Here is a 71,642-nt window from a genome sequence, read left to right on the forward strand (position 1 = left end):
CTCCATTACCTGACCAGCCAGGCTCCTCCTTCACCTGACCAGCCAGGCTCCTCCCACCATCTCCTTCACCTGACCAGCCAGGCTCCTCCCACCATCTCCTTAACCTGACCAGCCAGGCTCCTCCCACCCATCTCCATTACCTGACCAGCCAGGCTCCTCCTTCACCTGACCAGCCAGGCTCCTCCCACCCATCTCCTTCACCTGACCAGCCAGGCTCCTCCCACCCATCTCCTTCACCTGACCAGCCAGGCTCCTCCCACCCATCTCCTTCACCTGACCAGCCAGGCTCCTCCCACCCATCTCCTTCACCTGACCAGCCAGGCTCCTCCATCACCTGACCAGCCAGGCTCCTCCCACCCATCTCCTTCACCTGACCAGCCAGGCTCCTCCCACCCATCTCCTTCACCTGACCAGCCAGGCTCCTCCATCACCTGACCAGCCAGGCTCCTCCCACCATCTCCTTCACCTGACCAGCCAGGCTCCTCCCACCATCTCCTTAACCTGACCAGCCAGGCTCCTCCCACCCATCTCCTTCACCTGACCAGCCAGGCTCCTCCCACCCATCTCCTTTACCTGACCAGCCAGGCTCCTCCATCACCTGACCAGCCAGGCTCCTCCCACCCATCTCCATCACCTGACCAGCCAGGCTCCTCCCACCCATCACCTGACCAGCCAGGCTCCTCCCACCCATTTCCATTACCTGACCAGCCAGCTTCCTCTTCTTCTCCATCCCCGTTACCGTTACCTGACCAGCCAGGCTCCTCCCACCCATTTCCATTACCTGACCAGCCAGCTTCCTCTTCTTCTCCATCTCCGTTACCTGACCAGCCAGGCTCCTCCCACCCATCACCTGACCAGTCAGGCACCTCCCACCCATCTCCAGTACCTGACCAGCCAGGCTCCTCCCACCCATCTCCTTCACCTGACCAGCCAGGCTCCTCCCACCCATCTCCATTACCTGACCAGCCAGGCTCCTCCATCACCTGACCAGCCAGGCTCCTCCCACCATCTCCTTCACCTGACCAGCCAGGCTCCTCCCACCATCTCCTTAACCTGACCAGCCAGGCTCCTCCCACCCATCTCCATCACCTGACCAGCCAGGCTCCTCCCACCCATCTCCTTCACCTGACCAGCCAGGCTCCTCCCACCCATCTCCATTACCTGACCAGCCAGGCTCCTCCATCACCTGACCAGCCAGGCTCCTCCCACCATCTCCTTCACCTGACCAGCCAGGCTCCTCCCACCATCTCCTTAACCTGACCAGCCAGGCTCCTCCCACCCATCTCCATTACCTGACCAGCCAGGCTCCTCCTTCACCTGACCAGCCAGGCTCCTCCCACCATCTCCTTCACCTGACCAGCCAGGCTCCTCCCACCATCTCCTTAACCTGACCAGCCAGGCTCCTCCCACCCATCTCCATTACCTGACCAGCCAGGCTCCTCCTTCACCTGACCAGCCAGGCTCCTCCCACCCATCTCCTTCACCTGACCAGCCAGGCTCCTCCCACCCATCTCCATCACCTGACCAGCCAGGCTCCTCCCACCCATCTCCTTCACCTGACCAGCCAGGCTCCTCCCACCCATCTCCTTCACCTGACCAGCCAGGCTCCTCCATCACCTGACCAGCCAGGCTCCTCCCACCCATCTCCTTCACCTGACCAGCCAGGCTCCTCCCACCCATCTCCTTCACCTGACCAGCCAGGCTCCTCCATCACCTGACCAGCCAGGCTCCTCCCACCATCTCCTTCACCTGACCAGCCAGGCTCCTCCCACCCATCTCCTTCACCTGACCAGCCAGGCTCCTCCCACCCATCTCCTTTACCTGACCAGCCAGGCTCCTCCATCACCTGACCAGCCAGGCTCCTCCCACCCATCTCCATCACCTGACCAGCCAGGCTCCTCCCACCCATCACCTGACCAGCCAGGCTCCTCCCACCCATCTCCATCACCTGACCAGCCAGCTTCCTCTTCTTCTCCATCTCCTTCACCTGACCAGCCAGGCTCATCACACCCATCTCCATCACCTGACCAGCTAGACTCCTCCCCCCACCAATCAAAATCCCCCTAAAGCCATTGGATCCCCCGACATTTTCAGGTGGGTGCAAATCCTACAGCAATCTCACCAGCCTTCCCTGAACTCTAACCCCCCCCCCCCTTCTTTACTGCTTGACCTGGGCAAACATCAAATAACTACTTTTGTTACCCTGATAAAGTACAACCAAAGCCAATACTTTATTTTTCCATTTTTTTTCATACAAAGTGAAGTACAACAGAGTACATGGAATAAGCAGGCTTCTTGGCTCTTCATTGGATAGATTAATAGCAGTGCAGCCATTGGCTTCCGCTGCTGTCAATCAAATACAATGTCATACACTCGGCGGCTATGTATGCAGATTGTATGACACCTGAGCGCGCCCGCAAGGTAACCCCCTCAGGAGAGCGCTTCCTAGAGAGAGTTATCTTTTGCGGGGAGGAGCTGCGAGAGCCGCCGTGGGACCCCAGAAGAGGAGGATCGGGGCAACTCTGTGCAAAACAAACTGCACAGTGGAGGTAAGTATGAGATGTTGGTAGTTTTTTTTTATTTTTTAAAACATGAACCCATAATATCACTTTAAGCACATAGCAAGGGCTAGATTCAGGTACAGTTACGCCGGCGTATCAGTAGATACGCCGTCGTAACTCTGAATCTGCGCCGTCGTAAATTTAAGCGTATTCTGGAAACCAGATACGCTTAAATTAGGCTAAGATACGAGCGGCGTATCTTAGGATGCATATTTACGCTGTCCGCTAGGTGGCGCTTCCGTTGACTTCGGCGTGGAATATGCAAATGAGCTAGATACGCCGATTCAGAAACGTACGTGCGCCCGGTGCATTTTTTTTTTACGTCGTTTACGTAAGGCTTTTTCCGGCGTAAAGTTAGTCAAACAAATAGCTGGCCTAGCCAATGTTAAGTATGGCCGTCGTTCCCGCGCCAAAATTTCACGTCGTTTGCGTAAGTCGTCCGTGAATGGGGCTGGACGTAATTTACGTTCACGTCGAAAGCAATACGTCCTTGCGGCATAATTTGGAGCAATGCACACTGGGATATGTCCCACGGACAGCACATGCGCCGTTCATGAAAAACGTCAATCACGTCGGGTCACGAGTCATTTACATAAAACACGCCCCCCCTGTTCCACATTTGAATTAGGCGCGCTTAGGCCGGCCCATTTACGCTACGCCGCCGGGCCTTGTGTTTGACACCTGTGATGTAGAGTATGAAACAAGGCACCCTTCCCATGGAAATGGTCCTCCAATGGGTGTTGTCGACAGAACAGCCCAATGGTCTGAGGGATTGGTGGTGGTGCTTCGTTCTCCAAGACTGTCCATACCTTGTTTACACAAAGAGAAATAAAAGTGGGAGATTTGGGGACATTCCTGTCACCCTCACAATAAATGGGGCAGGAAGATTGGGTCACCGGAGTTTAAAGAGGGGATGTGATAAGATCCATGGCCCGGATTCAGAAACAACTTACGACGGCGTATCTCCAGATACGCCGTCGTAAGTCTGAATGTGAGGCGTCGTATCTTGGCGCCTGATTCAAAGAATCAGATACGCCAGAATTTGTCCAAGATACGACTGACGCAAGTCTCTTACGCCGTCGTATCTTGGGTGCATGTTTACGCTGGCCGCTAGGGGCGTTTCCGTAGATTTACGCATAGAATATGCAAATGAGCTAGATACGCCGATTCAGAAACGTACTTGCGCCTTTTGGATTTAGTTACGCCGTTTACGCAAGGCGTCGGTCCAGCGTAAGTTTACCCCCTCATTAAGCAGGGGTAAGTCATGTTAAGGTATGGACATCGGAAACAGCGGCGTATTTTACGTCGTTTGCGTAAGTCGTACGTGAATGGGGCTGGGCGTAGGTTACGTTCACGTCGACAAAGCATTGAGCCGACGTATCCTAGGGAGTATTTGCGACGTGACTCTGCGCATGCGCCGTTCGATTGGCCCCTCGTTTACATGGGGTCACCGCTCATTTCAATACAACACGCCCACTGCCTTGATCATTTGAATTAGGCGGGCTTACGCCGGCCCATTTACGCTACGCCGCCGTAACTTAGGGCGCAAGTTCTTTCTGAATACGGTACTCGCCTCTCTAAGTTAAGGCGGCGTAGCGTATATGAGATGCGCTACGCCCGCCTAAAGATACGCGATTCTTTCTGAATCCGGGCCCATGTGTGTAGAGGTTGAGGAACAGGAAGTTGTGCGGGTTTGCCATCTAGTGTATGGGGGTGAAGAGTAGAGTGCGACATTTCTGGGGGTAGTCAGGTTTTGTAAAGAAAAGGGTCATTCTCTCGTAACAGTGACTGGTTCACAAGAGGCATGAAATTGGACACCTATGGCAACCTGGATCAACTATCATTGAACAGGGTGGGACCTTCTACATGTAATGCCCCTTTAACATCACCCAGCGTTTTAACAACAACAGATCACTCATTGAGCCATGTAATCCAAAAGGATTATCACCCACGCAGACTTCCTGACACCAAAGGTGCGAATAGGTAACTAAAGTAGGTTAATTTATAACTTTCGCATCTCCCATCCTCTGTTTGTACAGCCAACATCTGCCTTCCACGGTGGTTGAATTTAATTATTTACACAGCCCTGGTGTTTGCTGAAATTGCTTTAACCACTTCCGAACCGCCTCCTGCACATATACGTCGGCAGAATGGCACGGCTGGGCACAAGCACGTATATATACGTCCTGTACTTGTACCCGGTCGCGGGCGCGCTCCCGCGACCCGGTCCAAAGCTCCGGGACCGCGGGTCCCGCAGACCCGATCGCCGCTCGAGTGAGGCGATCGCTCCCCGGAGCTGAAGAACGGGGAGAGCCGTGTGTAAACACGGCTTCCCCGTGCTTCACTGTGGCGGCGTATCGATCGCTTCATCCCCTTTATAGGGGAGACACGATCGATGACGTCACACCTACAGCCACACCCCCCTACAGTTGTAAACACTCACAAAGTGAACCCTAACTCCTTCAGCGCCCCCTGTGGTTAACTCCCAAACTGCAACTGTCATTTTCACAGTAAACAATGCAATTTAAATGCATTTTTTGCTGTGAAGATGACAATGGTCCCAAAAATATGTCAAAATTGTCCGAAGTGTCCGCCATAATGTCGCAGTCACGAAAAAAATCGCCGCCATTAGTAGTAAAAAAAATAAATAAATAAAAATGCAATAAAACTATCCCCTATTTTGTAAACGCTATAAATTTTGCGCAAACCAACCGATAAACGCTTATTGCGATTTTTTTTACCAAAAATAGGTAGAAGAATACGTATCGGCCTAAACTGAGGAAAAAAAATGTATATATGTTTTTGGGGAATATTTATTATAGCAAAAAGTAAAAAATATTGAATTTTTTTCAAAATTGTCGCTCTATTTTTGTTTATAGCGCAAAAACTAAAAACCGCAGATGTGATCAAATACCACCAAAAGAAAGCTCTATTTGTGGGGAAAAAAAGGACGCCAATTTTGTTTGGGAGCCACGTCGCACGACCGCGCAATTGTCTGTTAAAGCGACGCAGTCCCGAACTGTAAAAACACCTTGGGTCTTTAGCCAGCATATTGGTCCGGGGCTTAAGTGGTTAAACTTTAAAAGAAGAGCTTTTGAGAATTTTCCTCTCTTTCTCAGGTCTGAAGCAATACCTAGGGGTGGAAATGAAAACCCTTGACAGCTTGTCTTTTAAGTTTTAGGTTAGTACAATAAAAAGGTATCACTGCATAAAACATTACTCTTGTATTTTGTAATCTTATTTATATGTATACTTTTTTCTTTTTTTCAGTGGTAAAAATTATTAGTGGCCCCTAGTTTTGACTGTGGTATCTTAGTTACCCCCCACCCCCCCCCTATATATTGTTCATAGAGTCTCCACTAGTTAAAATCCTCCCTTGCTCTATCCAAAGTGAAAAAAAATAATTGCCTATAGTTCTACTGTATTAAATGTAGTCAAACCAGTAAAAAGTTTTGTTGAGGTCCTTGTGGATATAAAGTCATAACCTTTTTATGTAATCTTGGATAGTACCAGAAAAAGGGGTAGACTGTGCTGTGTGTGTCCCATTGGTGAGATTTCTCTTCACTTCCTGTCTCAGTAACAAAACAGGAAGTGAGAGGGAATAAGCAACAAAATTTATTTACAGAGATGATGGAAATGTTCATCCTTATGCGACATCCTTCCTCCTTGTTAGCCTAAATAATACAACCAGACTAAAACTAGAAAGATCTAAGTAAATATTAGTGCTGAGTGCTTTCCCTGCCGCAGAAGTCATCACCCCCCTGACTGCGCACACAAGCAGACCACCACTCCGCTAACATGTAAATCATCTGAGATTAAAGGGGTTGTAAAAGGTACAATTTCCCCCCCTAATAAGCTTCCTTTACCTTAGTGCAGTCCTCCTTCACTTACCTCATCCTTCTATTTTGCTTTTAAAATGTCCTTATTTCTTCTGAGAAATCCTCACTTCCTGTTCTTCTGTCTGTAACTCCACACAGTAATGCAAGGCTTTCTCCCTGGTGTGGAGTGTCGTGCTCGCCCCCTCCTTTGGACTACAGGAGAGTCAGGACGCCCTCTACGTTGCAGATAGGGAAAGGAGCTATGTGTTAGTGGGCGTCCTGACTCTCCTGTAGTCCAAGGGAGGGGGCGAGCACGACACTCCACACCAGGGAGAAAGCCTCGCATTACTGTATTTAGGAAAAAAATAAATTGTACCTATACAACCCCTTTAAAGCCTTTATCCCACACACCAGCCAACATATGATCTAAACCAACTAGATCAGAGAGGACAGAACACATTATAAATATTAAAGATAAGTTATAAGTTTATTATTGGTCCATCGGGTGGGGGAAGGGGGGGGGGGGGCTCCTGGAAGGCTGCGCTCAATTCTTCCAACGGATTTGCTGAAATCACACAGAGAACAAACAACATGAATGACAATATCATAATATCGTATATACTAATCCAAAGACATACACTAAGGGGAAGATCCTCGTACAATTGCATGGGCGCAGCGTATGTGAGATACGCTACACCGCTGTAACTTACTTTTTAAATCTTTGAATCCACAAAGAATTTGCGCCGCAAGTTACGGCGGCGTAGTGTATCTCTCGCGGCGTAACGGCGCGTAATTCAAATCGACGGCTAGGGGGCGTGTTTCATTTAAATGAAGCGCGTCCCCGCGCCAAACGAATTGCGCATGCGCCGTCCCTAAATTTCCCGCCGTGCATTGCACTAAATGACGTCGCAAGGACGTCATTGTTTTGACGTGGACGTAAATTACGTCCGTCCCCATTCACGGACGACTTGCGCAAACAAAATAAAATATTTTCAAATTCGACGCGGGAACGACGGCCATACTTAGCATTGCGTACGCCACCAAATAGCAGCTTTAACTTAACTATATGCCGAAAAAAGCCGAACGGAAACAACGTAAAAGAATGCGACGGCCGCTCGTACATTCGTGGATCGTCGGAAATAGCTAATTTGCATACTCGACGCGGAATACGACGGGAACGCCACCCAGCGGACGCCGAATAATTGCATCTAAGATCCGAAGGCGTACGCCTGTCGGATCTAACCCAGATGCCGTCGTATCTTGTTTTTGAGGATTCAAAACAAAGATACGACGCGGGAAATTTGAAAGTACGCCGGCGTATCACTAGATACGCCGGCGTACTCTCTTTGTGGCTCTGCCCCTAAAAGGCCAAATGTCTGCGTAATTATCACACCCATTTGGGTTTGATGGACATCCAATTCCAAACGGAAATTTGGGGCTCAAGTAAGTAAAACGAAGGGGAGGGAGGGGGGTGATCTGATGACTGAAAGGTGTTTTTTCACCTTAAAGCGGAGTTCCACCCTAAAGTGGAGTCCCGCTGATCAGAACCCTCCCCCCTCCGGTGTCACATTTGACACCTTTCAGGGGGGAGGGGGTGCAGATACCTGTCTAAAGACAGGTATTTGCACCCACTTCCGGCCAAAGTCTACGGTCAGACTGCGGGCAGGACGTCACCTCCCGTCCTCCCCCCTGTTGTGCTCTGGGAACACTTGGCTCCCAGAGCACAACGGGAGCCAATCAGTCGGCGCAGCGCAACTCACGCATACGCTGTAGGGAACCGGGCAGTGAAGCCGGAGCGCTTCACTTCCTGGTTCCCTCACCGAGGATGGCAAGGGGGGGGGGGGGGGCAGCAGAGTGATGAGCAATCGCTCGTCCTCTGCTGCGGACGGCGCTGGACTCCAGGACAGGTAAGTGTGCCGATATTAAAATTCAGCAGCTGCAGTATTTGTAGCTGCTGACTTTTAATATTTTTTTTTTTCCAGCGGACATCCTCTTTAATGCAGAAAAAACACGAGCCTTTTACAACCCCTTTAAGCACTGTATGGCCATATGTTGTGACCAAATCCCCATATTTTTTGCTTATTTGCATAATATGTTCAGGTGCTTTAAATAGCCTTGCAGGATTTAAATGTCTTTTGTGTATGTGTACGCTGTAATCTTTTGTTCAGTGGAATAAATATTGCCCTATTGTTGGGGTCAGTGGGAGGAATAGTGCCCAATCGTTTGTGCCAGTGGAAGTAATAGCACCCAATCGTTGGTGTCAGTAGGAAGAATAATGCCCCACCATTGGTATCAGTGGGAGGAATACTGTCTTGTATCAGTGGAAGGGACAATGCCCCAAAAACCAGATACAGGCAAGCAAAGGGCATCTGGCCCCTGGGCCGCAGTTTGGAGACCACAGCTCTACACGGTTAACATCTAAACTCAATTACTGAGAAGGGACCGTCTGGCCTGGATTCAGATAGAGATACGACGGCGTATCTCCCGTTACGCCGTCGTATCTCTGAGTTGCGACGGTCGGATCTATGCAGCCGATTCATAGAATCAGGTTCCGCATAGATCTCCCCAAGATCCGACAGGTGTACGTAAGTTTGCGTAAGTCGATTCAGAATACGGCTGGACGCAAGTTACACTCACGCCGAAACCAATGACGTCCTAGCGACGTCATTTGGAGCAATGCACGCTGGGAAAAATCGCGGACGGCGCGGGGACGCGCCTGATTTAAATTGTAGACGCCCCCTAGCCGCGGAATTTGAATTCCGCCGGGGGATTTACGATACGCCGCCGCAAGTTTTGAGGTAAGTGCTTTCTGAATACAGCACTAGCCTCAAAAACTTGCGCCGGCGGATCGTAAATCAGATAGATTAGCGGATCTTTGGATCTGCGTAATCTATCTAAATCTACCCCACTAAGTCTGGCCATAGAGTGTATAACGTATACCACCAAACCCATGAAATTAGAGCTGGTTAATCTGTATAATGCCCAGTACCAATAATGCAAATTGTTGTTTGGGGGACAGGAAGACAAGTTAGGCCCCCCTTCATGCTTACAGCAAACCAGTATCAGCTTTCACAATTCTATGTGTAGCTCTACTCACTGTGTTACTGAGAATCATGTCGATTTTGTCCTCCTCTGGAGATCCACGATCCACCTTACAGCGATAAACCATCAATTGCTGGCGGTCCTTCAAGTCTTTGTATGTCTGCCAGAGAAGAACCGAAGGGTCACCACATATCTCTGTCCACTGCTTGTAGATCATCAACGCTCCCAGATATGTGGGTGCCTATCCTGCATTACAGAGCACCACATCGTCCCACCTACCTCCACCCCGGCCCAGGGCAAGAAGAAGAAGAGGCTACTAATGGAGGTAGGATCACTTTATATAAAAATATAAATGGTCTATATCCAGTTTAAGGACGAGGCCCTTTCTGTCACTTTGTTTTCACGTAAAAAAAAAATTTTGTTCTAAAATTACCGTATATACTCGAGTATAAGCCGACCGAATATAAGCCGAGGCACCTAATTTTACCACAAAAAAATGGGAAAACTTATTGACTCGAGTATAAGCGTAGGGTGTCCATCTGCATGCCTCACTGTGCCCATGACTAGACTTACGTTTAACATGGGAGTATATGGAAGGGGTGCCTGGGTTTGAAAAAAAAAAAAAAACGGTGCTCCCCTGCCGTAGAGACGAACTGGGGCTACATGTGTGCCAAGTTTCGGGTCCAGGGGACCTACGGCTGGCCGGTACCAGGTCCCCAAAGTTACCAGAGAAATTACCATTTTATATGCGATTCAGAAGCGATTCAGTTTGCATGCGCCGCGCTTTATAAGTTTTTCATTCATTCATTCATATGGGAGTCTATGGAAGGGGTGCCTGACTTTAAAAAAAAAAAAAAAAAAAACGGTGCTTCCCGACCGTAGGTCCCCAGGCAAAAAACTTTGCACACTTGTAGAGGAAGAGTGGGGCTGTATGTGTGCCAAGTTTGGGGTCCAGGAGCCCTACGGCCGGCGGGTACCGGGTCCCCAAAGTCTGGGAGATCAGGCGCAAAAAGGTGTATAAGCCGAGGGCGGAATTTTCAGCACAAAAAAAAAAAAAAAAAAAGTGCTGAAAAACTCGGCTTATACTCGAGTATATACGGTACTTAGAACCCCCAAACATATATTTTATATAAATATATACATACATACATATACATATATATATATATATATATATATATATATATCTCTGTCTATATATCGCTCTCTCGAAATAAAAAAAAATATTGATCTTTTGCATTTAAAAAAAATAAATAAAAAATTGTTTACTTCCGCCCTAGACGTCACAACGTCGCTGCGGCCCTCCTGGATCATAGAGGTAATGAGAGACAATCTGGTCTCTGTTCACCTCAATGGCAAGCCGTGCAAACTGTCAGATTAGACATCAGGGGAAGCCCAAGAAGCACTGGCAAGAATGGGGCACCCTTCCTCCTGCTGCTTCTACAAGCAATCCAGTGGCTACTCAGCCACTTGGATCACTTTTATGAGAAAGAATAGCCGGCTGAAAAAAAAACCACCTGGGTTATGGCTCATAGCTTTAGCCATGACTCCGATAAACCACTATAATTTATATATACGTATACATACATTATATATATATATATATATATATATATATATATATATATATATATATATATATATATATATATATATATATATATATATATATATATATATATATATATATATATATATACACACACACACACACACACATACATACAGGGCTTTTTTTTCAGGGGGAACTTGGGGGAACTCAGTTCCACCACCTCTGGCTCAGACCTTTTGGTGCCTGCTCACCACAATCACTTGTAGACACAGAAGTCTGGTTTCTGTGTTTACAAGTGACAGCTCTGCACTCTCTGTGTAATGCAATCCTGGAATTGAATGCCCCTTTAAGACCGTTCTACTGTTTGTAAAATCTGAACAGGGTCGTGGTTAAGTTCCTGCACCTATTTTCGGAGAAAAAAAGCTCTGTATATATATATTGCATTTGTGAACTGGATATAGTAAATCTGGTGCAAAACTGTTTATGTTAAGGTCTTGGGGAATGACAAAGGGGCACTACGCCTAAATAAAGACTGGATATGGTTCTAAATGCACAAAATAAGTAATAATGAGAATAACAGCACATGTAGTTGTTGGTACAAGGATTGTTTGATTGCCTTAGGGATCCGGAAGGAATGTTTTCCTATTGGGCCATGCTTTGTAAGGCTCCGTCCACATTTGGCAGTTTGGAATCAGGGACAGAATTGCGGAGATTCCGCCCACAATCCTAAATCGCCTGATGTGAACGGGACTTCAGGGATTTTCCTTTCCTCTGGATCAACAGAGTTGAGGGATTTTTTCGAAGGATGCATCTCCCTGCTTACAGCGCTCAGTTTCACACACCCCCTTTTTACCTTCCATCCGCCAGCAAACTGGACACTGAGCAATATGCATATGACATGTGCTTGTCTGCCCCCTACTGGTTAATCTATAAATGACATCTCCTGGTACTCCTGCTGTACTCACATCGATCACAACATCATGGCACTTGTACTTTGTCCCTAGTGATATTTTGGTTTCCACGTCCTCCACGAGCCGGATGTATTCCTGCAAGACCTGCACAGCAAGATAAGACAATAACAGAAATGGGACCTGCATAATGGAGACAGAACACAAGCAGTATTTCCACTATATGCTGCTCACCTGTACAGGGGCCCCATTCTTGTGTAAAATCTCCACTACCCGATGAAAACCAACCGGCGCTTTCTTCTTGGTGTAACCCAGCCAGGTCTGAGAACAGAAGAGGGGACGCCATTAGAATTTAACATGTAGTTACATTTTGAGCTGTACAAAAGAGATGGGAGGCATCCGTCACACAAGGGTACTTAGCTACTTAGTATAGAATTTTGGAGATTTTTGGACAAGCATTCAACCATTTTTCTGCCATTATTTTTTTTTTCTTGCTTTCATTTTGCACACACATACTAAAGTGCATTATTTTTTTTTTAACCCCCGCTTACCTGGGGTTGTCTTCTGCACAATTCACATACTCACCCACCCAGAGGATCCAGGGTTGTGCCACCAAGTCCTCTTCCGTTTTGCCACTGCTCGGCCCTGCACCACCACCAGGTTTAGTTGTGATGTCATTAGGAGGTGCCAGCTTTTCTGGGTTCAGTCTGCATGCCTACAGATGATGTGTCGCTGGGCCTGTCCCCTCCTCATTTACTGAAGAGAAAACACCTCCTGGGATACCCGACGTACACATCCCAGGGGGCAAAAGGGCGCATAGTGCACATCATTCACCTAGGTGAATGACATGCACGGGGGGGGGGGGGGGGGTGTTGGATTTTTAGTTAATTTTTTATACCCTTATTGGCGGCGATCAGCAACTTAGAGCAGGACTGCGATATTACAGCGGGTAATTGGACACAGACACTTTTTGGGGACCAGTGACACAAATACAGTGATCAGTGCTAAAAATATGCACCGTCACTGTACTAATGATTAAACAATTAGGATGATCAAAGGGTTAACTGTGTGTCTAGCCAGTATTTTTGTGTACTATGTGCGCTGCTTTTACTAAGGGAAGTGATGGATTTTATTCCCACAAAATCCATCACTTTCCCCCTTGTCAGAAAGGAGCTTTGTCTTGCTTACATAGGCAGAGCTCCTTTGATGTGTCTCTGCCTGACAATCGGCGGGTGCTGGCGGACTTCCGAAGCCCGCCGCTCACAGATCGGCTCCTGCTGTGAATAATCACAGCAGGAGCGGACCACTGACGGCGCGCGCCCCCTAGGCGGAATTGGAGAATCACATACACACACACACATACATACACACACACACACACACACATATATATATATATATATATAAAAATAAAAGATTCTGCACAGGAGGGCCACGCTGTAACAGCATATCTGCTATAGGGCGGTCCATAAAAACGCCCCTTCCCCACCCCCATGTTGCTGAGCGCATAACTTTAACTAATGGCATTCTATCCATGCCAGCCTATGTGCCAACACTACAAACTGGTCTTTCTTCCGACGGAGGATTCCCTGCAGCATACGAAGAACCAGGAAAATGCCAGTGGAAGTCCATGTCCCTCAGCTAAATGTCTGCTGGTTCCTACACTGGGCTGACTTCTTTCTGAACTCTATTTCTTTCAATCTTCTGTCAATCTCTTATGAAAAGTTAGTTCTGCAGATGGCATTTTAGTATTATGAAGGTTGTAGAAAAATAGGCATGCTGGGATTGGCACAGACCTTAGTAGTAAATAGCGCATCGATATCATTCCATGCTCGCAGCTTCGCCCGTGCGGCCAGTGCCGTGAGAATGTACAGCTTCTCTGGGATCTGTAAGAGAGTCATATAAGTGTGTCAGCAAATTACTGAGCGCATAGAACTTATATGTCCAAACAGACACACAAAAGCTTTATCTGTCACCTTAAAGGTCTTCCGGAGATTATTGGGACTGCTGAAGGTTCCCTGTGTGGAGAGAAGAAATATCCGATTAGTGAACCCTGAATACATACATCACACTGTACACCCTTCCCTGCCGCCTACCACGTCGTTCCGCCGCTGCTCACCTCGCTCTCTGTGTAGTGGTAGATACAGGAGTAGAACAGGGTGGTGACCAGTGGCATGAAGAGCAGAGAGGCTTTCCTGGGGTGCCTGCGGAAGATTTCCTGTCCTGAGGCCTCCAAGTGCTTATCATTGGCCTGAAATCCACAGAAGAAACAGAGAGACGATAGAAACGTCCTGCTTAATACATCGCTCCTCGATGAGCTTCGTAAAACTAGTACGAGAAAGAAGGAGATTTACAAGTGTTCATCAATTACAACCCCCCACAGAGGAAATCAAGAACAGTACAGATAGGCCCAAGAGTATCCCTGCACCCTGCTAACAGCTTCTACAAATGTGAGTCTGGGCTGAAAGCTTATGTCCAAGTTTACTTTCACTTTAAAATTGTTTGTTTTGGCCAAGCCGATTGGCTAAGTCGGTGATCGCGACGTCATCAGCCCACCTCTCCGACTTGGCCAATCAGAGGAAGCTCTGTATTCATTGATAGAATGCAAAGCTGCCTGTGAATGGCTGAGTGCAGCTCAGCCCTAACGCCATTTTGTTCCGGGTGTCAGAGAGGAAGGTCTCCTCTCACATCCGGAACACAGTGTTGTCTACTGAATGTAGTTGAAGTAGCACAGTAGTGTAGTGGTAAGCACTTTCACCAAGCAGCAAAAACGGTTGCTGGTTCAAATCCCAACCCCGACACCATATGCCTAGAGTTTGCATGTTCTCCCTGTGCCTGCGTAGGTTTCCTTCAGGTATTCTGGTTTCCTCCCTCACTCTAAAGACATGCTGGTTGGTTAAAGGGGTTGTAAAGGTAGATGTTTTTTCACCTTAACGCATTCTATGCATTAAGGTGAAAAAACATCCGAGCATTAGCGGCCCCCCCGGGCCCCCCTTTACTTACCTGACCCCTCGAAAATCCTGTGTTGTGAATGCACAGGTTTCTGGGCCGGCTTCTCGGCTCATTCATTGGTTGATTGAAAGCAGCACAGCCATTGGCTAGCGCTGCTGTCAATCACATCCAATGACGCGGCGCGCCAGGGGGCCGGGCCTGAGTGATACAGTGAGTGGCTATGGCCGCCGGCTGTATGACAGGAGCGCGCCCGCAAGGACTTTCCACCCTGCAAGCTCGCATGAAGGTGGAAAGTTCTTGCGGGGGGGAGCCGAGACAGCCGCTGAGGGACCCCAGAAGACCAGGTTCGGGGCCACTGCGTGCAAAACTAGCTGCACAGTGGAGGTAAGTATAACATGTTTATTATTTAAAAAAAAAAAAATGAAGCTTTAGTGTTCCTTTAATCATATCCTGTATAACTTGGCCCTAGTATGTGTGTTGGGGACCTTAGGCTCCTGTAAGCTCCTTGAGGTTAGGGACTAATGTGAATGTACAGTGTATATGTAAAGCACTGCGTAAATTGACAGCGCTATATGAGTACCTGAAATAAATAAAATAAAAATATACAGCGCACTTAGCGGGCAAATATTAGTGAAGAGAATACTGGCCCAAACAAACTATTTAAAGTGAAAGTAAACCTGGTTATCAGCTTCAAAAGCTAAAAAAGTTTAGGTATGTATATTTTTACATTGTTACATACTGTGGTCGGGATTCAAGTAGCTCGGCGTATCTTTGAGCGGGCGTAGCGCATCACATATGCGCTACGCCGACGTAACATAGAGAGGCAAGGCCAGTATTCACAAAGCACTTGCTCCCCAAGTTACGGCGGCGTATCGTAAATGGGCCGGCGTAAGCCCGCCTAATTCAAATTAGGAAGGTAGTGGGCGTGTTGTATTAAAATTATTCGTGACCCCATGTAAATGAATGGCCGTACGAACGGCGCATGCTCAGAATCACGTCGCATATACTCCCTAAGATACGACGGCTCAATGCGTACGACGTGAACGTAACCTACGCCCAGCCCCATTCACGTACGACTTACGTAAACAACGTAAAATACGACAGCTGTTCCGACGTTTCCGACGTCCATACCTTAACATGACTTACCCCTGCTTTATGAGGGGTAAACTTACGCCGGACGTACGCCTTACGTAGACGGCGTAGATTACTGCGACGGCCGTAAGTACATTCGTGAATCGGCGTATCTTGCTCATTTACATATTCGACGTGTAAATCAATGGAAGCGCCCCTTGCGGCCAGCGTAAATATGCGCCCAAGATACGACGGCGTAGGAGACTTACGTCGGTCGGATGGAGCCAGAATTCAGGCGTATCTGGTTTCAAGAATACGGCGCATAGATACGACGGCGCATCCATGGACTTACGCGGCGTATAAGAAGATACGTCGGCGTAAGTCGTTCGTGAATCCAGGCCAATCGTTTTTCCATAGTGGTCCAGCTTGGCCAATGCAAGTACAGATGTGCCATAATGGTGGGATCCCTGTGAAAGCTGGAACTTACTGTAGTACTGAAGGCAACGCTACTGCAGTGATTGCCGCTAGCTTCTGAGTCCTGTGCATACAGGTTACTCGCTTGGCATGGGCACCATTTTCTCAACAGATGCAAAGCATTCTCTGGATTGGACAAGGTGTAGAAGCGGGTTGGTGACATCACGATCTCCACCTCATCTAATCAGAGAATATTTTGCGTTCATTTAGAAAATGCAAAGTGTCCTCTGAATGGTGCCTGTGCTGAGCAGGCAATGTCCTATGTTCGGTAAGCAGCAGGGCAGCCGCTCGGTGTGGAATCTGGAAGCCAGCGGTAATCACTGAAGTTCAGTGGGATTCCGCAGGTATGGCACATACTCTACACTGGTCCAAGCTGACCAATGCAATTGTGTAAAAACTGCCACACCTTCTTCGGGGGTCACCTTTCAATCCTTCATGTTATGCTACGTGCATTGTAACTTTCTACACATTTTATCGCACACACTGTGATATGTAGGTGTTGCGATATCTCCGATCTATATGAGGAATTTAATTTGTTTAGCCGCTATTTTGTACGTCTATTTTTGCACTCCGTAAAACTAAACCAAAAATTTAATACATTTAACGCTATTGAAAAACTTTAGCTTTACCCACTAATAAAATCACTGCACATTTAAAAACGTGGACGCTTATTTCTGAAGTATTATTTATAAATGATGCCGGGACGGGCAGTGCATCCATTATTAGCTTTAAATCGGGTGGCTTGGTTCACAGGCACAGTGTACAGGGCCGATCCGAGTGGCTCTGTACCATGTGCTCGCTATGATGCCCAATCACAGAGATAAAAAAAAAAAAAAAAAAAAAACTATACAAATGTAGTGTTTACATCGGAAAGTCTTCCCCTTCCTTCTACAACACAGTCATTCATTAGTTCCAAACTACAGCACAGATCATGGATTTTCCCACCTCTCCCCATCTATACTTCTGGTACCCACCCTGTCTCTGTGTGTGGCCCCTTTATATTAACCCTTCACCTCCCGTATCCTGCACATTAACCCACTCATCTCCACCCTCCCACTGTATGTGACCTGTACATTAACCCCTTCACCTCCTCCTTCTATGCATTAAGATAAAAAGCCCTTTGTGTACAGCAGCCCCCCTAATACTTACCCGAGCCCCATCTCTGTCCAGTGAGGAGTCTGGGGACTGTCCCCCCTGATTGGCCAAGACACAGCAGTGGCGCCATCAGCTCCAGTAGCTATCAATCAAAATCTTTTAGCCAATCAGGGGAAAGAGGGAGGAGGGGCCGAATGTCAGCTCAGTGTCTAAATCAGGGATATGCAATTAGCGGACCTCCAGCTGTTGCCAAACTACAAGTCCCATGAGGCATAGCGAGACTCTGACAACATCAAGTATGACACCCAGAGGCATGATGGGACTTGTAGTTTGGCAACAGCTGGAGGTCCGCTAATTGCTTATCCCTGGTCTAAATAGACACACAGAGCTGCAGTTTGGCTTAGGTGCCCCTATAGCAAGCTGCTTGCTGTGGGGGCACTCGACAGGAGGGAGAGGCCAGGAGCAGCAAAGAGGGACCCAAGAAGAGGAGGATCAGGGCTGCTCTGTGCAAAATCACTACACAGGGTGGCTAATTGCCACTTTAAGTGGGCTAATTGCAGGTCTATCATTATAGCAATAGTAAACTCAGCCATTCGAAGTATCATCATTAATAAAGGCAGTATGCCATAGCTTTCCAACTTTTGCATTATTATTTTTCCCCCTAGGTTGCTTTTACTTGTTTTGCAGCTTATTTTCTTTTTCATCTATCCTGGCGGAAGCAAGGCCATGTTATCTATTGTCTTCCTCCTCACAAGTGTATTTTCCTTCCCCATTTCTTTCTGTCATGGCCGCAATCTTGCGCATACCCAACACGTACATCACATTGAGACAACAAACTTTAGGGATATTTTTTTTTTGTTGGGTTGTAATGTGTTTTAGAGACAGTAGTATGCAGGCTGCAAGTGCAAATAGCGGATCTCGTTCCCTCAGAGTCTCGTGTTCAGCTCTGTTTACCCCCCCCCCCCCCCCCCGTCCCCGTCCCCGTGTGACACTGCCAGTCACATGGGGTGTTCCAGTTGCAAATACACCTGTAGCCTCGTAGGACTGCAAAGCAATGCTGCATAGCAGTGATGACGGGGCACGGCCTCTGCATTAACTAACTGACGGCAAATTGAGATCTGCCCATGCCCCGGTGACATTATTAACCGCTTCAATACCGGGCAATTACACCCCCTTCCTGCCCAGGCCAATTTTCAGGGTTGTCACACTTTGAATGACAAAGTCATGCTACACTGTACCCAAATGACATTTTTATAAAAAAAAAAAAAAAAAATCACACAAAATAGAGCTTTCTTTTGAGCAAAAAATACTGAAAATTGTGAAAAAAAAATCCTTAGTTTCTCTCAGAACATCTTGTAAAGAAGTAATTGTTTTCCTTCACTGATGTGCACTGATGAGGAGGCACCAATATTCAGCACTGATAGGTGGTACTGATGGGCACTAATAGGTGCCATTTATGGGCAACGATAGGCGGTACTGATGAGCAGGCACTCTACTGACAGGGGAATCCCTCCTGTTGAGCTATTGTCTTCTCCCGGTGGCGGAAGCTGTCCCCGCCAGGAGAAGACAGTGATTACTGCTAGCAGCTAGCCATGTGGAATGCCAGGACTGCACTTTGCTTTGACGAGCATGCATCCTCTATCATTTTGTAAGCGTTTTTAGTCTTATCCTATTAAAGTCACCATTTTAATACTACACTCAGGTTGAAGTCTCCCCCTCCCTGTTTTTACCTTGCATGTCTTGCAGAGTTCTGGACACACTCTGAAGGATGACTGCCTTACTTTTTAACCCTTAATACCCCTTTCTTTTACAACCACCCAACCTATGTATACATCACCATCCAGCTATTACAGCCTCAGACTATACCCCTAAGGATTACTCCATTTAGAGCGCCAGATAAACACTGACTTTACTGCTAGCAGCTATTAAGGATGAGCTCTGGCGTGTTCGCATAGAACACGTGTGGAGCCCGCCAGGAAGTCGGCACCCGCGCTGCGCTAATCACAGCCAGGCAGCCTTTTCCCGATCTCTGCAGCCGAGCATCGGGAAATGTCTACCTGGCTGTGATTAGCGCAGCGCGGGTGCCGACTTCCTGGCGGGCTCCGCATGTGTTCTATGCGAACACGCCGGAGCTCATCCTTAGCAGCTATAGCGGCCACTATCGATAATCGGAAGTGAATCCAGCAGGCTGGTTGTACCCAATTTGATCTATCAACTTGGTACATTCCGCCTGCCCACACAAAGTTTGAAGCTTGCTTCTATAACACGCTGACACTCCACTTAGAGGCCGGGGTCAGACTACTGTAAATCGCATCCAATTCGCAATATCAGGGGAATGTGAATGGCTCTCTATGGAGCTAGTTCACATATGTCAGATGTGGAGCCCTGTGCGTCTTTTGGTCTGTTTCAGGTCCGAATTCAGCCAAAAATTTGATGAACCGGGACGCACCAGACCCCTGCTGGGAGCCACATCAGCATCCAGTGTGAACCGAGCCTGAACATGGTGCCACATCAGCATCCAGTGTGAACCGAGCCTGAACATGGTGCCACATCAGCATCCAGTGTGAACCGAGCCTGAACATGGTGCCACATCAGCATCCAGTGTGAACCGAGCCTGAACATGGTGATATCATTTGGTGAATAGATGGACACACACGGCAAAACATATACAGACACACAGCACTAAATATGCTCCAAGTCTGAGCGGACCTATGACAGGTGCCCACGGCCCAGTAAACAATCCTGACCTCAATGATGATCTGTCTTTCCAGCAGGGTATAATGGTCCTGTACAAGGGCTGCATCGTCCTGAGAGAAGGGTAGGCTGAGGAGGAACAACAGACACAGGTAAGTGTTCATCCCTGAAACAACATACTCCTGCGCATCAGTGAACTGACTCCATGGTGCTGTATAACAATAAAAGTGTTCATCACTGTCACCATCTACTAAACAATCCCACAAGAACATCACAACTGCCACCCCATCTAATCACCATGAAAAACGTCATAGACAAAGTGCGCTGGATTTAAACTCGCCCCCTACAGACAGATCACCGGAACTAGGAATCGGAGAACGGGTCATCAGATAGGAAGTGGCAAGATAATTTGTGTTTGCGGTTATTAAATCTTTTTTTATTCAAATAAAACATGTCATACTAAACACACATAAGGCATTGCAAGACTGAAAACCACAGGCGCGGGCGCATGTGAGAGAGAGAGAAAGAGAAAAGGGCATGATGGGATTTGTAGTTTCACCACAGGTGAAGTTCCGAGGTTGTCTACCCATTATAAACATTTTATTTTGAGCACAAATAAATCATTTTTGAGCAAAGTAGTGTTTAGTTGCATTATGTAATGGCGATCACAGAAATGTGCTGTATTGCCATTTTCATCACATTTTGTTAGGGGTTTTTATATATAGCAATATAGTATACACAGACCTAGGTAGGGCCGAAACAACTAATCGATTATGAAATTAATCGATTACAATTTTCATAATTGATTAATCGCCCAGTAACATAATGGGGTTAAAAAAAACAAAAATTAGCCCTTTATAGTACAAAAAAGCAAATCGCTACTGTAAATATTACTTTCACTGTCCCACAGCACAAAAATGAACCCCTTACAGTAGCGATTTTTTGCTCTTCCTCTGGATCAACTGTGGGTATGGAGTTGGGTGTATGGGATTGTACTGTGTTTTTTATTTTGTTGTGGTTGGACTGGATGGACTTGTGTCTTTTTTCAACCTGACTAACTATGTAACTCTTTTTGTACTTATTTTTTTTTTTTTTTAACCCTATTATGTTACTAAACATCTCAGGCCTGGGTTCACACCTCTGTTTTTTGGTGCTTTTTGCAGAAACACACAGCAGTTAATTTACATGGTTTCCTATGGGACACGTTCACATCCATGATTTTTTTTTCAGCTGGTGCGTATTTAGAAAGGGCGAGGAGTTTTTAATGCAAAACGGTGCTATTTTGTTTTTTTTGGTTCAATATACTTCAATGGAGAAGCTGCAGAAAAGCATGTAATGTGTTTTTGCGGCAATTTGTGTTTTGTAATCTGCCCAACAACAAATTGGCCACAAAAAAAATAAAAAAAATGCAAATTTATTTTTATTTTTTTAAGGCCATTATCCAATTAATGGATCAAAACAATAAATCGGCCAACTAATCGATTATGAAAATAATCGTTAGTTGCAGCCCTAGACCTAGAGTTGCACCGATACCACTTTAAAGTGGAGGTTCCATCAAAAAAACAATTTTGCTTTAAACTGTAGCTTACGACTAAAAAAGAAAAAAAAAAAAATATATTTTTTTTTTTACTCATCTGGAAATGCCTGTTGCTATGCGGTCCCACGAAATCTGCGTTTGAAACCACCTAGGATTCTGACATCATCTCCCTCTAATGCTCCTGGGATATGTGTGTCATCATTTCCCAGGATGCAGTGCGCTGTCCAATTATCACTCCCCATCCAAGACTTCCAGGAAGTAAGTGCCTGTAGGCTTCACAATGCCCACAAGCAAAATGACAACGGTGTAGATATAGTTTTATAAACTATCTTTTTTGAATAACTATGCGGATCGGCGGCGGATTGTAAAATAGTAAGTGACCAGATTTATATTATAAAAACGCAGGATGAAAGGACATACGTTTAAAAAATGCTAATTGTGGTTGGAACTCCGCTTTAAGACCAAGTACCGATACTTTTTTTCCCCCAAGTACTTGCCAATACCAAATACCAATTCTTTTTTTTTATGTCACGTGTCAATAATAATATATATATTTTTACTATTTTTTGTTATGTTTTTTTACAATGCATTCTTTGGGGGGGGGGGGTGGATGGTGTCAGTGTATTTTTTTATTTTAATTTTTATTATTTTTTACAATTATTTTTTATTATTATTTATTGCAATTTTTTATTTTATTTATAGCCCTGTTGGGGGGCTTTGGTGAGATATCAGGGGTCTTAAAAGACCTCTGACATCTCCCCTTTGAGAAAGAGAAAGGGACTAAGGACACAGATTCCCCAGTCCCTTTCTCAGCTGCACTGAAAATGGATGGAGAGAAGACAGCGGCTCCTCTCTATTCATAAACTGAAGCATCGTAAACACAGGTTACGATGTTTCAGTTATATGAATGGACAGAGTCAGAGATCACCGACTCTGTTCATTCGGAAAAGGTAGGAGCTGGGTTTAGCGGCTCCTGCCTCCGCTCTCCATCCTGACAGAGGGGGCGGAGGACGATATGGATGGTGACACGGAGGGTGACACCGAGCGAGGAGGGGGGACAGCAGGAGCAGGGAGGGGGGATGCGGAGGGGGAGAGCAGCACGGATGGGGTAACTGGAGGAGGCTACAAGGACAGTCAGCTGTGATCGGTGCGGCTTTGGGGGGGGGGGGGGAAGTTACAAGCACTGATCACCGCTGTATAGATTTCACTTAAACAGCTGAAAGGGGGGGGGGGGGTCCGGGGACAAGGTGTCAGGCTGTATTGAAATCTATACAGGGAGATCGGCGCTTGTAACTCCCCCCGCCGCACCAATCATCCCTGACTTCCCAGGTATACTCGGGAAAATGCTTGGTATCGGGACAACCCTACACAGACCGATACAAAAATTCACTTTATTTTAATATTTCAGGTGGAGTCTGATGGGCTGAGACACCCACTGGCTTCCTCTAGACAAGAAAAGGCCTTTACAAGGCATGTAATGCAGCGGATGATGGAATTAAACCAAGTAACACACCAAACCATACAAGCAAATCTTGAACAAAGCCAGCCCAAATTATACAAACTAGAAATTATTTTTATTGCTAAATAAAACATTTAAAGGAAGAAAAAACAGGCTCCATCACAAAACCTTTTGTGGGTCAGTACTGGCCTCCCTAGGGGCGATCAGTGAGACTCACCTGAGACATTTACTCTTCAGGAAGTCTCTGCGCTGCTCGGCATCCACGATGTTCAGGTGTTCCCGATATCTACATAGCTGTAGAGAGACAAGCTTCTCTGAGACTAGGAAGGAATATAGAGAAATTACACTGCCGCCAACCATTTATACTCACTGCTAGTTCTTCTGTCCACTCCAGGTACCTGAAAAAAATAAAAGAGGCTGCTAGTAAGAAAGCAAATAAATCAACAAAAAAACTCATCAATGTTTATCCAGGAAATTTTGGAGAAAAAGATCATCGATGGTCCAGGTAAAGTCTATTCGCCACTCTAAGGGCCAGATTCTTAAACGAGATATGACGGCGTATCTCCAGATACGCCGTTGTATCTCTGAGTTGCGCGGTCGTATCTATGCGCCTGATTCTTAGAATCAGTTATGCATAAATTTCCCGTAGATCCGACTAGCGTAACTGTTACACCATCGTATCGTAAATGCATATTTACGCTGGCCGCTAGGTGGCGCTTCCGTCGAATTCCGCAGTATGCAAATTAGCTTGATACGCGAATTCACGAACGTACGCCCGGCCGACACAGTACATTTACGCCGTTTACGTTAGGCTTTTCCCGGCGTATAGTTACCCCTGCTATATGGTGGCGTAAGTGCGGCGTACCAATGTTAAGTATGGTTGTCATTCCCGCGACTAAATTTTTTAATTTTACGTCATTTGCGTAACTCGTCCGTGAATGGGGCTGGATGTAATTTACGTTCACGTCAAAACCAATGACGTCCTTGCAGCGTATTAGGAGCAATGCACACTGGGAGATTTCCACAGACGGCGCATGCGCCGTTCGTGAAAAACGTCAATCACATCGGGTCACAGCACATTTACATAAAACACGCCCCCCTGTTCCAAATTTGAATTAGGCGTACGTGAATCTGGCCCTCAATGTGTAAACAGCCAAAGTCATTTAGGGGTTATTTGCGATACAGCACTGCGTTACTTTGTAAAAAAAGTTCTGCCATTAGATATACTTTAACCAGTTAAGGACAGAACTTTTTAACCAGTCTAATGACAGAACTTTTTAAAATTTTGGATTGAGTAAAAAAGAGGGTTGAAGTTGAACTCCAGGAATTTTGTAAAATGTGCAGGCATACTATGAGTCAAGCCCAACAGAGGTGCATGCCTCCTTCTGGACCTATCTCTTTTATTTACACCTGACCATTTTATGGCGCTCCAGGGAGGATAGCTATCCCTACATTCAGGGGTTCTGCCTGCCCCCCCTTTTGCTGCCAACTCACAGAAACCTTTGTACATTGTGATTGAGATTTTATTTGTATTCTGTGACTGGGCAGGAGGGGGGAGGGCACAGAAGCTGCATGCAACTCTGCAGCTGAAGGAGCCAAGAACATAATGTCCAGCGTTTTAGAAATATAGCCATAGCTATCCCCCCAGAGCTTGATAAATCTGTCAGATGTAAATTAAAGAGAAAAGTCCAGGGAGGTGGCATGCACCTGTTGGACTTAACTCATAGTATGCCTGCACAGTTTACAAAGTGGCAGAACTCCTGGAGTTTAGCTTTAAAACTGCTGTCAGTTTCTATTTTATGTATTTTTCTATGCAAAGCGCCCCTGGGGCTCCAGGGAGTGGGTTGTATTGTCTTTCTTTGGACAGACAAATAAACACACCCGATTACAGAACAAAATACAAAGTTGTTCCCAGGATGAACACCCACCAGAGGTTTGCAGCGTTATATACATTGACCGATAACACATGGCGATATTTATATTTCTGTTATTAGTCAGTAATTGTCGCCCATTCCCACTGCAAATGGTAACCTCAGACCGGAAGGCAAAAGACCGCCAACACAACCTACCTCAGGAGGTCCATGAGCAACTGCTGGTCTTCGGTCTCCTTCAAGAAATGAATAAAATGTCTCAGGGCATCTTGTCTCTCCTTCAGCTCCCGGAATAGAATCTCTGTGAGTGGAACAGACAATGACATCAGCAGGCAAATGGTGTCAGATAGTGTGATGAAGCGGCTGGAGATGCGATACACATGGCGCTGTAATTCCCATCATTTCATGCTGTATTGAAGTTCACCTGCGTAATTACTCGGGAAAGGCACTATCTTTGGGTCATGAAGGTTACCATAGTTAGACTTGGGAAATTCAATACACACTTTATGCAGTACTTGTTCCAATATATGTTAGCAGTCCTCCACAGTGCTCAGGCTGCTTAGGACAGAGATTCTAAGGCTGCTTAGGACAGAGATTCTAAGGCTGAGTAGGACAGAGATTCTAAGGCTGCTTAGGACAGAGATTCTAAGGCTGAGTAGGACAGAGATTCTAAGGCTGAGTAGGACAGAGATTCTAAGGCTGAGTAGGACAGAGATTCTAAGGCTGAGTAGGACAGAGATTCTAAGGCTGAGTAGGACAGAGATTCTAAGGCTGAGTAGGACAGAGATTCTAAGGCTGAGTAGGACAGAGATTCTAAGGCTGAGTAGGACAGAGATTCTAAGGCTGAGTAGGACAGAGATTCTAAGGCTGCGTAGGACAGAGATTCTAAGGCTGCGTAGGACAGAGATTCTAAGGCTGCGTAGGACAGAGATTCTAAGGCTGCGTAGGACAGAGATTCTAAGGCTGAGTAGGACAGAGATTCTAAGGCCGAGTAGGACAGAGATTCTAAGGCTGGGTAGGACGGAGATTCTAAGGCTGGGTAAGACGGAGATTCTAAGGCTGGGTAAGACGGAGATTCTAAGGCTGGGTAAGACGGAGATTCTAAGGCTGGGTAGGACGGAGATTCTAAGGCTAGGTAGGACAGAGATTCTAAGGCTGGGTAGGACAGAGATTCTGAGGCTGGGAAGGCCGGAGATTCTAAGGCTGGGAAGGCCGGAGATTCTAAGGCTGGGAAGGCCGGAGATTCTAAGGCTGGGAAGGCCGGAGATTCTAAGGCCGGAGATTCGAAGGCTGGAAAGGCCGGAGATTCGAAGGCTGGAAAGGCCGGAGATTGGAAGGCTGGAAAGGCCGGAGATTCGAAGGCTGGGAAACTGACCACAGGATAGACACAACACAAATTGTCAGGGGGCACCCACCTCTATATGGTCACTTACCTGAATGTAACGTCTTTTTCATGAATATTAAAACCTGCAAATAGGAGATGAAACATGACAGTGACCAACCAGGGAGGCCAAGTGAAGGATGACACAGAAAGAAAACAAGCCTCTCCACACACTGATGCCCCTGAAATGTCTTTAGCAGATTTAAACTGAAAGTATACAAGAGAATACAATGATTCAAGCTGGAAGTAGAGGGCTCTTTAACCTCCATTTCCCCATCATCCCTCATCTCCTGGAACAAATAATATCTGATTGGCTATGTATTACTTTAGCCACACCCACTTTATAATCCAAGCCATGCCTCCTACAAAGCAGATGAGACCCGTCATTTATACGTACAGCTGTGATGACATTCCCATCGTGAAGTTTGACGGCTTCATCCAGAAGTTTCAGCTTGTCCTTCAGAGATCGGAACCTCTCCAGGGAGCAAACCTGTCCACAAAACAAACACAGATCAGGAATAAGGACCACCGACAACGAGCCGCTTTCATTGGAGGAAGCAGAAATGTGAAATTGTGCAACAAAACTGGGGAGATGGTTACCAGTGTGTTCTTCCACAGACGTTTCTGTAGTAAGCTCTAATATACATTAATGGGCCTTTACATAAGACATGTATAGGACACATGATGCTGGCCCTTCGAGGAGAACCATTCGGATCACATTGCGTACCTTGCCTTTGCTCATCCTCTGAACTGAATCCTCAATGCTCCACTCCCCGCTATAATCCTGGAAAATATACCAGAGTGTTAATGTTCGCCCTATAACAGTGTCTCCCTTTCCAGAGGCCTCTACTGCCACCTTTCCTACCCACTGGGCATCCACCGCTTCCCCCTTACCCCACAGGACATCCACCGCTTCCCCCTTACCCCACAGGACATCCACCGCCTCCCCCTTACCCCACAGGACATCCACCGCCTCCCCCTTACCCCACAGGACATCCACCGCCTCCCCCTTACCCCACAGGACATCCACCGCTTCCCCCTTACCCCACAGGACATCCACTGCTTCCCTCTTACCCCACAGGACATCCACTGCTTCCCCCTTACCCCACAGGGCGTCCGCTGCCTCCCCCTTACCCCACAGGACATCCACCGCCTCCCCCTTACCCCACAGGACATCCACCGCCTCCCCCTTACCCCACAGGACATCCACCGCCTCCCCCTTACCCCACAGGACATCCACCGCCTCCCCCTTACCCCACAGGACATCCACCGCCTCCCCCTTACCCCACAGGACATCCACCGCCTCCCCCTTACCCCACAGGACATCCACTGCTTCCCTCTTACCCCACAGGACATCCACTGCTTCCCCCTTACCCCACAGGGCGTCCGCTGCCTCCCCCTTACCCCACAGGGCGTCCGCCGCCTCCCCCTTACCCCACAGGGTGTCCACCGCCTCCCCCTTACCCCACAGGGTGTCCACCGCCTCCCCCTTACCCCACAGGGTGTCCACCGCCTCCCCCTTACCCCACAGGGTGTCCACTGCCTCCCCCTTACCCCACAGGGTGTCCACTGACTCCCCCTTACACTACATGGCGTACACCGCCTCCCCCTTACACTACATGGCGTACACCGCCTCCCCCTAACCCCACATGGCGTACACCGCCTCCCCCTAACCCCACATGGCGTACACCGCCTCCCCCTTACCCCACATGGCGTACACCGCTTCCCCCTTACCCCACATGGCGTACACCGCTTCCCCCTTACCCCACATGGCGTACACCGCTTCCCCCTTACCCCACATGGCGTACACCGCCTCCCCCTTACCCCACATGGCGTACACCGCTTCCCCCTTACCCCACATGGCGTACACCGCTTCCCCCTTACCCCACATGGCGTACACCGCTTCCCCCTTACCCCACATGGTTTCCACTGCCTCCCCCCTTACCCCACAGGGCGTCAACTGCATCCACCCTTACCCCACAGGGCTTCCACTGCCTCCCCCCTTACCCCAACCCCACAGGGCGTCCACTTCTGCCTCCCATGACCCCACAGGGCCTCCACTTCTGCCTCCCCCTTTCAAAAGGCCCTCATATCCTTCTGCTGCACATAGGTCCCCACTAACCCCCCCCCCCCCCAATAAACAGGACTCCCCACTACCCAGAGGCCCCCACTCCTCACCACCTCACAGTACCTGGTATTCAGATCTGGGTTTCCGCAGCTCTGGGGCAAAATGTTTATGGTTTGTCTCTAGAAGATCTGGAAGAGAAGAGCAGAGAGCATGACCAGATACTTGGTCCTGGCTAAACACCACGAGGAGGACAAGAAAAAAAAAACACCTTACCATCAGACAGTGACTGGAAACTGCTCTGCCTGGATTTTCCTGCAATGAACCGAGGTGACGGGTCACAATACATAAAAAAATATGATAGAAATCTACACAGAATGTACATTAAGAGGATGAGGAGCACAACACAAACTACACAAGAAGGTAACACAATAAATAGCACTCACCTTTAAAGAGGCTTCCAAGGGAATAGGAGGACGCTGGTTTGGGGAAGGCGTAAGAGGATGTCTCTGACCGAGGTTTCTCAGTTCCTGGACTCTTTATGTCCCTGCCCCGGTTAATTGATGAGGTCTCTTTAATAGACCATGATATACCTGACAGAGAGACAAACATTGAGCAGGTGAGACAAACAACCTTTTACAGCAGACTTCCAAAATCTTCTTCTCCCATGTCCCCTGGGGGCTACCCCTTGGACACAGACATGGGGGGCTACAACTTGGATACAGATGGGGGGCTACCCCTTGGACACAGGGAAGAGGAGGGGGGCTACCTCTTGGACACAGGGATGGGGGGGCTACCCCTTGGATACAGAGATGGGGGAGGGGGCTACCCCTTGGACGCAGACATGGGGGAGGGGGCTACCCCTTGGACGCAGACATGGGGGAGGGGGCTACCCCTTGGACGCAGACATGGGGGAGGGGGCTACCCCTTGGACGCAGACATGGGGGAGGGGGGCTACCCCTTGGACGCAGCCAGGGGGAGGGGGGCTACCCCTTGGACGCAGACATGGGGGAGGGGGGCTACCCCTTGGACGCAGACATGGGGAGGGGGGCTACCCCTTGGACGCAGACATGGGGAGGGGGGCTACCCCTTGGACGCAGACATGGGGAGGGGGGCTACCCCTTGGACGCAGACATGGGGAGGGGGGCTACCCCTTGGACGCAGACATGGGGAGGGGGGCTACCCCTTGGACGCAGAAACATGTCTTATCACCCTCACAGATGGATACTCACTCCCCACTGGCTCTCCACTCCAGGTGACTTTATTCCAGTCCTCGTCATCTTCCTCCACAAAGGCTTTCAGGCTGTTGACAGCGCGTTTTGATTCTTTCAGCTAGAAGAGGAAGCAGCGGTAAGTGCGACCACGATCCAGTACAAGGGACACAACATACACAGGATTCTAGGTTCAGGAAGGACTGGAGAGTCTGAAGCTGGACAGAGGATAGGGATGACACTGGGCTAGGGAGAAGAATGAGGCAGATGACAGGGAGTGGGGGGAAGGCGAGATATGAGATCGATCCAAGGCGGCACATAACGGTCATTTTGGTTTTCCACTTTACCTGAGACAGTCCGTCCTCATCCTGGTCATCAAAGGTGAACGCTTTACACTTGGAGGCATTCCAGTAATCTTCATCCTCCTTTACCCGGGACATCTGGAGTGCAGAGAGAGCCACACAGGGAGATCAGAAGATTCACCACCTGTATACAGAGAAAAGAACGTCACATCACAGCCAGAGACAGAGTCACCCCCCAGGGGACGGGCCAGAGACAGAGTCACCCCCCCCCCCCAGGGAACGGGCCAGAGACATAAGAGTCAAGCCCTGGGGAACGGGCCAGAGACATAAGAGTCAAGCTCGGGGAACGGGCCAGAGACATAAGAGTCAAGCCCTGGGGAACGGGCCAGAGACATAAGAGTCAAGCCCTGGGGAACGGGCCAGAGACATAGAGTCAAGCCCCGGGGAACGGGCCAGAGACAGAGTCACCCCCCAGTTAACGGGCCAGAGACAGAGTCACCCCCCCCCCCAGGGAACAGGCCAGAGACAGAGTCACCCCCCCCCCCCCAGGGAACGGGCCAGAGACATAAGAGTCAAGCCCCGGGGAAGGGGCCAGAGACATAAGAGTCAAGCCCCGGGGAAGGGGCCAGAGACATAAGAGTCAAGCCCCGGGGAAGGGGCCAGAGACATAAGAGTCAAGCCCCGGGGAAGGGGCCAGAGACATAAGAGTCAAGCCCCGGGGAAGGGGCCAGAGACATAAGAGTCAAGCCCCGGGGAAGGGGCCAGAGACATAAGAGTCAAGCCCCGGGGAACGGGCCAGAGACATAAGAGTCAAGCCCCGGGGAACGGGCCAGAGACATAAGAGTCAAGCCCTGGGGAACGGGCCAGAGACATAGAGTCAAGCCCCGGGGAACGGGCCAGAGACAGAGTCACCCCCCAGGGAACGGGCCAGAGACAGAGTCACCCCCCCCCCAGGGAACAGGCCAGAGACAGAGTCACCCCCCCCCCCCCCAGGGAACGGGCCAGAGACATAAGAGTCAAGCCCCGGGGAAGGGGCCAGAGACATAAGAGTCAAGCCCCGGGGAAGGGGCCAGAGACATAAGAGTCAAGCCCCGGGGAAGGGGCCAGAGACATAGAGTCAAGCCCCGGGGAACGGGCCAGAGACATAAGAGTCAAGCCCCGGGGAACGGCCAGAGACATAAGAGTCAAGCCCCGGGGAACGGGCCAGAGACATAAAAGAGTCAAGCCCCGGGGAACGGCCAGAGACATAGGCCCAGATTCACAAATCACTTACGCTAACGTATAACAGTTACGCCGACGTAAGTGCAAATGTGCGCCGGCGTATGTATGCGCCAGACCCACAAACCAACATGCGCCTAAAAACAGGCTACACCCCGCCGACGTAGCTTGCACACGCCGGCATAGGGTGGGCGCACATATGAGCTGGGCGCAGGGTGCTGCTCCCATTGATTAGCCATTCGAATATGCAAATGAGGGGAAATACGGCGATTCACGAACGTGTGTGTGCCCGGCGCATGCTACGCGAGATGCGCGCAAGTAGTACGTCCGGCGTAAAGTTATTCCCCATAAATGAGGTGCAACCCGGCAACAGACATGCACAGCTCTGCACCAGGGAACACAAGCCGGCGTATTGTGCGTTGGACGTGTGTCTGGCTGGGCGTACGTTATGTTCACGGCGTACGCAGTGATCCTGCGTAGCTTAGGCAGTTGTGCGCCTACGAAACCCACGCCACGCTGGCGCAGCGTTGGGAGCGCTGGCTTGCTGAATGCAATGCTTGCCTCTCCGCGCTTCGTTTGCGTGGTGTACGGTGTGTGCTCTACGGCGGCGTAACGTGCGCCTTGCTCTCTGTGAATCTGGGCCATAGAGTCAAGCCCCGGGGAACGGGTCAGAGACGGAGCGTACCCCCCCTGGGGGAACGGGCCAGAAACGGAGCGTACCCCCCGGGGCAACGGGCCAGAGATGGAGCGTAGCCCCCATGGAGGAACAGGCCAGAGACGGAGCGTACCCCCCCGGGGCAACGGGCCAGAGACGGAGCGTACCCTCCATGGGGCAACGGGCCATTGACGGAGCGTACCCTCCATGGGGCAACGGGCCTGAGACGGAGCGAACCCTCCATGGGGCAACGGGCCTGAGACGGAGCGAACCCTCCATGGGGCAACGGGCCAGAGACGGAGCGAACCCTCCATGGGGCAACGGGCCAGAGACGGAGCGTACCCTCCATGGGGCAACGGGCCAGAGACGGAGCGTACCCTCCATGGGGCAACGGGCCAGAGACGGAGCGTACCCCCCATGGGGCAACGGGCCAGAGACGGAGCGTACCCCCCATGGGGCAACGGGCCAGAGACGACGCGTACCCCCCATGGAGGAACAGGCCAGAGACGGAAGGTAAACCCCCCCCCGGGGCAACGGGCCAGAGACGGAGCGTACCCCCCATGGGGCAACGGGCCAGAGATGGAGCGTACCCTCCATGGGGCAACGGGCCAGAGACGGAGCGTACCCCCCATGGGGCAACGGGCCAGAGACGGAGCGTACCCCCCGGGGCAACGGGCATTGAAACAGAGCACACCCCCCTACCTCACAATGGTGAGAACATAAGCCTATAATGTCAGCAGATTGGAAATGGATGTAGAATTCAGGAAGCAGTCAGCCCAATGTAGCAGCTCCATAAACTTCTCCTCACAGCTGTACTCCGGCCTGAGGGGACACAGAGAGGGATTGAGAGCAGAATGACAGGACCCCCATACCTCTCCTCCAGGACCATAGACCTCTGTCCCGGGGCACGCTGGGAAATGTAGTCCACTCCGGGTTTTCTCTTTTTCTGATAGAACACAGGCACTGCACCACAGGAAGAACTACCACTCCCAGCAACCCCCGCGCCTGACACTTCCTGATCAATGAGGTCACCACACTCCGCCCACACACACACAGTGAGGTCTGATACAATGTATCCCTATGGATAGAATTGTGTATATTATACATATTATTGGGGGGACTAATATATATTCCATATACGGGGGGGGGGGGGATACTCGGGTGTCATCACAGAGCCCCTCCCATCTATTCTCTATAGAACGACCCGCCTCCTCCCTTCCTCCTGCATTGCATTCATTTCAGAATACTGCAATAATAATAACAAAATAAGAATAATAATATAGTTCAGAATACTGCAATAATAATAACAAAATAAGAATAAGAATATAGTATCATGGTAATAATAATTTGTCCTGTAGCCCTCACTAAAGATGGCCGCCGGTTTCCATAGCCTTGGCTCCTGGAGAGCTTTCCTTCTTGCAGATTGGCTCCCTGAGTGTCTCAGGTGAATGGGCGGCGCCATGTTGCTGGGGCCTCACTGCGGGAAGGTCAACGGTTGGTCTCCAGGACAATGGCGAAGAACCGGAAAGGGCGGAGCCGGGGGCGGGCCTCTCGGCTTTCCAGGCTCTTCTAGTAACTTCTACGGCCGAGAAAAGTGACGGCGGGGCTGTGCGGAGGGGACACACCGGGACCGGCACAGACATGGCCAAGTGGGGAAAGGGAGACCCGCGCTGGATTGTGGAGCAGAGGGCGGACGCCACCAACGTCAACAACTGGCACTGGTGAGAGGCACCGCATAATACACACAGGGATATACATTCATTATATATTACATTGTATTCATTCCATCACTCATTATATCATTGTATTCATTATATACTATACATTGTATTCATTGCAATACAATGTATAGTATATAATATATTGTATATTCATTCTATTATTCAAAAAAAAAAAATATATATATATATATATATATATATATATATATATATTGTATTCACTATATCATTCATTATTTTTAATATATATATATATATATATATATATATATATATATATATATATAAACTAGACTAGACATTGCATTCATTCATTATATACCTGCCTCAAGACCGGCCCAATTCTCACATCTAAAAATCCGCGTCTTTTCTCAGAAAATTGCTTTGAACCCCCAAACACGGCACTGATGGGCGCTCATAGGTGGTACTCATGGGTGGCATAGGTGGGCACTGGCATAGATGGGCACTGATGGACACTGGGTGGCACTGATGGACACTGAGGGGTGGCACTGATGGCATTGCTGGGCATCATTTTAGCCATTGCCCATGTTGCCAGTTAGTGCCCATTTTCTATTATTATTGGTGTTTTTTTTTATAGCACTGGGGGGCAGTGGTCCAGTGTTGGCATCTGAGGGGGGGCTGCTCTGATAAACAATCAGCGCGACCCCCCCCCCCCCCTGTCAGGATAGCCGCCGATCGGCTCTCCTCTACTTGCGTCAGACGCGAGTGAGGAAGAGCCGCTCAGCGGCTCTTCCTGTTTACATCGTGATCAGCCGTGGTTAGACACGGCTGATCACTTGGTAAAGAGCCTCCGCCGAAAGGCTCTTTACCGAGATCGGAGATGCAGGGTGTCAGACTGACACCCCGCGTCACCGATCGCTGCGCGCCCCGGCATGAAATCCTGCAGGACGTCAATAGACGTCCAGTCAGGATTTCACAACCACTTCCCGGACGTCAATTGACTATTGACCGGGCGGGAAGTGGTTAATAAACAGACACTTACCTGTTCCACAGTCCAGCGCCGCGCCGCCCGGAGCTCCGCTCCTCTCCCCCCGTCACCGCCAGCGCCTCCATCCTAAGTGTGGGCTCCCGGCTGTGACGGCTTTCGGCTTCACGACCAGGCACTCGCTGCGCTACGCTACCTGATTGGACAGGCCGATCGCCTGGGACCTGTCACGTGTCCCAGGCGATCGCCTACACCCCCCCCAAAAAAAAAATGACATGCCAAATGTGGCATGAAAGGGGGCGAGGAGTGGTTGAAGCGGAAGTTCCACTTTTGGGTGGAACTCGGCTTTAAGCTGGACCAGTAAAGCGGCTTTATGATGTCGGAGATCGCAGCTTCGGGTACAACGGGACCGGGCAAGATGGAGAGGGGTCCAGTGTAAATTCACCTCACGGATTTTTCGGTAAAGATAAGCTTGGGGACATTTTTTTTTTTTGGGGGGGGGGGGGTTTGTTAAAGTGTTGTTGTTTTTTTTTTTTCTTTTCATGGTATTTAACTACTTCAATACAGGGCATTCCTGCCCAGGCCAATTTTCAGCTTTCAGCGCTGTCACACATTGAATGAGAATTGTGCGGTCATGCGACGTTGTACCAAAATTTTATTTTGATAATTTTTTTCCCCTCACAAATAGAGCTTTATTTTGGTAGTATTTGATCACCTCTGCGTTTTTTATTTTTTGCGCTATAAACAAAAAAAAAAAGAGACCGTTATGAGAAAAACACTCATAAATATCTCCATTTATCGTCCTGTCCCCTCTGTGGCCCCGTCCTTCTGCCCGGTCTATGGTGGCGCCACCATTGTCCTGCCCCCTTCATTGGTGGTGTTCGTCACTGCCTTCCTTCCCCCTCCATGGCATCATCAATCCAGCTCACAAAAATGCAGATGTTGGCACCCTACCATGCAGTTCACATTATGGGCACAACCAAATTGTCCGGGGGATTGGGGCTTCCCCATATTGGCTGCAGTAACCACTTTTTGGTGTCATGTGTTGGCTAGTAAACTCTGATTGGTCAACTCCCACCTTTTTTATGTAAATCAGCGCCATCACAAGACTTGGTGCCAAAGACCCTTTGTGCGTTCTGGATTGGCGTGTGGCATCCCCAGCCAGTGCTCTGCTGTACTGACTGTATACACAACACATGCAGTGCCCTCACCTGCAGAGCTGACACTCGGCTGTTCTCCAGCATGTGCCCACTCTGCTGAGGACATAAAGCCTCTCCCTGGTGTCAGTGATGGGAGTACAGGGAGGGGGAGGGATAGCTGGCACATCACTAAAAATAGACCCGAGGAGAGGGGGGTGGACGGGGCAGAGCGTGGAGTGAGCTGTCCCAGGATTGGGGGCACTGTAATGGGGGCACCTGTCTTCGAAAGGGGGGGGGGGGATATGTATTAGAGATACTCCTGTCACAATAATGATTGGGGGGGGGCTCTGTAATGGAGGACACCTGTCTTTAAAGGGGGGGGGGTCTGTATTAGAGATACTCCTGTCACAATAATGATTGGGGGGGGGGGGCTCTGTAATGGGGGCACCTGTCTTCGAAAGGGGGGGGGGTCTGTATTAGAGATACTCCTGTCACAATATTTTTTATTTGGCGGGGGCTCTGTAATGGAGGACACCTGTCTTTAAAGGGGGGGGGGGTCTGTATTAGAGATACTCCTGTCACAATATTGATTGGGGGGGGGGCTCTGTAATGGAGGACACCTGTCCTGGAATGCTTGTGGGGGGGGGGGATTCTCAGTAAATCGGTCTTGTGTATTCCCAATCCTCATTCTCTATACAGTGAGGGGGAAAAAGTATTTGACCCCCTGCTGATTTTGTACGTTTGCCCCACTGACAAAGAAATGATCAGTCTATAATTTTATTGGTCGGTTTATTTTACAGTGAGAGACTGAATAACAACAAAAATATCCAGAAAAATGCATTTAAAAAAAAGTTATAAATTGATTTGCATTTTAATGAGTGAAATAAGTACCGTATTTATCGGGGTATTGCGCGCTCCGGCGTATAGCGCGCACCCCTAAAGTGGACCCGCATTCCTGTGGAAAAAGATTTTTGTACTTAGTTTTGGTGTCTTGCGCGGCGTCCATCGGCGGCCTCGTCGGGTCCCGCGTCCGTCTGCGGCTTCGGGTGTCCTCTTCGTCGGGTCCGGCGTCCTTCTGCGGCGTCCTCCCCACTCGATCCCCGCTTTCCCGTGCCGAGTTTGAATACTGCGCCGGCATATACCGAGCGCAGTACACTCGTGTATAGTCGGGCAGGCTCGGCTACTCTCGCGCTTACGTCCAGGACGTACAGGACGTGACCGCGAGAGGAGCCGAGCCTGCCCGACTATACCCAAGTGTACTGCGCTGGGTATATGCCGGCGCAGTGGTTCAAACTCGGCACGGGGAGGACATCGCAGAAGGACGCCGGACCCGACGAGGAGGACACGACCGCGAGAGGAGCCGAGCCTGCCCGACTATACCCGAGTGTACTGCGCTCGGTATATGCCGGCGCAGTGGTCAAACTCGGCGCGGGGAGGACACCGCAGAAGGATGCCAGACCCGACGAGGAGGACCCCACCGAAGCCGCAGACTGACGCCGGACCCGACATGGACGCCACGCAAGACACCAAAACTGTAATTAATAAAATGTTTTTTTGCAGGAATGCGGGTCTGATAAATACGGTATATAATGTTTGGGTGTTCTAATTAGAGGGGAGGAAATGGAAGTGAAAACACAGGGGAAGCTTCATTAGCATTGCTGGTTGTCTTGTCATGCCAACGGCCACCACAAGATGGCGCCAGATCACAAAAGGAAGCATAGGCCTGCAGAAGGCCGCAAAGCAGCGGCCTTGATTACCGCCCGACGCGATCGCGGGGGAGGTGGGGGCGCACGGAGACACAGGTTGGCATCCCCGCCGCGCGGTGATTGAGGCCACGGCTTTGCTGCCTTCTGCAGGCCTATGCTTCCTTCCCCAGGAGCCAGGTCGCTAATTCTAGTCGCAATTGCGACCTGGCGCCCGGATTACGTTGAACCCTGTCCTACATTGCTAACTTTCTGCCAGTCACTTGGTTACTGTCATGTGTTGTCTCACTAACCCGGGACAAATGTATAGATCAGAAATGTCCCAATCTGGGCACCTATTCCAGGTCACTAAATCAGAGGATTGAAGCTGGAGGACCAACATGACAGCTAGTGAGCTGGCATTTGCAGGAAGATATGGAAATGATGGTGGTCTCTGTGTCCTCCTTGTTAGGGTTGTATGACACGAACACATGCAGATGGACAGGTGTCCCCCACATGGTTCGGGGGTTGGGTATAGACATAGATGGAATCTGGACATGTATATATCTGGGGCTAGATTCAGCATTGATTTACGACGGCGTATCTTCTTTCTGTATTCAGAAAGCAAGATACGCCGACATTAGCCTAAGATCCGACTGGCGTAAGTCTCTTACACCGTCGTATCTTAGGGTGCATTTTTACGCTGGCCGCTAGGTGGCGCTTCCGTCGTAGAATATGCAAATGACCTAGATACGCCGATTCACAAATTTGCTTACGCCCGGCGCTATTTTTTTACGTCGTTTACGTTAAGCTTTTTCGGTGTAAGGTTGCTCCTGCTATTATGAGACGTTGTTTGCGTAAGTCGTTCGCGAATAGGGCTGGACGTAATCCTTGCGGCGTACTTTGGAGCAATGCACACTGGGAAAAAACGGCATGCGCCGTTCGGGGAAAAATGTCAATCACGTCGGGTCACCACCCATTTACATAAAACACGCCCCCCCATACTTATTTGAATTAGGCGCGCTTACGCCGGCCCCATTTACGCTACGCTGCCGCAACTTACGGAGCAAGTGCTTTGTGAATACTGCACTTGCCCGTGTAAGTTGCAGCAGGATAGCGTAAATAACATGCGCTACGCCCAAACAAACTTACGGCGGGCTACTTGAATCTAGCCCCTGGTGTTTAGGCGGGGTTACTCCTAAATTTACCTGGCAGGTATAGCTATCTTGGCCTATTTTTAGAGTGAAATCAATTGATCCCTTATGCCCCATACACCCGAGCGGAATTTCCGCCAGCAAAAGTCCGATGTGAGCTTTTCATCGAAAATTCCAACCGTGTGTATGCTCCATCGGACTTTTGGAATTTCCGCCAACAAAAGATTGAGAGCCGGTTCTTAAATTTTCAGACGGAAAACATTTTTATTGGAAAATCCGATTGTCTGTAGCAATTCCGACGCATGCTCGGAAGCATTGAACTTCATTTTTCTCGGCTCGTCGTGTTGTACATCACCGCGTTCTTGACTGACGAAAGTTCAGAGAACTTTTGTGTGACTGTGTGTATGCAAGCCAAGCTTGAGCGGAATTCCGTCAGAAAAACCATCCAAGGTTTTTCAGACGGAAAATCCGGTCGTGTGTACGCGGCATTAAACTTTGTGTTTTGGAACGGTTAACGACTGTTGCCATAGGAGACGGCATTCCTGCACATGTGGCGTCTTGCTTTCCCTGCACGGCTGCCCTCCTGTTAAAGTCTCGGAGTCTGCCAATTGAACTTGCAACTACCTGAAGGGTGTCCTGGTCCGAACCCTCTCTCCCCTCAAAAAGTTTAAGAGAAATAAACTCTTTTGCATTCAAGAAGTGTCTGGCGCCCAATAACTTTACCTACTTTGCACCCTCCATGCCTCACAAGCCACCATATACAGAAGTATGTCAGCTGCCTGACCCTGGAGGTTCTCATTATACTGAAGGAGGCCTGGGACCTTGCGACATATAAAATGAATAAATAATTGCAGCTCAGCATTCATACAAGTTATTACATGTCTTGCTCTTGTCCTGTCATGGAGCCTGTATGGTGTGCTGATCACTTACAGACCCCCTCTTGTCCTTTCATGGTACCCATATGACAAGGTGACGGTCAGTGTCGATCATTGACCTCCTTGCGTTCTCTCCTGTCATAGTTCCTGTATGACATCACAATGGCTCATTCCGCTCACTGACTGACCCCCTTTGTTTCTTTGGCAGGACGGAGAGGGACGCCACAGCCTGGTCTAATGACAAATTAAAGGAGCTGTTCATGGCTGTGTCTGTGACGGGCGAGGAGGGCACATGTGAGGTGACGGAGATCAGTAAGATGGACGGCGAGGCCTCCATCAATAACCGAAAAGGGAAACTCATCTTCTTCTATGAGTGGGACGTCAAACTCAACTGGCAAGGTGAGTGCGCTCCCATATCTGTGTGCGCCATAAGGGGACGTTTATACTGTATGATTTGGGGTGGTGGGGTTGTCTTGTGTGATCATGGGCTGTGGATAGAAGATGACGCGGTTATTCTGCTTGTAGGACAGTCGCCGTCTGGCGTGAAATATAAGGGACATGTGGAAATCCCGAACCTGTCGGACGAGAATGACCCCAGCGAGGTGGAGGTGAGGGTTCTGATATTCCTCAACAGAGGCTCCCCTTTGATTTCTCTTTTCCTTGGTGAATTTTGTACAGCGATGGGGCTGGACCCATGTCCTCCGCATTGAGATAGAGGTGTGGGTGTGTGTATATAGTGGCAGTGTGGTACCTCACCAGGGTGATGTTGACACAGGTAGGTTGAGGGGCTCCATGGGCTTTGCTTAAAGGGGTTGAGCAGGAGAGTCAGGACGCTCCCCACGTTGCAGATAGAGAAAGGAGCTATGTGTTAGGGGTTGTCCTGACTCTCCTGCTCGCCCCCTCAAGGGAGGGGGCAAGCACAACACTCCACACCAGGGAGAAAGCCTTGCATTACTGTGTGGAGTTACAGACAGAAGAACAGGAAGTGAGGATTTCTCAGAAGAAATAAGGACATTTCAAAGCAAAATGGAAGGATGAGGTAAGTGAAGGAGGACTGCACTAAGGTAAAGGAAGATATTTAGGGAATTTTTTTTGTTTTTTGTTTACCTTTTTTCAACCCCTTTAAGCTAGTGCATTGTTTCGCTAACCTTTTTCCTTCGATTTCACTTCTAAATATTTTTTATATGCATTTGGGGTGGGATGATAAATGTGAACCCATTGCTTGTCTCGGCATGGACACAACACAAGTCACTTATGTCTTCTGATGACGTCTCTCCCGTAGATCAGGGTCTCTCTTGCTAAAGATGAACCGGACACCGACCTGCTCGGTCTGATGAGAAAGGACGGCGCGCAGAGGATTCGGGAGGTTGTCGCCAATTACATCTCCACTCTGAAGACGGGTGAGAACCCTTTTAATTATATACAGTTTTGTGGCCCGTATGTTGCCCTCGAGGACAGGTGTAGAACATTTTGTTTCAGAGAGCCGCCTCTACTGGGAACAGAGACTCTCTAAAACATGGGTCTTCAAACTACGGCCCTCCAGTTGTTCAGGAACTACAATTCCCATCATGCCTAGTCATGTCTGTGAATGTCAGTGTGTTACAATGCCTCATGGGATGTGTAGTTCTACAACAGCTGGAGGGCCGTAGTTTGAGGATCCCTGCTCTAAAACAAAGGGAGCAGCACATGTTCGCCCATCTCACAATTCTCATTTCTCTTCCGTTCATGGACGGACACGGCATCCTTTGACAGTAGGGTTATGCACCAATCCTGTCAAAAGATGCTGTGTCCGTCCATGGACTCGGAGAAATGGATTTTACGGTGAGTACAAAAATCCTATTTTTCCTTTTCTTTTTTGTTAATTGATGAAGCCAATTTTTATTTACTAAAAGATCTTCTGCAGACTCCCCAAAAATGTTGTAACCAATTCTGATGATTCCAGTGGCGCCATCCAGTTTGGTCCTCCAGTTTTTGGGGTGACGGCTGGTTGGTGGGTTGAGGTTCTTTGGTCCCCAATCTCTTGCCTGTTGAATGTCGGCTCTCTGGGGGTTTATAATTTGGGTTGTATAATCCTCGGTTCTCATCCCATTTGCCATCTGCTATTCCAGAGTTCACACAAGGAATGATCCTGCCAGTCACCAATGGAGTCTCTCACACGACTGTTGACAATATCAAGCAGACGGTTCCTCCGCCGGAGGTAAGTGATTTTTCTTCTGTAGTATGTGACGTGTCGGGACTTGACGTGTTTACAGAAAGTGATGATTTGTTCTCTGCAGACACAGAATGCCAAATCAACAATGTACCAGAACACCGGAGTGAAAATTCCCACATGTAAAATCTCCATGAAGGAGACCTTCCTGACCTCCCCGGAGGAGCTGTACAGGGTGCTCACTACCCAGGAGGTAACGTCAGTAGGGGCAGCGATATCCTGACCTGGGGTGGGGGGGGTGTCCTGAGGATGGTGACTGTTTAGCTGATTATTTTTATTTATTTTTTATATATATTTCTCGCCTTTTAACCACTTGCTTACTGGACACATAAACCCCCTTCGTTCCCAGGCGAAATTTCAGCTTCCGGCACTGCGTCGCTTTAACTGACATTTGCGCGGTCGTGCGACGTGGCTCCCAAACAAAATTGACATCCTTTTTTCCCCACAAATAGGGCTTTAAAAAAAAAAAAAAAAAATCGCAATAAGCGACTGGTTTGCGCTAAAGTTATAGCGCCTACAAAATGGGGAACAGAATTATGATTTTTTTTTTTTTTTTTTTTTTTACTAGTAATGGCGGCGATCTGTGATTTTTTTTTTTTTTTTTTATTATTTTTTTTATTGCGGCGGACGTATCGGACACTTTCGACGCAAATTTGGGACATTCACATTTATACAGCGATCGGTGCTATAAAAATGCACTAATTGCTGTATAAATGTGACTGGCAGGGAAGGGGTTAACACTAGGGGGTGAGGAAGGGGTTAAATGTATTCCCTGGGTGTGTTCTAACTGTGTGGGGGGGAGGGGGGTGACTGGGGGAGGTGACCGATGCTGTGTCCCTATGTACAAGGGACACAGATCCGTCTCCTCTCCTCTGACAGCACGTGGAGCTCTGTGTTTACACACAGAGCTCCACGTCCCTGCTGTTACCGGCTGTGTCACCGACTATCGCGTGTACCCGGCGGACATCGCGGCCGCCAGGTACACGCATCGGCTCCCCAGCGAATCGGCGGCACAGTGGTTACGCGCCGCGCGCCCCCCAGAGGCACGCGCGGGTAATGCATTTCAAATTACGTCCAAAGACGTACACTTGGCACCTGAGAGCCGCGCTGTTGATGTCTTTTGTCAATAGCGCGGGTCTCAAGTGGTTAAAGCGTTAGTAAACCCACAACAGTAAAATCAGTCTGTATATGCAGTAAAGCATGCTTGTTGTACTCAATGTGGAACCCAAGAGGTTAATCCTCCATGTTATGTATAAAGGCTGTTTTGATCCTGTCTTCTCTGATCTTCCACTGTCCCCAATCATTCTTCTGATAAAACTGAGCCATTGGAGTCACTCTGCACGTGCTCAGTATGGTGTGTATTTCCAGAGGTGTGTTTTTTTTTTTTTTTTTTTTTTCTTGGGAGAGTGCATGTGGTTAGCACTGTCCAGACAAAGTCAGGGTTCCTGCAGCCCCATAGGGCAGAGGAGAATGAAAACTCCTCCTCCTACAAGCTTTAACTATACACTGATAGAAGTCACAAGACTGCTATATACTGCTCATGAGATAAGGTATTTAGCAGTTTGTACTTTCTAAAATAATTGCATATCTGTGTTCTGTGGGGGACCAGATATAGTGAATGCAGGGTCCTGGGTTTAGTAACACTTTCAAGGTTTTTTACCTTAAGGCTCCATTCACATCTAGGCGGACGAAATCGTGGCGTTTTGTCGCCGCAAATCGCGGTACAAATAGCGGCGTTTTGTACCGCGATTTGCGGCGACAAAACGCCGGTATTGTCCGCCCAGATGTGCCCCAGAATGACCCCCTCTATGGAGATGCTTCCCATCTCCTAGCCGAAAGACTCCTGAAAAAAAGGTCCGGGACCTTTTTTCAGGCGATAGGCGTCAGGCGTTCGGCGTGGAGATGTGAACCATCTCCATAGAGGGACATGTATTTCCAGCCCTCTGGCGGCAGCGGCGTAGCGCTACAGGCGTAAAAACGCCTAGATGTGAATGCGGTCTAATACATTCTATGAATTGGGGTGAACAACCTTTTTGTGGTTCAGCTTCCCCGCCCTTTTCTTGCCTGAACCCGATCATTCCAGCCATGGGGACGAGCACAGCAGCTCCAGCCGCTGTCTTGGGTATTCATTGAATAGATTGATAGCAGCAGGAACCATTGGCTCCTGCTGCTGTCAATCAAATCCGGTGACACAAGATCCATACAAAACAAACCGCAAATAGGCTTACACTGCGATGTGAAAGGAAAGTGATCACACAATGGGAGTGGCATATCTGGGGCCCCTCCTTCATATATGGGTCCTTTTATTTAAAGTAGAACTTCAGGCAAAACTTTTATTTTTTTCATTTTGGATAGAGCAGGTGAGGGTTGTAACCCCTGTCAGATTCCCCCCCCCCCCCCTCAATCTGTGTCCTATTGCAGTGATTTCACTGTCTGTCCTATAGCCAAACAGGAGGAAATGCCTGCATGTTAAGGGAATCTCTTGGGGACCACCAGGTCACCAGAACTAGTGTCCCCATTGGAAGATTTCCCCTCTATTACTTTTCTGGGGACAACTTAAAACTTGGGATTTTCTCTTACTTTCGTTTTAAATGTTGATGGTAAACAGAACAAATAGAGAGGATGAATCTCCCTACTGAGGACACAGACGGCAATAAAACCTGACGGGTGTTCTAACCCCTCTCCACACTATCCAAAACTAAAAAAAAAAGTTTTGCCTTTTTAGTAATACTTCAAATTCTCATTGTTGGGAGTTGCATGTCCTGGGCTCCCCCTTAGTATTTAGGCTCCTATGTTAAAGGGGAGTTCCAGCCGGTTTTTGGTTTAATAACCACTTAAGGACCGCCTCCTGCACATTTACGTCGGCAGAATGGCACGGCTGGGCACAAGCACGTACAGGTACATCCTGTGCTAGTACCCAGCCGTGGGGCGTGCGCTCGCGACGAAGCACCGGGACCCGATCGTCGCTGGAGTCCCGTGATCGGTCCCCGGAGCTGAAGAACGAGGAGAGCTGTATGTAAACACGGCTTCCCCGTTCTTCACTGTGGCGGCGGCATAGATCGTGTGATCCCTTTTTATAGGGAGACACAATCGATGACGTCACACCTACAGCCACACCCCCCTACAGTTGTAAACACGCATGAGGTCACACATAGCCCCTTCAGGTGGTTAACTCCCAAACGGCAACTGTCATTTTCACAGTAAACAATGCAATTTTAAATGCATTTTTTGCTGTGAAAATGGCGGTCCCAAAAATGTGTCAAAATTGTCCGAAGTGTCCGCCATAATGTCGCAGTCACGAAAAAAATCGCTGATCGCCACCATTAGTAGTAAAAAATAAAAATAAAAAATTATAATAATAATAAAAATGCAATAAAACTATCCCCTATTTTGTAAACGCTATAAATTTTGCGCAAACCAACCGATAAACGCTTATTGCGATTTTGTTAAAAAAAAATAGGTAGAAGAATACGTATCGGCCTAAACTGAGGAATATATTTTTTGGGGATATTTATTATAGCAAAAAGTAAAAAAAATTGCCAAAAGAAAGCTCTATTTGTGGGAAAAAAACGACGACAATTTTGTTTGGGAGCCACGTCGCATGACCACGCAATTGTCTGTTAAAGCGACGCAGTGCCGAATCGCAGAACCTGGCCGGGTTCTTTAGCTGCCTAAAGGTCCGGGTCTTAAGTGGTTAAAAGTCAGCGGCTACAAAAAGTGTCTCTTCTGACTTTTAGTAAACAGACACTCGCCTGTCCCATGGTCCAGCGATGCGGCCGCCCGAACCCTCGCCTCTCCCCGGCAACAGCGTCCTAAGTGTGGGCACCCGTCTGTGACAGCTTGCGGCTTTACACTGCGCATACGCAAGTCGCACTGCGCCTCCTCAATGGCCGAGCAATCTTGTGGGACCTGTCGCATGGGAGGGAGGGGGAGAGGATAACTTCCGCTCGGGCCACCTAGGTAACTTGAGCGCAAGTGGGAGCTGGGTACCTGTCAAAATTGGGTTACTCCCCCCCCCCCCAATGGTGCCCCAAGGGCCGGATAGAGGCAAGCAAATGGCCGCAGTTTGGAGAACACTGATATAGAGAATTTGCAGCTTGGCTCAAACTAAGTAAAGGGACAGTAAACCTGAAGATCAGCTTTCATGTTTGGCACAGAGATAATGTTTGTTGTGGCCACAAGGGGGCAGTATTGTGATTGATTTTGTCCAAAAAGCGTCAGTATTGTGCTGATGTCTTGTCATCTCTCTCCAGCTGGTTCAGGGCTTCACACACTCGCCAGCGACACTCACAGCTGAAAAGGGCGGAAAATTTCAATTACTAGGAGGAAATGTCAGCGGAGAGTTCATGGAGTTGGTGAGTGATTGTGGTGTGATGATGAAGTAAAGATTGGAAGTGGTTGGGGTCGGTACATTGTAGTGTGGGGGGAGGGGAAGGGTCTGTACATTGTAATAAAGATTGGGATCAGTATATTGTAGCAATGTGTGCTATTGGGGAGTCTGCATACATAGAGCCTGTCTGTGCTCCTGAGGCAATGGGATGTAGTTGTCTACAGAGACCATGGTGGAGGACTGTGGTGGCTACAAATCCAATGGCGGAGAGGAAGCTCTGGGTGGGGTGCAGAACCCCTGGCCGGGGGGAGGAGTCGGCTCTGGTCAGGGTGAAGAGTCCCTGGCCGGAGGGAGAAGTAGGGGGGTAGAGTCCCTCGCTGGGGGGGGGTGGAGTCGGCTCTGGGTGGGGGAGGCAGAGCCCCTCGCTGGGGGGGGTGGAGTCGGCTCTGCGTGGGGGAGTGAGGAGCCCCTTGCTGGGGGGGAGGGGGTGGAGTCGGCTCTGGGTGGGGGAGGCAGAGCCCCTCGCTGGGGGGGGTGCAGTCGACTCTGAGTGGGGGCAGAGCCCCTGGTTGGGGGGAGAGTCAGCTCTGGGTGGGGGCAGAGCCCCTGGTTGGGGGGAGAGTCAGCTCTGGGTGGGGGCAGAGCCCCTGGTTGGGGGGGGGGGGGGGGGTTTGGCTCTGAGTGGGGGCAGAGCCACTGGTTGGGGGGGGAGTCGGCTCTGGGTGGGGAGGGAGAGTTGGCTCTGGGTGGGGCAGAGCCCCTGGTTGGGGGGGGGGGGGTGTCGGCTCTGGGTGGGAGAGGGAGAGTCGGCTCTGGGTGGGGGCAGAGCCCCTGGTTGGGGGGGGGGGGGTCGGCTCTGGGTGGGGGCAGAGCTTCTGGCCGGGTGGGTGGAGTCGGCTCTGGGTGTGGGGAAGGAAGAGTCGGCTCTGGGTGGGGGCAGAGCCCCTGGCCGGGTGGGTGGAGTCGGCTCTGGGTGGGGGCAGAGCCCCTGGTTGGGGGGGGGGGGGGTCGGCTCTGGTTGGGGGGAGGAGTCTGCTCTGGGTGGGGGCAGAGCCCCTGGTCGGGTGGGTGGAGTCGGCTCTGGGTGGGGGCAGAGCCCCTGGTTGGGGGGGGGGGGGGGTCGGCTCTGGTTGGGGGGAGGAGTCGGCTCTGGGTGCTTCATCAGGTGATTGTTATCTAAGTTTGCTTCTTATTTTGGGGTGTTTCTACAATGCTGACCTCTCCCTGTGTATTTTTTTTAGGACTCGGAAAAGAGAATTGTTATGGCTTGGAGGTTCAAGTCATGGCCTGCAGGTAAGAATTGTATTCATAAATAAATGTCCCCTTTGATTTGAAGAAAGGGCCCCCAGGACCCCCTGTTTGTGCGTCCTTCTCACTGCAGGACTCATTCTTTACAATGATCAATGAAGCTGAACTCCAGATGAACAGCCAAATACACAAATGAAATCCATAGAGAAGCTGTTATACCTGATGAAAGATTGAAGTATTTCTGTCCATGCAGTCCTGGGATTTACACATCTCTGTTACACAGCACAGCCTGTCTGGAAGACAGAAAGAAGACCTGATTTTTCTCTGCTGCAGTTAGCAGACAAGAAAAGGTCCCCCCATTCCCCAGTATAATACTTCCTGGCTGTTCTGATGGAGAATCTGTCCAATCAGAAATCCTGGTAGCTGCCATTGCTTACTTTTTTAATGCTCTGGCTCCAGCACTTCCCTCCCATTCCTCTAGCTTGCCTGTATAGTGAGATATTGTCCTGGAACAAGCAGGATTGGAGTCGGGTTTCTCTGGCTGCATGCTTGATCTGCATCAGGGTCATACTAGATGGTGGAGGATCGGGAATGCAGTTGTGGAGTCCGATGGCAAGTTGGCATCTTCTCTATCTGTCCCTATAGAACAGGGATAAGCAATTAGCGGACCTCCAGCTGTTGCCAAACTACAAGTCCCATCATGCCTCTGCCTCTGGGTGTCATACTTGATGCTGTCAGAGTCTCGCTATGCCTCATGGGACTTGTAGTTTGGCAACAGCTGGAGGTCCGCTAATTGTATATCCCTGCTATAGAATAAGATGTTCCTCTTCTTGGTGCTGAAACCTTCAGAGGAGATGATTCCTGTATAATGAGGTGCAACAAGTGAAGATTGTTTGACCTCCGTAAGACAAAAAAACATTTCTTGCAGCTGCTGTCAGCTCTGTGTATAACCTGTATGTAGCGTCGGCTGCGCACAGTAAACGGCGAGGTATTCTGGCGGTGGTACAAAGACTTACCATTGAGTCGGATGGAGCGCTGCTCAGCCGTTCACTGGAAGCTTTGTATTTCATCTGTGAATACAAGACTTCCTCTGAATGGCTGGGGTAGAGATTCACATCCCCTGCCCACCTCTCTACCTCGGCCAATCCCCTGTATTCATTGATAAATTTCAAGGCTTCCCGTGAATGGCTGAGCAGTGCTCAGCACGACTCAATTTTGTTCTGGCAGCAGCCAGGAAGTTGCCGAAACGCATCGCTGTATACTGTATGTAGCTAAATACAGTTTATACAGAGCTGACGCAATTGGTAATGAAAACGGTTTATTTGGGCCAGCTTGGCGAGAATTAACAATTTTAAACGATCTGAAGTTAGAGATGGGCTTTAGGCCCCCTTTCCTACTGAGACGGTTTTCAGATGTTTCAGCGCTAGAAATGGCGATTAAAAACCGCCTTCCATTGAGGCTGAGGCAGCACAGTGGTGTAGTGAGTAGCACTTTCGCCTAGCAGCAAAAGGGTCGCTGGTTTGAATCCCGACCACGACACCATCTGCCTGGAGTTTGCATGTTCTCCCTGTGCCTGCGTGGGTTTCCTCCGGGTACTCCGGTTTCCTCCCACACTCCAAAGACATGCTGGTAGGTAAATTGGATCTTGTCCAAATTGGCCCAGTATGTATATATATATATATATATATATATATATATATATATATATATATATATATATATATATATATATATATAATGTGTGTGTGTGTATATATATATATATATATATATATATATATGTGTGTGTGTGTGTGTATGTATATATGTGTGTATGACTGTATGTCCCAAGCGTGTCACGATCCTACGGGGTAAGATGACCGCACCAGCCAAGCAGACACTGGCTGGAAAAAGCGCCTAGAGGCGATTCAGTTTGCATGAGTAGCGAAGTCATTCATTTCAATGTGACTTTTCACAATGGGGCGGTGCGCTTGTGGGACATTGGGAAAAGTCCTGCAAGCAGCATCTTTGGGGTGGTGGGTCAGAGCTCCCAAAACGCCCTGCCCTTTGAAATAAATGGGCCTGAAAAGCGATTTGGAAGCGCCACAACGAGCGCTTTTGACCCCTTCAGGGTTTAACCCCCTAGCAGGGGGTTAAAACACCCCGCTAGCAATTGAAAAGCAACGATTAAACAGCAGTAAAGGGCCGCTAAAACGTGCAGCGCTTTACTGCTAACGCTCGGGCAGCCCCAGTGTGACAGGGGTCTTAAGCAAAACTTTAGGGGTGGGGGAATAATTAATTTTGGGTAGAGGAATGGAGGGTTATTACCACTGTCAGATTTTTTTTTTTTTTTTTTTGCCATCTGTGTCCCCTTTCGGAGAGTTTCCTTCACTTCCTGTCTCATAGCCAAAACAGGAAGTGAGAGGAAATCCCTGCAAATTGAGGGAAATCCTTGGACCCCCCAGGTCACCATAACTAGTGTCCCCATTGTAAGATTTCCCCTCTATTTTCTGGGGAAAACCCAACATTTGTATTTTCCCTTTACTTTCAATAATAGTAAACAGAACAAATGGACAGGGTGCATCTACTTACTGGAGGCACCGAGTGTAATAAAAGCTGACAGGGGGTCTAATTCTTCTACACTCTATCCCAAAATATAAAATGCAATTTTTTTTTTTTTACTTTTTTTTAATACTTTTTTTAAATCAGTTTGGCGGCTGCATTATCTCATCTGACCAGTAGGTGGTGCCTTGTGTGGCAGAGTGGAATGTGAAGCCATAGAAGGCCATGTGTCCTGAATGTGGTTCAGGAATAAATTGTGATTGGCTGCTGAACCTTGCTTCACTTTCTAAGCCTGATGGTGACCAATAGCTGTCATTTCACCTCTCTGCGTCCAGAATAAGAACTTTGATCTGTTCCCATGTGTGTTCTGATCCATCATGGTGTACAGTGCAGCGCTGTTTTAGAAGAAATGCCGCAATTCTCTGGTGAGTCAGTCGTTGACCTATGGGCTGTCACGTTGTGTCTCTCATACTCACATCGCTCCGTTTTACCCCCACAGGACATCACGCCACCATCTCCCTGACCCTGTCAGATAAAGGTGGAGAGACGGAGGTGCAGATGGAGGCGCGGGGCGTCCCGCAGAGTGAGGAGCAGCACACCAAGGATGGATGGAAACGGTATTACTTCGATGGCATTAAACAGACCTTCGGCTATGGGGCGATGCTGTTATAACTGGGGGGGGGGGGTCCCGGTTGGTTGGGGGGTGGGAGGGAGGGGGGCGCAGGGGGATTTTTTTTTACCAGTGTATAAAAAGAAAATATTGTCTTGTGGACTGAAACTCGTATTTAATGTTTGGGGGAGAAGCGGCTCCGGATTCAGGTTTGTTTGCACTGAGCCCCAGTCGGCGGGGTGTAAGCTGTGTATATTGTTACACTAATAAAATAAATTATCGCCCTGAGCCGTCTGTTTTTATTACACAGCCTGTACCATCCAGTTACAGCTGGCCTATCGGACGCTTTAGAAATGATGACATCACAGTGCTGTGTGGCTGCTGACAGTATTGGCTCTGCCCCTGCGGAGTACACTGTGGAATCTGGTTGTGTGTGTGTGTGTGTGTGTGTGTGTGTGTAAATTTTTTTAATATAATATTATTTTGTATATATATATATTTTTTTTAATAAATATTTTAATGTGTGTGTAAAAGGCAGCCAACCAGACATCTGGGGGAAGAAATTTTTAGGCTGGGTTATGGCGGCTGAGCAATCTGGAAAGTGGAAGCAAAGTTGTGTGTGTTTGTTTTTTTGTTTTTTTCCCTTTCTTCTCTTGAGGGGGTGGGGAAAACCCGGCAAACCCATTTGTGCTGTTGGTGTCCGCAGCGCCAGGTGAACACGGGCACAGAAGAGACAATGGAAGTAGAATTTCTGCAAAGATTCACCCTCTCTATTTTGTCTTGGTGACACTGAGACAGAAAGTGATGAGAAAGCCAAAAATGTTACAGTTGTCACTAAAACAGGAAAAGAGGGGAATCTTGCAACGGGGACATTCATTCTGTGTAAAAAGGGGATTCCATCACTTTGGAGGAGATCTTCTCTCGCTTGCTGTTCTATCTTTTGATACAGGAAGTGAGGACGAAACTCCCACATGGGACACAGACAAAGATAAACGGACACTGGGTCTAACTCGTCCCTAATCCATCCAAAACAAAAAATAATCTGCACTGAATCTTCAGTCCCTTCTAGTGATTTAAGAGAAGCATCTCATGTTATCTCATCCTCAGGATTCCAACTGTAAACGGGAGATCCAAAATTCCTTTACTACACAAATCTGCTGTGTGTGGCCGCGGGGTGGTGCTGTTAGAGGGCAGGAACTGCTAAAGTGATAAATAACTTTGGGCACAGGATGTCACTATTAGACTGCAGGAACACTGAGGAGCTTCTGGGCTGCATTCTTATAGGGTGATAGCAGGGTATAACCACGGGTTGGCGCTATTGTACTGCTAGAATGCAGAGGAGCGTCAGGAGCATGTTCACTAGAGCAGGGGTGCCCAATATTTTGAAGAGCAGGGGTTACTTAAGCGACTTGGTAACCGGTCGCGGGCCACAATGAGTGGAGTGGGTGGATGGCAGCCCACTCGGCTCTATAGAGCCCACTCTACTCTCAGCACACCAAACTCGCAGGTAATAGAAGTGTATGGCTCAGTGCAGGTAACCCACAGGGGGATCAGTTTGAAAGCAGCCCAGTAACCACCGCAGAAAAGATATGCTTTATTTATATATATATATATATACACTGTGATTTTAGTAATAATTGTACCTTTAATAACAGTATTCTATTCTACTTTATTCTATCCAAGAGCAGGAGGTCGCGGGCCACATCAGAGGGCTCCGCGGGCCACTGGTTGGTCACACCTGCACTAGAGAGTAATGGCGCCATCCTGTGGCTACACTTGGCTATCGCTCTATAGAATGCAATCCAGAAGGTCTTCTGTCTTGTAGTATATTAGCGCCTCCCTGTGGCCATATACAGCCATTTTCTATCAATTTTTTTTATTAAAAACCCTCCAGAACCTCTGCTGCTGCAGTACAATAGTGCCTACCAGTTGCCACATACATCCAATTTATGATTGATGGATATATACGAAATATATTTTACCATAAGCGTTTGTGTTCCTGCAGTATAATCACGCTATCCTGTCTTCTATAAAGGAAAAAAAACAAAAAAACATAAATTTGATGCATGTGGCCATTAGGTGGCGCTATTGTATGCAGTGTTAATTTTGGAACTAAATTTTGATTTAGTCTTAGGACTAAAATGGCTTTTTAGTCTTCTGCAATTGTTTTTAGTTGCATTTAGTCGACTAAAACTCATTTTATACATCTAAATTAAATTGTAATGCATTATTTAAGCATTTCTCTACAATTTCCAAACTCATTATATACTGCTGGAGTGAAAAATCGAATCTGTTATTATTTATGGCAGGGGTAATGAATTAAAATTCAAGGAGGTCCAGTCACTAAATTTTTTTTTTACGGCCGAGGTCCGAATCACAAGTCTGTGCCATTAACGATTGTACATGTCTTTCTTCCCTTTTTTGGCGTAAGCCGCACTCTCTGGTGCTTTTCTTATGGTTTCCTCCACACGCTCTGATAATACTCTGTGAATGTTAATGTCCCCAATAGTGTTTCCCCTTACATCAAGTACCCCTACCAGAATAATCATTACATTGGGTGTCCCCATCAAAACACCCCCATAAATCAGTTGCCACCGTCAGGGTACCCCCTTATATCAGGTTATTCCATCAGGTTTCTTCATCAGACGGCTCCCCTACCTATCTGGTGTCTCCCATCAGTGTGCCCCCTTACATCATTTGTCCCCTTACAGTAGGTGCCATCATCAGAGTGCCCCTTTACATCAGGTGTTCCCATCCGATTGTTCCTTTACATTAGGTGTGCCCCTTTACATCAGGGGTCGCGATCAGAGTGGCACTTTACATTGGGGTCCCCATCAGAGTGTCCCTTTATATCAGGTGTCCCCATCACAGCGCACTTTAAATCAGGTGTCCCCATCACAGAGCTCCTTTACATCAGGTGTCCCTATTACAGTGCCCCTTTACATCAGGTATTCCCGTCAGTGTGCCTCCTTATATCAGATGTCCCCATCAGAGTCCCCTTAACATAAAATAAGGGTCACGCTGATGGGCACATTTTATATTAAGGGGCACTCTGATGGGCACAACAAAACATGCCCCTTAACGTAAAATCTGACCATCAGAGTGCCACTTAAAACAAAATGTGCCCATCAGCGTGCCCCTTAACATAAAATAAGGGTCACACTGATGGGGACCTTTTATGTTAAGGGGCACTCTGATGGGCACATTTTATTTTAAGAAGCACGCTGATGGGTATATTTTTAATGTGCACACTGATGGGCACAACAAAATGTGTTCATCAGCGTGCACATTAAAAATATAACCATTAGCGTGCCCCTTAAAATAAAATGTGCCCATCAGAGTGCCCCTTAACATAAAAAAAAGGTGCTTATCAGCCTGACCATTAACAAAATATACCCAGCGGTGTGCACAAAAAAAATATATACTCATTAATGATCAGTACATCAGTGGCCCACATACCTTGCATGCAGGAGGGTACAACTGAAATAACGAATTGGCGGACGCTGCAAGATTGCCAGGATTCAGGAACCGCAAGCAGCATTGGGGCAAGGCGCGCATTTGACGTCACGCCCCTACTCTCAGGGAGAGCCGGGAACCGCGAGCAGCAGGGGGGGGGGGGGCACGCACGTGACGTCACACCCCTACTCGCGGCCCGTGTCAACTCCGAGACCTGCGGTGAGGAGCAGGGGGCGGGAGCACGCACACACGCAGCGTCACTGGTTGCTGGGGAAACCCAGCGCTGACATTTACAATTACACTGGGGGTCTGGGGAGAAGCGTCACTCGGGCCGCCATTTAGTGACGGCTGATTTATGGTATAGAGGTAGGAGCATGCACTACAGATCAGTGTTCATTTTGACATAAAATTTCAATTTAGTGTTTTTGACTAAAATGCCATTTTAGTTTTGGACCCATTTTAGTCATTTCAATTGTTTTAGTCGTATTTTAGTCAACTAACATGGTATTAAGTTAGGCGACTAAAATGTTTTAGTCGTCAAAATGAATGCTGATTGTAGGTTCTGGAATGTGTTCTATATTAATATGTAAACTTGTATATAGCGTGGTACTATTTTATAGCAAGAGAGTGTATTATAACAAAAAAAAAAAAAAGAATAATTAATAAACAAAATGGAACTGTTTGTATATGGCCAAAGGCTGGCACTATATACTGCAGGAACAGAGGAGCTGTTGGAGTGTGTTTTATATAACAGGCATCTCCAAACTACGGCCCTCCAGCTGTTGCGGAACTACATGTCCCATGAGGCATCGTTTAAGCTCTGACATTCAAAGACATGACGGGAAATATAGTGCCTGAACAACTGAAGGGCCATAGTTTGGAAACCCCCTGTTCTATAATAATACAGGGTCTGGCTGTGTGTGGCCACAAGGTGGCACTGCCATTCTGCAGGAACACTAGGAGCTTCTGCTTTGTGTCCTATATAGAGAGTGAAAGTTAAGTGTGGCTACAGGGTGGCGCTATTGCACTGCATTCACACCTTCGCGTATACGTTTTGCGGCGACAAAAAATAGGCGTTTTGTCCCGCGATTTGCGGCGACAAAACACGTCGTTTTAAACCGCGTTTTTTCTAGGCTCCATTCACACCTAGCCGTTTTATCGCCTGTAGCCCGACGCTACAATACGCCGGAGGGTCGAAATTGCATTGTTCTCTATGGAGACTGTTCACATCTCCTAACGCAGAACGCCGTACGTCAATAGAACGCCGAATTTCAAAAAAGTCCCGGACCCTTTTTCGACGCGCATATCGGGCGGCTTAGGCGTTCCGCATAGCCGACAATACAATGTAAAAAAAACGCGGTTTAAAACGACGCGTTTTGTCGCCGCAAATCGCGGGACAAAACGCCTATTTTTTGTCGCCGCAAATCGCGGTACTTACGCCGCAAAACATACGCGAAGGTGTGAATGCAGTGTTACATTGTATTGTCGGCTATGCGGAACGCCTAAGCCGCCCGATATGCGCGTCGAAAAAGGTTCCGGGACTTTTTTTTTAAATTCGGCGTTCTATCGACGTACAGCGTTCTGCGTTAGGAGATGTGAACAGTCTCCATAGAGAACAATGCAATTTTGACCCTCCGGCGTATTGTAGCGTCGGGCTACAGGCGACAAAACGCCTAGGTGTGAATGGAGCCTTATACTACAGGAACACAAGTGGAGCCTCTGAAGTGTGTTCTACAGAAACTGTCACGTGCGTGTGGCGCTGCAGTAACACTAGGAGCTTTTGCAGCATGTCCTATAGCGAGTAACAACTAAGTGTGGCCACAGGGTGGCGCTATTACACAGCAAGAACACAAGAGAAGCCTCTGCAGAAACTGACAGGTGAGTGTGGCCACAGGGTGGCGCTATTATACTGCAGGAACACAGAGGAGCGTCAGGCGTGTGTTCTATAGTGAGTGGGAGACCATCAGAGGCAGTGAGCGCCCCTTTTGCCCACAGCCCCAGTGCTGGCATCTCATCACACTGATTATAAAAATGATCTTTATAGAGCAGGGATATGCAATTAGCGGACCTCCAGATGTTGCAAAACTACAAGTCCTATCATGCCTCTACCTCTGGGTGTCATGCTTGTGGCTGCCAGAGTCTTGCTATGCCTCATGGGACTTGTAGTTCTGCAACAGCTGGAGGTCCACCAATTTGATATCCCTGTTATAGAGGCTCCCATCATGCTACTGACCATATTGAACCTGAAATAAGAACTGTCTGTTGTTTGCAGGAACCATCTAAAGGAAATGAATAATCTTACTGGGCAATCTAGACAGTTTCTATTACAGGCCCATTGATTGATGAGACGTTGCTGGACAGAGGAAAGGGACACCAATCTGATTATATAAAATTTGTATAGAAATGGATTTGAATATATTACAACTCCGCTCTGATCTCCCCCACCCCCCGTTCCCCTCCTCCGCAGTCCTTGCCCGGGCCTAGAACTCGCGGGCCTCCTGGAGCTGGGCCAGGTACTCCTCCTCAGGGGGGTTCTCTGGACAGCCGTGGCCATTGTTTGGGGGGCGCAGGGAGTGGATTCGGCTCCAGTCGCCCTTGCAAAGGATCCAGGGCAGCACATCGGCCTTGTAGTGAAGTTCGGGGGAGAAGTCGGCGCTGATGAGGTTGGGGATGGCGGCGGCGTGCCCGCGCGTTACCAGTTTGAGGGAATGGTCGTAGCAGCAGTGCTGAGCCCCCAGGCTGCTGCTGTCCCGGGTGAGTAAAGAGCGCAGACAGAAGCGTGCGCCCGGATTGTAGATGTCCAGCCTCTCCCGATTGCCACTTGCGTCCCTCCACCGGAAACTGCGCGCCAACGTCTCATCCCGCAGCACCAGCGAGCTGTAGACGGCCTCCGAGGGGTAGGAGCAGGGGCAACTTGGCAATTCTGTTAAGACCCGGTGCAAATAGTTACTGAGGAATTCACTCTTACAGGTGAGCCAACGATCGCAGCTGTCCAGGTGAGCTGAGGGCGAGAAAAGAGAGAGGTATGAGGGTAGCATGGGGGAGATGAGTATGAGGGTGGCATAGGGGGAGACAAGTAATGAGATATGAGGGTGGCATAGGGGGAGATGAGTATGAGGGCGGCATAGAGGATGGATGAGTATGATAATATGAGGGTGGCATAGGGGGAGATGAAAGTGAGATATATGGGGGGAGATGAGTATGAGAGTGACATGGGGGGGAGGGACATGTATAAGGGTGGCATAGAGGGCAGATAAGCATTAGATAGATATCAGGGTGGCATTGAGGGGGAACGAGTATGATATATGAGGGTGGCATAGGGTGAGATGAGCAAGAGATGTGAGGGTGGCATAGGTGGAGACGAGTAATTGGATATGAGGGTGGCATAGGGGGAGACGAGTATGAGATATGAAGGTGGCATAGGGGGAGATGAGCAAAGAGATATGAGTTTGGCATAGGGGGGAGATGAGTATGAGATATTAGGGTGGCATAGGGGGAGACGAGTATGCGATATGAGGGTGGCATAGGGGGAGAGGAGTATGAGATATGAGGGTGGCATAGAGTGGATGAGATATAAGGGTGGCATAGAGTGGATGAGATATGAGGGTGACATAGAGTGGATGAGATATAAGGGTGGCATAGGGGGAAGATAAGTATGAGATATGAGGGTGGTATAGAGGAGATGAGTATGAGATATGAGGGTGGCAAAAGGGGGGAGATGAGTATGAGATATGAGAGTGGCAAAAGGGGGGAGATGAGATATGAGGGTGGCAAAAGGGGGGAGATGAGTATGAGATGTGAGGGTGGCATAGAGGGGAGCTGAGTATGATATATGAGTTTGGCATAGGGGGGAGATGAGTATGAGATATTAGGAGGAGACGAGTATGAGATATGAGGGTGGCATAGAGGGGAGATAAGTATGACATATGAGGGTGGCATAGGGGGAGATGAGTATGACATATGAGGGTGGCATAGGGGGAGATGAGTATGAGGGTGGCATAGAGTGGAGATGAGTATGAGGGTGCCATAGAGGGGAGATGAGATATGAGGGTGGCATAGAGGGAGATGAGATATGAGGGTGGCATAGAGGGGAGATGAGTATGACATATGAGGGTGGCATAGAGGGGAGATGAGTATGACATATGAGGGTGGCATAGGGGGAGATGAGATATGAGGGTGGCATAGAGTGGAGATGAGATATGAGGGTGGAAAAAAGGGGGAGATGAGATATGAGGGTGGCATAGGGGGAGATGAGATATGAGGGTGGCATAGAGTGGAGATGAGATATGAGGGTGGCAAAAAGGGGGAGATGAGATATGAGGGTGGCATAGAGGAAGATGAGATATGAGGGTGGCATAGAGTGGAGATGAGTATGAGATATGAGGGTGGCATAGAGGGGAGATGAGATATGAGGGTGGCATAGGGGGAGATGAGATATGAGGGTGGCATAGAGGGGAGATGAGTATGTGATATGAAGGTGGCATAGAGGGGAGATGAGTATGACATATGAGGGTGGCATAGGGGGAGATGAGATATAAGGGTGGGGGGTGAGTGCAGAGGATGAGGATATAGAACAGAAAGGCAGTATAAATCTCACCATTATCTGGAGCCGGAGTTCCCCTGCTGGCCAATGTCGCCCACAAGAGGGTGGAGTTCTCGGTGTCGTCCTCCCCTGCGGAGTCAATAAGTAAACGTCATATAAAGGGGCACCCCGGGCAATAACTATAATATGACATCACTGAGCATCAAGACAAACATTTCACATCAAATGTAATCATAGAATGGGGGCGGGGTCACAAATCTTACCTGGGCACGGCATCAGGTCACACACACGGGATTCGGTGGCGGTGCAGGAATATCCGCAGGAGCGCGTGCGTTTCTGGCTGGGGTGACCGCAGGTAGCGCTACATGGAGACCAAGAACTCCACTCTTCCTCCTCGTAATCTGCCCAGCAACAACAAAAGCTTGTCATACATCACCCTGAAAGGGGGGGCAAACCTCATGACTGGGAGGAGTCAGATTCCATGCCTCATACCTCCACCCTAAGTCACCCAGTAGTGGGAGGAGTCAGGCTCCAAGTGTCATACCTTCCCCTCTGTCACCTTGCAGTGGGAGGAGTCATAGTACTCCCATCCCCCGGGGTGATTTGGGGATTGTGGAGACTCACCGTAATGATATTTGTCCTCTGAGATCCAGTTCTCTCCATTGGGATCTCGTCCGCTCAGGATGTTGTCCTCCCATTCATACTGTGAGGAATAGTCGCCCGCAACCTCTGACCCCGAGGGGCCCGGCGTGGAAGTCTCCTCACCAGGGATGTCATTGTACTCCCAGAAGAGCGGCCAGAAGAGCTCATGCTGAGACACCCAATCCGGGTCCGCCCAATCCGTCCGCGTATCCGACAAATCCAACTCCACCTCCGTCTGAGACGCCGGATCCACCTCAATCGTCACCTGGAGGGCGAGAACCGCAACAGTGACCCCGAAATACACACAGTGACATCACCACTCTCCAGATATAAGATATATTATACAGGAGTGACATCACCACTGTCCAGATACAAGATATATTGTACAGGAGTGACATCACCGCTCTCCAGATATAAGATATATTAAACCAGGGTTTGACAAATTTGCTTGGAATCTAGGAGCCAGCTAAAAAAGTTAGGAGCCAGAAAATGCGCCCCGTCCCGACGAGCTTGCGCGCAGAAGCGAACACGTACGTGAGCAGCGACTGCATATGTAAACGGTGTTCAAACCACACATGTGAGGTATCGCCGCGATTGGTAGAGCGAGAGCAATAATTCTAGCCCTAGACCTCCTCTGTAACTCAAAACATGCAACCTGTAGAGTTTTTTAAACGTTGCCTATGGAGATTTTAAAGGGTAAAAGTTTGTCGGCATTCTACGAGCGGACGCAATTTTGAAGCGTGACATGTTGGGTATCAATTTACTCGGCGTAACATTATCTTTCATAGTATTAAAAAAATGGGGATAACTTTACTGTTGTCTTATTTTTTAATTCAAAAAAGTGTAATTTTTTCCCAAAAAAGTGCGCTTGTAAGACCGCTGCGCAAATACGGCGCGACAGAAAGTATTGCAACGATCGCCATTTTATTCTCTAGGTTGTTACGATAAAAAAAATATATATAATGTTTGGGGGTTCTAATTAGAGGGAAGAAGATGGCAGTGAAAATAGTGAAAAATTACATTAGAATTGCTGTTTAACTTGTAATACCAACGGCCACCACCAGATGGCGCCAGCTCACAAAAAGCCAAGTCCCCCTTCCAAGCCAAGTCGCCAGGACCCTATTTCTAGTCGCCATGGCGACCTGGTGACCGGGATTTGTCGAGCCCTGTATTATACAGGAGTGACATCACCGCTCTCCAGATATACAGTGCCTTGCAAAAGTATTCACCCCCCTTGGAATTTTTCGTGTTTTGTTGCCTCACAACCTGGAATTAACACGGATTGTTTGAGGATTTGCATCACTAAATTTACAGAACACGTCCACAACTTTGAAGATTTTTTTTTTTTACTGTGAAGCAACAAATGGGACAAAAGAACAGAAAAAGTCAATGTGCATAAGTATTCACCCCCCTAAAATCAATACTTTGTAGGGCCGCCTTTTGCGACTATCGCAGCTCCAAGTGGCTTTGGATAATTCTCTATGAGCTTCCCACATCTTTCTACTGGGATTTTCCCTATTCCTCCTCCTTGCAGAACTGCTCCAGCTTTTCAGCAGTCAGGACTCAGGACTGGTCGGAGTTGAGGGAGAGATGGATGGTGCTAAATACAGGGATCTTCTTCAGCAAAACCTGTAGCACTCTGTGTGTGATTGGAGGCCGGGAGGACGGGGGTTCCCCTTCCAGCAGGACAATCACCCCAAACACACTGCTAAAGCAACACTTGAGTGGTTTATGGGGGAAACATGGAAATGGGTTGGAATGGCCTAGTCAAAGCCCAGACCTCAATCCAATAGAAAATCTGTGGTCAGACTTAACCACTTGCTTACTGGGCACATAAACCCCCCTCCTGCCCAGGTGAAATTTCAGCTTTCGGCACTGCGTCGCTTTAACTAACAATTGCGCGGGCGTGCGACGTGGCTCCCAAACAAAATTGACGTCCTTTTTTCCCCACAAGTAGAGCTTTATTTTGGTGGTATTTGATCGCCTGTGCGGTTTTTATTTTTTGCGCTATAAACAAAAAAGTGCGACAATTTTGAAAAAAATACAATATTTTTTACTTCTTGCTATAATAAATATCCCAATTTAAAAAAAAAAAACACATTTTTTTTCTCAGTTTAGGCCGATACATATTCTTCTACATATTTTTGGTAAAAAAAAAAAAAAATCGCAATAAGCGACTGGTTTGCGCAAAAGTTATAGCGCTTACAAAATAGGGGACAGAATTATTATTTTTTATTATTATTTTTTTTTTTACTAGAAATGGCGGCGATCTGCGATTTTTATTGGGACTGCGACGTTATGGCGGACACATCGGACACATTTTTGGCGCCATTCACATTTATACTGCGATCAGTGCTATAAATATGCACTAATTACTGTATAAATGTGACTGGCATTGAAGGGGTTAACACTAGGGGGTGAGGAAGGGGTTAAATATGTTTCCTATGAAGTGTTCTAACTGTAGGTGGGGGGGTGACTGGGGGGGGGGTGACCGATCTGTGTCCCTATGTACAAGAGACACAGATCGGTCTCCCCTCCAGAGACAGCACTGCTGTCTCTGTGTAAAACGGCAATGAGAGATGATCTCATATGTTTACATATGAGATCATCTCTCATTGGCCGCACAGATCGCAAACGGCCAATCTGATTGGCCGTTCGCGGCGATCTGTAATTGGCTGTGTCCAAGGGACACGGCCAACACAGATTTTCCCCGCTGCGCGCTCTGGAGCGCGCGCGGGGACCGCCCAAAGGGGCGGACGTCAATTGACGTCCTGTTGGCTTTTGGGATCCGCGCTGTAGCCGTCAATTGACGGCAGGCGGATCCCAAGTGGTTAAAGATTGCTGCTCACAAGCGCAAACCATTCAACTTGGAGGAGCTGGAGCAGTTCTGCAAGGAGGAGGAATGGGGGAAATCCCAGTGGTAAAATGTGGGAACTCAGAGAGACTTATCCAAAGCGACTTGGAGCTGTGATAGTCACAAAAGGCGACTCTACAAAGTATTGATTTTAGGGGGGTGAATACTTATGCACATTGACTTTTTCTGTTCTTTTGTCCTATTTGTTGTTTGCTTCACAATAATCAAAAAATAAAAATCTTCAAAAGTCGTTTTCTGTAAAATAAATGATGCAAATCCTCAAACAATCCGTATTCAAAAAATGCCAAAGGGGGGTGAATACTTTTGCACGGCGCTGTATATTACACAGGAGTGACATCACCGCTCTCCAGATATAAGTTATAGGGTCCCGTTGGTTCTAGTTATTGCTGTGATGATGGTTCAGTGATGCCCTCCCATTGGTTGGCTGTGTTGGGGGTCTCACCTGGATATTGGGGTTCTCAGAGGTCAGGTTGGCCCCCGATAAGCTCTGCAGGTCCAGGATGAATGGCGCCGCCTCCTCCGGACTCTGCTCCGTCCCGTGTGACGTCTGTTCTCCTCTCCCTGGGGTGACCTCTGATCTCTGGCTGTCCTGTACAGAGAGGACAATGTCAGCACTCGTCCCAGGAGCTTACACTCTAATCCACCCCCCCCCCAGGTCAGCTGATACAAAGTACTCGTCCCAGGAGCTTACACTCCAATCCCACAGCTCAGAAGATGAGAAATGACAGGGGACCCAAACCACCCTCTCTACTGTCATCACCATCCCCCCTCCATCATCACCATCCCCCCTCCATCATCACCATCCCATCATCACCATCCCCCCTCCATCATCACCATCCCCCCTCCATCATCACCATCCCCCCTCCATCATCACCATCCCATCATCACCATCCCCCCTCCATCATCACCATCCCCCCTCCATCATCACCATCCCCCCTCCATCATCACCATCCCCCCTCCATCATCACCATCCCCCTCCATCATCACCATCCCCCCTCCATCATCACCATCCCCCCTCCATCATCACCATCCCCCCTCCATCATCACCATCCCTCCTCCATCATCACCATCCCCCCTTCATCATCACCATCCCCCCTCCATCATCACCATCCCCCCTCCATCATCACCATCCCATCATCACCATCCCCCCTCCATCATCACCATCCCCCCTCCATCATCACCATCCCCCCTCCATCATCACCATCCCCCCTCCATCATCACCATCCCCCTCCATCATCACCATCCCCCCTCCATCATCACCATCCCCCCTCCATCATCACCATCCCCCTCCATCATCACCATCCCTCCTCCATCATCACCATCCCCCTCATCATCACCATCCCCCTCCATCATCACCATCCCCCCCTCCATCATCACTATCCCCCCTTCATCATCACCACCCCCCCTCCATCATCACATCCCCCCTCCATCATCACCATCCCCCTCCATCATCACCATCCCCCTCCATCATCACCATCCCCCCCCCCATCATCACTATCCCCCCTCCATCATCACCATCCCCCTCCATCCTCACCCCCCCCCCCCTCCATCATCACCATCCCCCCTCCATCATCACCATCCCCCTCCATCATCACCATCCCCCCTCCATCATCACCATCCCCCCTCCATCATCACCATCCCCCATCCATCATCCACCATCCCCCTTCATCATCACCATCCCCCCTCCATCATCACCATCCCCCCCTCCATCATCACCATCCCCCCTCCATCATCACCATCCCCCCCCTCATCATCACCATCCCCCCTCCATCATCACCATCCCCCCTCCATCATCCCCCTCCCCCTCCATCATCACCATCCCCCCTCCATCATCACCATCCCCCCTCCATCATCACCATCCCTCCTCCATCATCACCATCCCCCCTTCATCATCACCATCCCCCCTCCATCATCACCATCCCCCCTCCATCATCACCATCCCATCATCACCATCCCCCCTCCATCATCACCATCCCCCCTCCATCATCACCATCCCCCCTCCATCATCACCATCCCCCCTCCATCATCACCATCCCCCTCCATCATCACCATCCCCCCTCCATCATCACCATCCCCCCTCCATCATCACCATCCCCCCTCCATCATCACCATCCCTCCTCCATCATCACCATCCCCCCTTCATCATCACCATCCCCCCTCCATCATCACCATCCCCCCTCCATCATCACTATCCCCCCCTTCATCATCACCACCCCCCCTCCATCATCACCATCCCCCCTCCATCATCACCATCCCCCTCCATCATCACCATCCCCCTCCATCATCACCATCCCCCCTCCATCATCACTATCCCCCTCCATCATCACCATCCCCCCTCCATCCTCACCCCCCCCCCTCCATCATCACCATCCCCCCTCCATCATCACCATCCCCCTCCATCATCACCATCCCCCCTCCATCATCACCATCCCCCCTCCATCATCACCATCCCCCATCCATCATCACCATCCCCCCTTCATCATCACCATCCCCCCTCCATCATCACCATCCCCCCTCCATCATCACCATCCCCCCTCCATCATCACCATCCCCCCTCCATCATCACCATCCCCCATCCATCATCACCATCCCCTTCCATCATCACCATCCCCCCTTCATCATCACCCTCCCCCCTCCATCATCACCATCCCCCCTTCATCATCACCATCCCCCCTCCATCATCACCATCCCCCATCCATATCCCCCCTCCATCCTCACCATCCCTCCTCCATCATCACCATCCCCCTCCATCATCATTATCCCCCCTCCATCATCACCATCCCCCTCCATCATCACCACCCCCCCTCCATCATCACCATCCCCCCTCCATCATCCTCGTCATTATCTTCTATCCTGTCATCACCATCCTCACTAAAATTGATCATCCTCATATTTATCCGCCGTCATTCCCCATCCCCCTCTATCATCCTCATCATTATCCTCTATTCTATCATCACCCCCTTCATCATCCTCTCTACTGACATCACCATCCTCATCATTATTTATCATCCTCATTTATCCCATCTACTGTCATCATCATCCTCATCCTCTTCGTCCTTATCAGCATTCTCTTTACCGGTATTCCCATCATCATTATTCTCTGTATTTACATCATCCTCATTTATCATCTGCATCTTTATCTTTTCCACTGTCATCTTTATCCTCATCACATCATCATCTTAATTATTTATCATCCTCATGGACCTTCATCCTTATCAGTCTTCTCTATACTGGTATTCTCATCATCATCATCCTCATCATTATTCTCTGTATTTTCATCATCCTCATTATTTATCATCTGCACCTTTTCCACTGACATCACCTCATCCTCATCAGTATTCTCTATACTGACATCCCCATCCTCACCATCATTATACTCATCATCTCTATCCTTTCTACTCTCATCATCCTTATCACTATATTCCACTGTCACCACAATCCTCATCATCACTCTTCTCTATTTCCCCAATTATTGTACATTATCCCAATCATCTGCGTCCTCATCATCCTTCTATCCATTATTATCTTCCCCATCCTCATCACATGTCTTCTTCATCATCATCATCCTCATCACATGTCTTCATCATCATCATCATCCTCATCACATGTCTATCATCCTCATCACATGTCTTCATCCTCATCATATGTCTATCATCATCATCCTCATCACATATCATCATCATCCTCATCACATATCATCATCATCCTCATCACATATCATCATCATCCTCATCCTCATATCTATCCTCCTCCTCCTCCTCGGTCACTCCCCCCCCCCCCCCCCCTCCTGTCACTTCTCTCTCTCTCTCTCTCCGGCCGGAATACGGAGCGCCGGTAATTGTGTACCGATCGGGTATTATCCCGGGTTGCAGCGATCTCACCTGATGGGGCACCGGGCGGGCGGGAGGGGCCCCCGGGAGGGTCTCCAGTCGGCAGCTCAGGAAGAAGAGGATGAGGACGGCGCCCCACATCACTGATCACCCGGCCGGGTCACTCTGCGCCCATCTCTGCGGGCGGGGCGGGGTTAGGCAGGGTGACGTCATTCTGGAGGTGGGGCGGGGCCGGGATGGACGGAGAGGGGCGGTCACGTGTGCCGAGGGATCGCTCTGCGCACCGGGGATGAGAAGGGGGAAGAGGGGTGAATTCTGAGACCCCTCCCCTCCCCTAACACTGACCCCCGAGTCCCGGTCTATCCTCCTCTGCTGGGAGATCTCTGTGACCGGGGGAGGAGCCGCTCTGTCTGCTACCTGTGACCCCGCCCACACATGTGCTCGGGGGCAGAGCTGGAGCTCCCAGTGGACAAACTTTACACCGTCGACCCCGCCCAGATCTATCCTCGGGGGCGGAGCTGGAGCGGTCAGTGGGCAAACCTTACATTATCTTTGGGCGGAGCAAAAAGAACCAAAACCGCCAATAAGCTGCCGATCCATTTCTGAGGGGGAGGGATAATGTTGTGTAAAGTGCATTGTGTGTCATGGCTGGATCACTTCCTCTCCATTAAATCAGATCTTCATCCTCCTTCCAATAGAGATTTGGTAGAGGGAGGGGGAGAGAGATGAGGTGTGGAGGAGCTGGGCCAGCACATGTACTAATTAGACACTCACAGAGGGGGCTGGGCAGAAATCAGACACTTACAAAAAGAGAACAGGAAGGTGAGGGAGAGGAGCTGGGCCAGCATATACAGAGATGAGAGATAGCAGTGAAGGTCAGCGCAGACACTTCCAGAAAGGGAGGGGCAGAGCAGCTGGGTCAGCACAGACACTTTCAGAAATAGCTTCCTTTACCTTACTGCAGTCCTGGTTTCATGTCCTCATTGCTTTGCTTTTTTGCTTTGATGTTGCTGTAATTCCTCTCTGTTCTGGACACTTCCTGGTTGTCTGTTTCCTGATCACCACAGTTACTGGGAGATTTCTCACTGTGGTGACTAATCAAGGAGGTGTGATTACTGTGTGTCTATAACCCCTCAGCACCAATCCAGTTTCGTTTTGCAAAACCTTCCCTGCCCTCTATGGGCTCTCTGGCTCTGTACATCAGAGAACCAGGAAACAATAGCAAAAACGAAACTAAACTGTAGGCACATTATATGATTGGTTTTTATCTATTTTTAATCATTTTTAAAAGGAATCAGTTAACTATTATGTCTCTATAACCTGTAAACAGTCATTTCAGCTAAAAAAAAAAAAAAAAAAAATTTCCTTTAGTGACCCTTTAAGCCCCGGACCTTTAGGCAGCTAAAGGACCCGGACAGGTTTTGCGATTCAGCACTGCGTTGCTTTAACAGACAATTGCGCGGTCGTGCGACGTGGCTCCCAAACAAAATTGGCGTCATTTTTTCCCCACAAATAGAGCTTTCTTTTGGTGGTATTTGATCACCTCTGCGGTTTTTATTTTTTGCGCTTTAAACAAAAATAGAGCGATAATTTTGAAAAAAATGCAATATTTTTTACTTTTTTCTATAATAAATATCCCCCAAAAATATACAAAACATTATATTTTTTTCCTCAATTTGGGCCGATATGTATTCTTCTCCATATTTTTGGTAAAAAAATCGCAATTATCTATTTACTCTGCGCAACATCTTTTTTTCACATTTTATTTAAAAATTGGGGGTATATATTGTGTTTATTTTATTTCATCAAAGTGTATTCTTTAAAAAAATATTGCGTTTGAGAAACCCCAGCTCAAATACTGCGTGACATAAAAAAATTACAAGCATGCAACGATTACCATTTCCTAGGGTCTCTGCTAAAAAAAAAAAAAAGTAGGTTTGGGGTTAAAGGGTCACTAAAGGATTTTTTTTAAGCTAAAATGACTGTTAACAGGGTATAGAGACATAATCGTTAACGGATTCCCTTTAAAAATGATTAAAAATAGATAAAAACCAATCATATAATGTGCCAGCAGTTTAGTTTCGTTTTTGCTGTTGTTTCCTGGTTCTCTCATGTACAGAGACAAAGAGCCAATAGAGGGCAGTGATGGTTTGTAAAACGAAACTGGATTGGTGCTGACACACAGTAATCACACCTCCTTGATTAGTCACCACAGTGAGAAATCTCCCAGTACTGTGGTTATAAGGAAACAGACAACCAGGAAGTGTGGAGAACAGAGCAGAATTACAGCAACATCAAAGCAAAAACGAACAATGAGGACATGAAACCAGGACTGCAGTAAGGTAAAGGAAGCTATTTAGCTAAAAAAAAAATCCTTTAGTGACCCTTTTAAGTACTTTTCTAGCAAAAATAAATAAATAAAAAAACAATTTAAACTTGTAAACAAAAGCCTGGTCTTCAAGTGGTTAGAGAAGACCAGCAGTCGGCTCACATAATTTGTAATAAAAACATCTTTGCCATTCTGAAGCTTCCCTCCAACCACTTTGCATATTATTTTATATATACTGTGATTCTGTACTTGCCAAATATGCTGCAGAAATCTCCCTCCACTGAGTCTGGCTGCATCCATTTTAACTGTGGGCAGCTGAAGCCGCTGCCTGTTCACTTCCTGGATTTACAGACACAGCTCTCATTGGCCCTGTTATGACTCTCCCTCCACAAACTCTCAAAAGGGTGTGAAAGAGTGCTGTGCATGATGTCATAAGCCTAGGTCAATGACCAGACAAGAAACAGGAAGTGGGCTGTATAAGGTATTTACTGGCATAAAAAAAATCCAAAGTTAAAACAGGGCAGAAAATTTAATAGATGGAAAGGAAAAAAATAAAAATAAATATATGACGGAAGTTGCGCTTTAAGGGAGTTTGGTCCATCAATGCCAGATCCTTTTTTTAACCACTTGCGGACCGCCGCAGTCGTCGTTGCGGACGTCGGCAGAATGGCACGGACAGGCACATTGGCGTACCTGTACGTCCCTGCCTAGACGTGGGTCGGGGGTCCGATCGGGACCCCCCCCCCCCCCCGGTACATGCGGCGGTTGCCGTGGCTGTCCGAGCGATCCGGGATGAGGGGGCGGCTGTTCGTTTTTGTCCGCCCCCTCCGGATCGCTCTCAGCCAATCCGTGCGCTCCCCCGTGTGTCACTTCCTCCTCCTGTGTAAACACAGGAAGAGGGAAGTGATGTAATTTTTTTCAACCGCCGCTGAGGAGAGATCACATCACACAGTGAGTCTGCACAACACTACACTGACACCAGTACACACAGGCACATTAACCCCCCCGATCACCCCCACCCCCCTGTCACAGTGTCACTGAATGCAGTGATCATATATGTACTGATCACTGCATTTAGTGTCAGTGTGACAGGCAGTTAGTGTTAGGTCCAGGGTAGCCCGCGTACCCCCCCTAATAAAGTTTTAACCCCTTGATCACCGCCCTAGTTACCCCTTTCACTCCCTATTGCCAGTGTCACCAAGCGATCATTTTTCTGATCGCTGTATTCGTGTCGCTGTTCCCGCTAGGTAGCCATTTTTTTTTTATTGCGATTTTTTTTTACTAAAGACATGTGGCTCAATACATTTTGGCCTAAATGTTTGACTAAAATTTAGTTTATTTGATTTTTTCTTATAACAAAAAGTAAAAAAATATTGTTTTTTTTCAAAAATGTCGCTCTATTTTTGTATATAGCGCAAAAAATAAAAAAATCGCAGAGGCGATCAAATACCACCAAAAGAAAGCTCTATTTGTGGGAAGAAAAGGACGCAAATTTTGTTTGGGAGCCACGTCGCACGGCGGCGCAATTGTCTGTTAAAGCGACGTAGTGCCGAATTGTAAAAACCCCTTGGGTCATTTAGCAGCATATTGGTCCGGTCCTTAAGTGGTTAATGGCACCCAGGAGGCATAAAAGTGAGTTCCAGCCAGACAGATCTAGGACAGGATGAAATCGGAGTCAGCTGGACGGTACTCCCATTCATGGACATTTGCCTCATCACTAGCTGACCCAAAAAGCCATCAGCTGACAGACATCCCCCGCAGAACCCTGAACTATACAACACTGAGAACCTAGCACAGTGATGGTGAACCTTGGCACCCCAGATGTTTTGGAACTACATTTCCCATGATGCTCATGCACTCTGCAGTGTAATTGAGCATCATGGGAAATGTAGTTCCAAAACAACTGGGGTGCCAAGGTTCTCCATCACTGCCCTAGGAGGTATCCTTGGGGGGGGGGGGGGGGGGGGGTACCTCTCTCTACATCACTGGTGCAGGTCATGCGATCACAGCAATGGCGGTTGCCACCCCCTGGGCATCAGCAACCTACAGGTTAAAGCATAAAGCATTCCTATTGATCATAGATTCTTACCCGCATCTGTCCTATAGGCACCGACAGGTAGAAATACATTTTTTTTGGTAGATTCTTCTCTTTCAGCTGGAACAATTACACCTTCCGTCCGTCCTCTAAAGTCGTCATCATCACCAGAAAAACTGCTAAAATTCATAGATGCCTATACAAAAAGGGAGCCGTGTTTTTCTGCCCAAGGATTTGAATTTCCATCCTAATAGGCCCCCGAGATTTACACGGCTGTGCCAACCAGGGCAGGAGACACGACTTTCCTACAGTGTAGTGCAGGGATATGCAATTAGCGGACCTCCAGCTGTTGCAAAACTACAAATCCCATCATGCCTCTGCCTCTGGGTGTCATGCTTGTGGCTGTCAGAGTCTTGCTATGCCTCATGGGATTTGTAGTTCTGCAACAGCTGGAGGTCCGCTAATTGCATATCCCTGGTGTAGTTTAATGCCTACAAGCCTCGCCCCTTCCTCACCCTGTGATTGCACAGTGAAGGAGACGCAGCAAAACTGGTGAGCCGATCTCTCTGCAAGCCATTTGTCGGCACACAAGCATGCCAGCACAGCTGATTGGCTCCCACTGCTGCTTCACCCTCACCCAGTCTGAGCTCAGCTATATAGGGGGGCCGATACAAAGTCACACTGAGGTACTTACACTGCTTGGAAAAAAAAATACATTCATTGATTTGTGAACACAGAGCATCATTTTGTGTGTATTTAAAGTGTTGCTAAACCCACAACCATAAAATCAGTCTGTATAATGCAGTAAAGCATGATTGTTATACCCACTATGGAACCCAAGGGGTTAATCCTCCGCATTGTGTTAAAAGGCTGTTTGGTCCCGTCTTCTCTGATCCTCCATTTCTTCGACAGTCCCCAATCCATCGCCTGATAGAACAGAGGGCTGGATTCACGTAGCTGCGCCCATTCGTACGGCGGCGCAGCGTATCGTATTTACGCTGCGCCGCCGTAAGTTTGAGAGGCAAGTGCTGTATTCACAAAGCACTTGCCTCCTAACTTACGGCGGCGTAGCGTAAATGGTGTCGACGTAAGCCCGCGTAATTCAAATGTGGAAGGGGGGCGTGTTTTAAGCTAATGTGTGATGACCTGACGTGATTGACGTTTTCCGAACGGCGCATGCGCCGTCCGTGTACATATCCCAGTGTGCATTGCTCCCAAGTACGCCGCAACGACGTGAACGTAAATTACGTCCAGCCCTATTCGCGAACGACTTACGCAAACAACGTAAAAAAATCCAATTTCGAAGCGAGAACGACGTCCATACTTAACAGTGGCTGCGCCTCCTAATAGCAGGAGCAACCTTACCCCGAAAAAGCCCAACGTAAACGACGTAAATAAATTGCGCCGGCCGTACGTACGTACGTTTGTGAATTGGCGTATCTAGGTAATTTGCATATTCTCCGCCGAAAACAAACGGAATCGCCCCTAGCGGCCAACGTAATATTGCACACAATTATACGCCGCCGCATTCAAGTTACGTCGGCGGAGGAAGCCTATTTTTTGAGCATATCTGCATTTGAGAATCGGCGTAACGATACACCGACGCAGATT

General features: G+C 48.6%; 3 protein-coding genes across 4 annotated transcripts; 1 reads left to right on the forward strand and 2 right to left on the reverse strand.

Moving 5' to 3' along the window:
• Positions 1-6,841: 6,841 nt before the first annotated feature.
• Positions 6,842-32,874, reverse strand: VIPAS39 (VPS33B interacting protein, apical-basolateral polarity regulator, spe-39 homolog). Of its 2 annotated transcripts, none has more exons than XM_040331950.1 (20): positions 32,739-32,874; positions 30,039-30,177; positions 29,713-29,812; positions 28,927-29,073; positions 28,757-28,795; positions 28,607-28,671; positions 27,143-27,199; positions 26,813-26,905; positions 26,468-26,501; positions 25,233-25,335; positions 23,534-23,561; positions 23,381-23,457; positions 20,221-20,296; positions 14,001-14,132; positions 13,858-13,899; positions 13,678-13,767; positions 12,116-12,202; positions 11,939-12,028; positions 9,477-9,581; positions 6,842-6,944 (listed from the first exon to the last, which is right to left on the reverse strand). In XM_040331950.1, exons 2-20 carry the CDS (start codon positions 30,129-30,131, stop codon positions 6,924-6,926), a joined length of 1,479 nt encoding a protein of 492 aa, XP_040187884.1. In that variant the 5' UTR covers positions 30,132-30,177; positions 32,739-32,874; the 3' UTR covers positions 6,842-6,923. The 2 variants fall into 2 exon arrangements, with proteins under 2 accessions (XP_040187884.1, XP_040187885.1); XM_040331951.1 differs by lacking the exon at positions 32,739-32,874 and adding an exon at positions 32,569-32,725.
• A 530-nt stretch (positions 32,875-33,404) lies between these two features.
• AHSA1 (activator of HSP90 ATPase activity 1) lies at positions 33,405-50,408 on the forward strand. The gene is made up of 9 exons (XM_040332229.1): positions 33,405-33,587; positions 39,592-39,782; positions 39,909-39,991; positions 40,666-40,783; positions 41,492-41,580; positions 41,660-41,785; positions 45,846-45,947; positions 47,164-47,215; positions 50,211-50,408. The coding sequence occupies exons 1-9, from the start codon at positions 33,508-33,510 to the stop codon at positions 50,381-50,383; spliced, it is 1,014 nt and encodes a 337-aa protein (XP_040188163.1). The 5' UTR covers positions 33,405-33,507; the 3' UTR covers positions 50,384-50,408.
• Positions 50,409-56,156: 5,748 nt separating this feature from the next.
• Positions 56,157-65,858, reverse strand: ISM2 (isthmin 2). The gene is made up of 6 exons (XM_040332508.1): positions 65,719-65,858; positions 62,280-62,426; positions 58,945-59,227; positions 58,584-58,721; positions 58,375-58,449; positions 56,157-56,778 (listed from the first exon to the last, which is right to left on the reverse strand). Exons 1-6 carry the CDS (start codon positions 65,806-65,808, stop codon positions 56,258-56,260), a joined length of 1,254 nt encoding a protein of 417 aa, XP_040188442.1. The 5' UTR covers positions 65,809-65,858; the 3' UTR covers positions 56,157-56,257.
• Positions 65,859-71,642: the final 5,784 nt, after the last annotated feature.

This window comes from Rana temporaria, chromosome 13 (assembly GCF_905171775.1).
Source record: "Rana temporaria chromosome 13, aRanTem1.1, whole genome shotgun sequence".
Lineage (NCBI taxonomy): Eukaryota > Metazoa > Chordata > Amphibia > Anura > Ranidae > Rana > Rana temporaria.

Coding starts and splice junctions, on each gene's coding strand:
- VIPAS39 (XM_040331950.1), bottom strand. CDS start 30,131: ATGTCCCGGGTAAAGGAGGATGAAGATTACTGGAATGCCTCCAAGTGT. Junction 28,672..28,756: donor TTTCCAGTCACTGTCTGATG/GTAAGGTGTTTT, acceptor CTTCTCTTCCAG/ATCTTCTAGAGACAAACCAT. Junction 26,502..26,812: donor ATGGGAATGTCATCACAGCT/GTACGTATAAAT, acceptor TCCTATTTGCAG/GTTTTAATATTCATGAAAAA.
- AHSA1 (XM_040332229.1), top strand. CDS start 33,508: ATGGCCAAGTGGGGAAAGGGAGACCCGCGCTGGATTGTGGAGCAGAGG. Junction 41,786..45,845: donor GGGTGCTCACTACCCAGGAG/GTAACGTCAGTA, acceptor ATCTCTCTCCAG/CTGGTTCAGGGCTTCACACA. Junction 47,216..50,210: donor GTTCAAGTCATGGCCTGCAG/GTAAGAATTGTA, acceptor TTACCCCCACAG/GACATCACGCCACCATCTCC.
- ISM2 (XM_040332508.1), bottom strand. CDS start 65,808: ATGTGGGGCGCCGTCCTCATCCTCTTCTTCCTGAGCTGCCGACTGGAG. Junction 62,427..65,718: donor CCCGCCCGGTGCCCCATCAG/GTGAGATCGCTG, acceptor CTCTCTGTACAG/GACAGCCAGAGATCAGAGGT. Junction 59,228..62,279: donor CTGAGAACCCCAATATCCAG/GTGAGACCCCCA, acceptor CTCGCCCTCCAG/GTGACGATTGAGGTGGATCC.